The sequence below is a fragment of the Orbicella faveolata genome, unplaced genomic scaffold, assembly GCF_042242905.1.
Source record: "Orbicella faveolata isolate gen_17 unplaced genomic scaffold, um_ofav_v1 contig_14, whole genome shotgun sequence".
Taxonomy (NCBI): Eukaryota; Metazoa; Cnidaria; class Anthozoa; order Scleractinia; family Merulinidae; genus Orbicella; species Orbicella faveolata.
The window spans coordinates 17,702,604-17,773,716 of NW_028301541.1; the positions used below are offsets into that span (position 1 = coordinate 17,702,604).

Sequence of the window (71,113 nt, forward strand, 5' to 3'; positions counted from 1 at the left end):
TCAAACGACTAACAAACAATTTATACAAAACAATATGTTATATTGTAAAAGCTGAGAAAACTTGATCCGTAACGAACGTGGTTGGTAACTGTTTGTGGTTGGTTTCTGTTTTATTGATGTATTTTGATTGTGTTGGGTACTGCTATGCTACAATGAGAATATTTTAAAGATAAAAATGTTGTGTGTGCGGATAAAGAAAAACATATTACACCCCTATCTCTCCATAGCGGTCATCTCTCGACAACTGCTACTTTTCCCTGTCCTCAAGATTAACTTGTGGCTGAAACGAAAAAAAGAAAAACCTTTAAAGTGATTAAGAAGATAAACTATTTTTCTTTTCAATGAGTATGGGAGAAAAAAATCTCCGAGTCCCCCACGGGTCTTGAACCCACGACCTTGCACTTGCACGTTGTGCAAATGCGTTACCCCTGGTCAAGCGGGACTCTGGTTGTTAGTTAAGCAATTTTTTAGGTTGATATGTGTCTGTAGTTGCTATTGGTGGCTCAGTTTAGCTCCGGCAACTGTGCCGCAACAATATCACAGTCAAACCTCCACTGACGGCCACAACTTGATAGCAGCCTGTTTTTCAGTTTCGTTTCGGCCGACAGTCCATACATTCAGTCCTATTTTAACCTTTCTACAAGGCAACGCCCACACAGGCACGTCCCAAGCCACTAAAATGACCTCTCTACAACGACCAGTTAATTAAACGACTGACAAACAGTTTATACAAAACACTATGTTATATTGCAGAAGCTCACAGAACTTGATCCGTACCCCACGGGGTTGGTAACTGTTTGTGGTTGGTTTCTCTTTTATTGATATATTTTGATTGTGTTGGGTACTACTATGCTACAATGAGCATATTTTAAAGATAAAAATGTTGTGCGTTCGGAAAAAAAAAACAAAACATATTATACGCCTACCTCTCCATAGCGGTCATCTCTCGACAACTGCCTCTTTTAACTGTCCTCAAGATTAATTTGTGGCTTAAACGGACAAAAGAAGAACCTTTTAAGTGATTTAAAAGCTAAATTATTTTTCTTTCAAACGAGTATGGGAGAGAAAAAAATCTCCGAGTCCCCCACGGGTCTTGAACCCACGACCTTGCACTTGCACGTTGTGCAAATGCGTTACCCCTGGTCAAGCGGGACTCTGGTTGTGAGTTAAGCAGTTTTTAGCTTCATATGTGTCTGTAGTTGCTATTGGTGGCCCAATTTAGCTCCGGCAACTGTGCCACAACAATATTACAGTCAAAACTCCACTGACGGCCACAACTTTATAGCAGCCGGTTTTTCAGTTTCGTTTCGGCCGACAGCCCATACATTCAGTCCTATTTTAACCTTTCTACGGCGGCAACGCCCACGCAAGCACGTCCCAAACTACCAAAATGACCTCTGCAAAATGACCAGTTAATCAAACGACTGACAAACAGTTTATACAAAACACTATGTTGTATTGTAAAAGCTCGCAGAACTTGATCCGTACCGCACGTGGTTGTTAACTTTTTCTGGTTGGTTTCTCTTTTATTGATATATTTTGATTGTGTTGGCTACTGCTATGCTAAAATGAGCATATTTTAAAGATAAAAATATTGTGCCTTCGAAAAGAAAAAGAAAACATTTTATACCCCTACCTCTCCATAGCGGTCATCTCTCGAGAAAGGGAAAAAAGAAAAACCTTTAAAGTGATTTAAAAGATAAATTATTTTTCTTTTAAACGAGTATGGGAGAAAAAACCTTCCACTCGCACGTTGTGCAAATGCGTTACCCCTGGTCAAGGGGGACTCTGGTTGTGAGTTAAGCAATTTTTTAGGTTGATATGCGTCTATAGTTGCTATTGGTGGCCCAGTTTAGCTCCGGCAACTGTGCCGGCACAATATTACAATCAAAACTCCACTAACGGCCACAACTTTATAGCTGGCGGTTTTTTAGTTTCGTTCTGGCCGACAGTCCATACATTCAGTCCTATTTTAACCTTTCTACACGGCAACGCCCACGCAAGCACGTCCCAAGCTACCAAAATGACCTCTCTACAACGACCGGTTAATCAAACGACTGACAAACAGTTTATACAAAACACTATGTTATATTGTAAAAGCTCAAAAAACTTGATCCGTACCGAACGTGGTTGGTAACTGTTTGTGGTTGGTTTCTGTTTTATTGATATATTTTGATTGTGTTGGGTACTGCTATGTTACAATGAGCATATTTTAAAGATAAAAATGTTGAGCCTGCGGATAAAGAAAAACATATTACACCCCTATCTCTCCATAGCGGTCATCTCTCGACAACTGCTACTTTTCCCTGTCTTCAAGATTAACTTGTGGCTGAAACGGAAAGAAGAAAAACCTGTGGTATTGCTTCTGTTATTAAATTAATTATTGCCAGGCCTCTTCATTTTGGTCAACACAAGGCCGATCGGCGAATATACCTCATAACACGTACCGGATTACTCCTAATTGGTTTGTCGCTCTTGGTTTTCCTTAGTCACAATCTTATATCTTGAAGTAATTCCTCAAACAGTTTACATTACAAACACTTACCGTTTCACTGTTTCGTATGGATAACTTAACAAAACAATAATTAACAGTGCAATTTGCCTACATGTTTGACGGAGGGCAACAGGAAACTTGGTGATGAAGTCACGAGGACAGCTTTCACTCAGGAGAAGACGTTCTGTTGAACAGGTATAGTTTTAGGGTGTTTCAACTAGGATAGGGTATATAGTTTAAGTATTTAGTTTCTGAACATGGTATCTGTTTGTTTTTGGCCTGTGTACTGTACAGCCACACACTCTCGTCAGAGTGAGCAGATGTACACAGTCAAGACAGGATAAGGGGGAGGAGTTAAAGGGACACTGTCACGATATATTTGCTTAAAACTGTTATAACTTCACGAAATGTTCCCTAAATTTATTTAATAAGAACTTAATTGGCTCTAGCTAAATGATTAAAAGCAATTTCTTGAAGAAAGTGCACACTGCAGCTACGATTTTCCAAAAAGTCAACGATTTTCGAGCCAAACTTGAACCTTTGAAACCCTGACATTCTGACGCTTTTTTAAAAATCCATAACACAATCCGTTTCCATGCTCGCCATCGTTAACCATCCTCACTTCCTAATAGGTTCTAAACATTTGTCGAGTACTGCTCTACAAAAACATAGGCACGCAAGGCGTGGAAGAGTTATTTTTTTGTGTGAAGTGTCGGAGATTGGAGCATTCATGGTACAGTAATGATTTGGTTAATTTGACAAGTTTTTTTGGTTGCGATGTTACATCGGTCATGGTAAGATAGCTGAATAGTAAGCCATAAAATGCTTGACTGAACAAACTACAGTAATCTGACACGTCTTCAGATTGATGTAGATACCATCTTATTTTCTAACAGGCAATTTGATTCGTTCTTTGATACAACCCGCACTGTGATTGGTGTGACACGTGCACATGCATAACTCCATCACTCACCGATCACATAACCCCTCCAGCCCCCAAGAGGAATTTTTGCTCAAAAATACTCAAGTTAATTTAGAGACTTTTTGGCATTTTATACGAGTCGTAAGTTTACCTTTTTACAGAACACAACACAACACAACTTCACCGAAAATAGAAAGAAAGAGAAAAAACCTCTGACACGTTGAAAGTCTGATTTAATTAAATTGCACTTTAACTTGGTGCCGCGCAGTCTTCAAAGAACATTTGAACAGTTTTTATACTTTTTACCTTTAAAAATATCGCACTGAAATGAATGTCATCAAATAAAACTATTAAGCTGCTACTGCAGAGACGTAAAAACCGTCCAGAAATGAAAGCTTCTTTTTTGTTTAATATCCTGGAAACAACAGCCGATAACTTGTCAGCTCTAATTAAATTTACTCCCATATAAAAAACACAAGTGTTAAGTTACCATTTGTTACTAAAGATAGCAAATATCTCGTGGGAAAGAGTGGTGACGATTCGTCCGCTCTAATTCAATTTACTCCCTTGTGAAAAACAAGAGTGTCAAATTACACTTTGTAACTAAAAAACAAAAATATCTGGTTATATTTGCATGCAACAAGAACAAAACAATCGTTACCCGCACTTACTATTGTAAATGTTAGAAGTGTTTCAAATCTAAAGTCTCTTCCCCTCTAAGACATGTCCTAAGAACTAGAAGCGACGATTCGTGACCTCTAATTGAATTTACTCCTTGTGAAAAACAAAAGTATCAAGTTACCTTTGTAACTAAAAATAAAAATATCTCGTTGCATTTGCATACTACTAACTCACGAACTGTTTCAAACCTGAAGGCTCATCTCGTTCATTTAACTAAAATCCTCAGCCTAACCCACAAAAAATGTCGAAGTAAACCCAATATATGAATTCTTCCTCCTCTTTTATAGAAGAATAAATATGGCCCTTCTGAACTCTATCGGGATCAAATCTTCTCACATACCATTTACCTTTACAACAAGAAATTTGATTGGCCGTTTATAGTAGATCCAATCTGATTGGTGTGACATACATACATCTCTCACTCACTCACTCACTCACTCACTCACTCACTCATCAATTGACCCGTCCATAACATACCCGACGCGCCGACTAAGAGGTATTTTTTTTACAAAAAAATAACTCAATAAAACCATTATTGTTCAGCTTCCAATGATCGATATATGTTTTTGAGATTCCAAAAATCATGCTAAAAATAGTGACACTGTCCCTTAAATTCCGCCGACCATAGAGGCCTTATTTCTAAGGTAATCTCTCGTAAATTATTTTTAGATCAGTCACGGCAAATCCCAGGAGAGTCTGAAAGGAGCCAATAGGGTCAGGCGATATATTGTTCACGTGACAGCCCAAGCGGCTTTACACTCGTTTTCATCCTCCACGCAACGCGCGTGGTAACGTTTTCCGCGGGAATGTCTAAAAATAAACTTGAGGGATGGGCCCGAGAAAACGTATTGCGAAGCTTCCTGCGCATCAATACTTACGGGCTCAGGCAATGCTGGCTGCAATGGCGGAGAGGTTGGCGGGCAGTATTAAGATATAATAGGGAACGCGAAGATGTCGCTCGGTTGATTTATTCATTCTTGGTCAAGCATGGCTTTTTTTCGGAATTTCACTTTTAAGAAAACAAGGCTACCCCTGCCTGCTGCCAGGCTCTCTTGCTTATTGCTTGCAATCGGGATATCTTTTAGATGTTCTAATTCATAGTTTATCTTTTCTTTGTCACATTATCTGCCTACCACATATACTTTTTAATGTGACTACCCAGTGACTTTTCTTCCTTCTGTGATTTGTTCAGTTTTTACCCGAAATAAAGGGGGGAGGCGCCTACATCCGCCACTGCTACCTTTGGTGGAGAATTGTCATAGTCTTCTTTATATTCGCTCGCTTATTAATGAAATCAATAAAAATATATATAAAAATTCCTAGATCCTGAATTATTCGTCTAACTTTCTATTCAACGAGTTTGCAGGCAGAATATCTAAAATCTCCCGCGCCTAAATACAATATTTAGAAAAGAGACAATTCAAATAATCGCACTGAGACAACCATTCTGTGCGCGCTTACAAGTTTGAAAATTTAATAAAATTTGTCAATATTACTTGCGATGAAAATTTTGTCGCGTTCAGTTCTTCTTATGGTCGGTTTTCATCTACGTTTCAAACATTTCACACACAAATACTTAACAAATCGAATGTGGTTTAGCATTGTCTGTACTCGACAACGATATGCGTTATCAGTGGACCGGGCAACGGGTACTGACAACGTTTCGGCTTCTAAGCGATCTTGTTATGATTAGTGATAATTTAACTCCTGTACCATATTAACTTCTCTTGTGAAATTTTATAAACTCGATTACAGTCAATCTCGTTTCCTGAGCCCTCGCTCGTCCCTTGACGCTGACCGTAAAAGCGAATGCTCTGGGCATGACAAATGATAATCTTGAGCACGTACTCTTGCTTTGAAAATAGAGTTGTACCTGTCCTCTAAGGTTCAGTTCATACGTCGCATTTCTGCCGTGTCGAATTCAATTTAATTAAGTGCGGCAGAAATGCAACTGTGGATTCATACGTCGAACTTGTGTCGCACTTAATTCAGAATTTATACTGTCGGGTATGTCGGCCAGCGGAAAATGTTTTAAATGTAGAGTATTCAATATGGCGGACGAAAATACTCAGCGACGAAGGACTTTAATTTTGCGAAAAATTCTCCGCCAATGGAACAAGAAGGAGAAGGCTCACAACGGAGCAGTATGTGTTGCAATATGTTCAGGTTGCACTGGGTCGAGAATAGCCAAGTTTCTCCCCTTTCTTTGGCGGGAGAACATTTACGCATGCTCAATACGTTAACATAATGTATGCATTAGATTCGACACGGCAGAAATTCGACGTCTGAATCGGTGTCGCATTTCTGTCGGATAATGCGACAAGACCAGTCGAACGTGCGGCATAAGTGTGGTAGCCGATTCAGACGTCGAATTTCTGTCGAATTTAATTCGTTGAATTGAATTCGACACGGCAGAAATGCGACGTATGAACCGGGCCCAACTTTGAGCTGAACGACACTGAATATCATCGATCTCTCGGTAAGTAAACACCAAACAATTCTAGTTTTCGATTTGTTAATCACAACTAGCGATATAGCTAGTTATCTGGAAAGATTCTAGTTAAGTGAGTTACAATTAATCTGAAACATACTAAAACGAAAAACTATGTAAATATATTTATAAATTCTACCGTACAATGGTCGCAGGAAATGGAAGACTTGAAATGAAACTTTCCAGTAAAATGTTGAAAATTTTTAGCTGGAGACACAACTGATCTGGTACCCAGACTTCACTCTGCCTCAGTCTCCCTTAAGGAGGCTCCCTATAGTTTTACGACCGCACGCGCGCTGAGGACGAAAGCTCAAGTAATCTGTGCGCGCTCGAAGGAAAACGTCAGTGTTTTTCGATATTTTATTACGTCAACATGAGCACAACAAGCAAAACTGACAGTGAATTTTCTCGCGTTTCCTTCGGTGAAATTTCGTAAAACTTGGCAGATTGGTAGTAAATATTTCACTTTAGTCGGAGCTCGTTTTTCAGGGAAATCTATGAGACCAGTTTTGTCGCAGCGGTAAAAGACATAAGTTTGCAAAAATAGAAAAACCTGCCTTTACAAACCCTACTTTTTTCGTGTTTAAAATTCGTGTCCCGCAAGAAGCGATATGCTGTGAAAATTTTGGAAGATTTCACCGAAAGGAAATTCAAGAAAATCGCAAGTAAAGCCATAAAAAAGTAAAAAAACATATTTGTTCGGGCATTTCTAATTCAAGACTAAAACCAATAATTTTAACAGAGATGATAGTAAAACACTATTTAATCATTGCTTATTACATGTAATTAGTTTGAGAGGACTGGGTGTAAACTGAATACGAATGCAAAAACGGAATTCAAAACATAACACTTGCGCGCGCAACGCCATAAATGATTACCCTATGGAGCCACCTTAAGCCTGCCCGTAGGAGATCTGGGTTCATTATTACAACTGATTTTTATTGTTCAAGTACTGATGAAATCTAACCGAGAAAACGCGTAGGCCGGTAGAGTCGACCACCCGATCTCGTTATATCCTGCTTGACTATTCCTTAATAACATCAAGTTTGTCTAATACTCCTTTGGAGAGTTTCAGTACACAGCCGGTGAATATATCAATTATAGTTTCATCGTCTTCGGAGATCAGATTCACTGGTATGGCTGTCTTCTCAATCCACTTGTCCTCTGTAGGGTCATAGCATTCAACACTCAACTCACTTTCCCCATAGACATTTGTGCCACTCAGTACATAGAGTGTTCCCTTCAGACAAACCATACTGCCATCTGCGCGAGGAGCTTTCAAGCTCCCAATTAACTGCCATTCGTTTGTCGAAATGTTAAACATCTCACATGTTTCCAGACACAAATCCCAATTCTCCATCCCTCCGGCTACAAAAATTTTCCCTTCAGTTGCCACACCAGAAGAGTACGCTCTCGCTTGTTGCATGCTTGCAATTTCCTCCCATTTCTTTTCCACAGTGTCAAATCTCTCAGCTTTCGAAGCGAAGTCATCCTCTAGCCTTCCGCCACAAACATACAATTGATTGCCAGCCGCAACAACACAAGAGTATTCCCTGCAGCCCTCATGAGATGACAAAACCGTCTGCCATGAAGACCGCTCAGCACTGAATCTTTTGATGGTGGATTTTCTGGATGATCTATTGATCTCTATAGAATAGAATTCGCCTCTAACAAGAGTCACCTCACAACGAGTTGTGGTGGGACAGTTCAAATGATCCACAGTAGACCAACAATCAAGAACAGGATCATACCTCTCTGCCTCACCATCAAATGGAAAGGCGTACAACTGATCACGGTGGTTTATCATTTGAGTGTACTCGTTTCTCTCTGACAACCCGTCTGCTAATCGCTTCCACTCGTCTTTCTCTGGGAGATAACACAAAGTGTATTGCCCTCCACAAGCAACAATGACGCGGGTTTCAAGCCCTTTTCTCGGCAACTGCGGAAAATTTTCTTCACTTAAACAGCCAGGCTGCTTTATAGCTTTGGAGATCAGCTTGAAACAATCAGAATTCTCTTGCACGAGCTTGTTTGTCACGACATCCCATAAAAAGTCACGCGATAGGAAAGCCAGTCGCAAGTGACGAAACAATTGTTGAAACGATGCTTTTCGCTCGCTTTTGCTTCGTTCGATCCACTTTAATATGATCTTAAACACATCTGCTTCAACAGCAACTGAAATTTCGTCGCTTGAAATCCACCTCTCGACTTCTTTAGCTTCCAAGTTTAAGAATTCATCCATTTCTGCAACAGATGCAAAGTTCTCGTGGATGAACTTTCTGGTGTTGGCGATCAGTTCGTCGCACTGGTACATCTCAGCAAAATAAAATGTTGAAATGCAGTTTGATTTGGATATCTGTCGTTCTAGAAATTGCCCGGAAAGTTTTTTCAAGATCGGAATGACAAGAAAGTTCGCTGCAGCGATAAGATCCTTCGAATTCTCTTGAGTTATCTCCACACTTCCTGTGTAGATGAACTCCAAAACATCTTCCATTACAGCACCCGAGATCTCCTCAAACCGAACAATCCCTTCTCGATTCTCTTTCATGTTGCTCTGAAGAAGCTTGGAGAAGAACAGGCTTGCTACAGAAAGCACATTTCTATGAGCTTTGAATTGTTTGCCATCTTTCGTCGCCAAAGTTATGTCGCATAAATGATCTTGTCTTCGCAGCATGTTAAGCCGCTTCACTAATTCCACACAGAAAGCAGCTTGTTCCGCATCAGAGATTGGCCTTAGATCTTCCATATCCCAGAAAATAAACTTACAGATTCCTCTGGAACCGTTTAGATGTCCTTAAATAACTCTAAGAAATCACGACCGGGTACTCATCGCAAACCGAGATCGAAAACGAAACTCTTCCTTTACGGAAGAACAAGACTAGACTGGGAGCGAGATGACGTCATCGCATGATGACTTGATATATTGGATTGGATTGGACTGGACTGGAAAGAATGGACTGGACTAGTAAAACGTGGACCTGTAAAACGTGGGCCAGTGAAAATCGCGAAGTTGTAAAACGAGTACTTGTAAAAATAATACTTGTAAAACGCGGACTAGTAAAATCGAGGAATTGTAAACCGTGGACAGGTGAAAATTGCGATCCTTAAAAACTAAGACTCGAAAAACGTGAACTATTAAGACGAAACTAGTAAAGTAGCATTAGATCCGTTCATGTCATAAAGCATAAAGCAAATGGCATTTTCCTTTTCATTTTTAGCACGGTGTCAGACACTTCGGGAACTCTACTTGGAAAAACCCAGATAGGAAATCAAAAATGTCTATGATCTCTACTCGAAAGTCTTTCGTGGATTACTGATGTCTCCAGTCCTTCCATACACTGTCCCTATTTCTTGCAAGTGCAAAACTGACAAAGTATTTCCTTATAGTTTATAGATTTCGATATACAAAAGATTGAGCGAATTTTGGCCGAGCTCAATTAGCGACACACTCTGACCACAAGTAGACTTTCTAAAAGTCCTTTCCAATAATTATTCTTCCCTGGCCTGTTGGTTTCGGTGTTTAGCTTTTGTTCTCGGATATACTTAAGGATATGAATTTTATGGAAGCAATTGAATATGGTCTATCCAACTAAATTTAAGGTCTTTAAATGAAGGAAGGGAAAAGCCATGGAAAGCTGTTCATCAGACCAGCATGTGTTTGTTTACTTACGGACGCGATCGGAGCTCCTGCGTTATTTGGATCGTTTGAGAGAATTAAGTTTGGACCTTTCCAAGAACAACAAAGCCGCTCCTGCAGTTTGCGTAATTCCTGCAGTTTTAGTTGATTTAATGAATGACCAAGTTTCTTCTCTACAAAGAAAGGGCATCGCAGCAAATTTGCATTGGCCGTTTTACCGACTTAACCGTGTTGAAAGCACTCGTAGATCGATGAAGGACTTTTGGAAGCAGCGCTTTTGTTCTCTGCCGTTCGTTGCGACCTCGATTCTCAACGGTATTTAATCAAGAGAACTCTACCGAAATAAAGTTCTCCTCGACTAATTCCGTCTTCTTTAGTTAATACGGGTTCTTGTCGGTACAGCTAGATCTACATTTAAGAAATAGAAAACGTCTACCGTGTTTCTATCGAGTTACAGAAACACGAATGGAAGTTGGGACAACGAGAAATGCTGTGGGAACACGAGCCGCAGGCGAGTGTTTCCACAACTTTTTCGAGTTCTCCCAAACTTTCACGAGTGGAATAGCTTTTGCCGTTTGTCTGCTGGCTACATACTGCACTGTACACAAATAAATTTATTTGAGTTAGGGAGCAGTACTCGTAAACGTTTTGATGGAAATCATTTTCTGCTTTCGCGACGATCGCGCGCGGAGCACATGAAAAGTGAGAAATGTCAATCATGTTTTTCGCACCAAAAATTTACGCTCTGATTCACATTCCTGCAAGTGAAACAAGTCGACCTCTCGCGACTTACGCGGTCGCTCGCCCTCGCGACTTCGTCGCTCGAATATTACCCTCTCGCTTCGCTCGAGGGAGATAAATAAGTCAAGGATTAAGAAAAGGGCGACTTTTGGCAAATCTAACCACAAGCCGCGACATTTAAAGAACTAGAAAAAAAGAAAACATGGCTCACATCCTCTTGTGACATCACACGTCTAGCGAATAATCTGCAGTGATCTTCGGTACATTTCTGATATCCCTTGATGTCGATTATCCTCCAAGCCTACCGACTGAAGCGAGGTAATTGACACCCAAACAAGAAGAGCCTGCGAGCAGGCCAAAACAGGCCAGTTGCAAGCATTTCTCATTTTGCAAAACCGAATCCCCTCCACCAGAATTGCGTCCCATCGCTTAGATTAATCAAGATGATCTCTACTCAACTTGATCATCGCCACTCATAACCTGTCGTTTCCTCTGTAAACTTTTTTTAAATGCCTGGCAAAGCGATCGACTGATCTTTCGCTTTTGGACACAAACAAGCGCTCCCGAATTAAAGACTATTTGGTATACAACAAAGGGTTGGTGTATAATGCGATCAATCGACAGCTTTGACAACCTTTTACAGAGGCATTGCCTAAAGTCATGTGCGAAGGTACTCGGCACGTTCAAAAGTGTTTTTCTTCGGCGAATTATCTCTGTCGTAAGTTACTTATATATTTACATAACTTTTACGCCTTGAACTGCTGGAAATCACTCAATTTGCTCACTAAATGACTTGTTTTTGCGTTCGACGAAGTGGAACGCAAATCTAATTTTGACCTGTGGCTTTTCAGAGTTGGTCTCCCTGTGCACGGTTCTAGGCTAAAAAAAACCACATTCCTGTAAGGACACCAAAATGGCCACCCCGCTTGATTTTTGCAGGGGCATGTCACGGCCAGTAAACTGGTACCCTTTAACGCTAAGACATGTGATAAGACATGTGGCGAACATGTGAGTATGTGAGCAGGCTATGTGAGCTCGTCTTTCCGATGGATCTTTTTTTGACTTCTTTCCATTCAGTCGCCGTACGCCTCGCTATTATGTGCTCTCAGCGTTAGATTTTGGCGAATTTAAACGCTTCGACGGCAGCATTTATCGCAATCTGAGGGAATTGTCCTTGTTTATTAACACGACTTGGCTTTGGGATGATAAACCGTGGGAACACCTACATTTTGATTGCATTTGTTGATTAGTTCCAGTCGCGACAGATAGCTCAGTCTTTATCCGGTCGAAATTTTATTGTTTGGAATCGGTGGAAAAGTACTCTGAAGGCAAGCAAGATCCATAAGACTACTTTATTCATCAGGGGAAGTACTCGAATTAGTCGCGAAACGAGCACGCGACTGCAAATGCTAGCTTAGAATAATATACGTAATTTAAATATTCTATGAAACTTGAGAGACTACAGAAACTGGCAGCGTCACGCAACGTATAAACAAATCGTGACCTCTTCACTAGCATGGACTTTGACACTATGCATATCTGACTGTAAAACCTCGGTTGCTGCTGAAAAATGTTGATTTTAGCAATAGGCAAAGGTTGAAAGTCAGCTAGTGAAATCATTTATTTACGATATATAATTATATATTAAAGTGAGAGCGTCGAACGCACTCTCGTAATCTCTGATTACTACTAGTACTAACCATGATCTACTTGTCCTCTGTAGGGTCATAGCATTCAACACTAAACATACCGGAACATAAGCCACCCAGCACATAGTGTTCCCTTCATACACAACATGCTGCCATATACGCGAGGAACATTCAAACTTCCAATAAACTGCCATTCATTTGTTAAAGTATTGTACATCTCGCATTCTTTCCGCGACCGCGATTTCGAATCCTGCTTCCCTCCAGCCACAAAAATCTTCCCTTGAAATGCTACGCCAATCGCTCTACGTCTTACGGCGAGATTCAAGACCTTTTGAAGCCACAGGAGTGAGGGTAGCTGGTACGTCTGCGGGATTATCTAGACACAAAGATGTCAGAAGAATAGCTGGTCGTGGTGCATGGACAACACCAGCTTATGTTCCGCCATGGGCAACAAATGAGACGGATACCATACTAGACAAAGGGTGGTTTGGTCCTAAGCAAGGTCGGGAATAGATATTTGTTTACGTGTTTTCAGTTAGGGAAAAAATTGTTCACAAACTCCAAAAGTTTCGTATTCTATTTATTCTTGGCTAATAGTTCGCGCATTATGACTGGTCAGTTTTATTGACGTCATCACTCTATTGTTAAGAGCCAGCCGTTCAACATGCGTAACTTTATTTCCTCCATGATTCCTCTCAAGGGATCTCGCGAGAAATGTAAAAAAAACCACCTTATTTACCTTGTTTACCTTGTTTTCCTGGTCGATTTGTAAGATATAGGCGCTCTTTGTCTCCGCCGACTTATGATCAGCGACCTTCGAGTTTGGTACAGTAGCGTGAATCGGGACGGAAGAAAACCCGCTCCGATTCTTTCATTATACTGATGCCGCGCTGACACAATCCTAAGCTATTTGAAATAACGCAGCGAGCCGACCAGTGTAGAGCCAGGGCGTTGACGTAATCTCCGCACATTTGTTTCTAGGATGCGAAAATTACGGTACCTTTAAATAAAATTGAAGCTCAAAATCAACGGATTGACCGTTTTCATGATCAAAATAAGCGCGCGTAAACCCCCACAAGGCATAGGACGATATGCGAAAGTAAAACAACAGTACTCTTGATTTTTAAGGTGATTCCTTAGTAAAAGAACCCGCCATAGATTTCCAATGAAACTTGGTATGCTGAGGTTACAGGACAAGGAGATATTAAAAATGTAATAAAAAGGGGGGGGGGGGAGGGCTCACCGTGTTTGTTATCACGCCACAATGCTGACAAATACGGTTATGTAGGTGACTTTTGGTAACCTCCATGCACAACAAATAAGCTCGATTATTTTTGGACATTGGGCATGCGCTGTACATGTTGGGCCCGTTATGTCTTCCCGCCTTGCCCACTACAACAAGAAATCAACCGTCCTCAGCTCCCGCGAGATCCAGACCGCCATCAGGCTGCTTCTGCTCGGTGGACTGGCCAAACACGCTCTGAATGGAGGAACCAAGGCTGTGACCAAGTACACCAGCAGCAAGTAAACTCACTATGTGGGTTTCCCATTAAAACAAACGGCTCCTTTAATTTAGGAGCCACCAAATGTTACAAAAATCAATGACCAACAGCATAGTCTTTTGTACCTCATTTCAATAACCCTGTTGTTGTATATGCGCATTATTTTTGAGAATGCTCTTACGAAAGTCTGCCTCCACTTAAAGTAACGGCAGTGACTAATGTGGTCGCAAAAACCGTGACATGTCTGCTGTGCGTTTCGAATCTATCTTATATATTCTTTGATGTTCGACTCAACGTGGAACGTACGTTCTTATTTTAAATTAGAAATATCAATTCAAAGGGAAAATTTTTCGGGGGGGGAATAAATTTTATAACGTTAGGCGACTGGGTCACGTATGAGTTTCTAAAGATCGCGTATTTGCCGTTTTTCGTTTACACTTGTCGAATGAAGTTTTCGTTTGAATGGAATGGAGAATGAATGACGCAGCCAGCGGGATTACGCGCGCGAATAGTTTGTTTCGTGCGCGAATGCAACTTGTGTTCGTGCGTGAACGCAACTTGTATTTCGCGTCGAAGTACTCCCGCCTCATAGCACTGCCACAGGGCCCTCACTAACTGAGGAAGGGAATAAAGGGACGAAAAGAAATGTGACGCAAGAAATGTGACGCAAGGTTCTGGTGCTTTCATGGAACTGCTATGAAAAGATTTCCAGCAATCAGCCTCCACACAAACATACGCTCTGCCATGCCGACAGTGCTGGCCAGTTTTAAATCTGCGATTAGGGGTTCCGCAGGTTCCCGGGGAGGGGGTACTCCCAGAAAAAATTGGGTGGGGGTGTGCGACCCGCTTCCCAACTCCCTTACCCTTTTTATGACCAAAATCTGCGATATTCCCTACCCCATTCATGACCTGACCCTTAAATCAAAACCCTATTTCAGATCTGCATTATAATTAGTTCCTTAGTTCAGACCAAGGCTAAATTTCTGAAAACATAATTTGTGAAGGCCTTTTGTTGACTTTTCGATAATGATGAAAAAGTGGCTTTTTCTTAAAAACATACCCATATCAAGGCTAGAGTGCAAAAACCATACCCTATTTATGAGCAAAATGGCCAAAATCAGCTAAAATCGATACCCTATTTATGACCAAAACGGCTGAAAAACCATACCCTTTGGGGCCGCACATACCTATATAGCCCATATAAGGGAGTACCCCCCCGGGGGGGGGGGCGTAAGTTAGCCAGTTTTAAGACAGGAATTTGTATTTTATTTATGATTTTGGTTATGCATACTTGACAATGACCAACACGAAGAACAGAGATGAAGATGAGATGTAAACGTCTTTTGTTGAAGTTTCTTCTTGTTTTGCGGAGTAAGCAAATGGAATGGTAGCCTCCCACGCAGACGCTCTTGGGGCTCTTCACGCATTCCATCCCCACGTTCGTGGGGAGAAACGCGTGACGAACCCTAAGAACGTCTGCGTGGTAGACTAATGGAATACACTTTATTCCAAAATGGCAGCCAGTTTATTATTCTTTTGTTTACATGCTAATTAGCCCTCTTTGCCTCGAGGGTCCACAATAGGGTCCTCAGATCCCGCTTTCCCGTCCATTTTTTCCTGTTAATCGCGCCATCCCGCCATTTTTTGCTTGGAAATCCCAATCCCGCCCACTTTTCAAAGACGTTTCTGCGTTAATTATTAATTTGTTACATTAAAAGTTAGTTTAATTATTAACTCAGAAACATTTTAAAATAGATATCGCATAACAGATCAAAAAAGAATTCAATGGGTAGCATATAAGTAGGCACAAATGATTGTAACGTTTCTTTTTGTAAGCGGTTTACTGTTTTGTTTTCTTTTATTCACGTATCAGTGAAAGAAAAAGATTGTTCATTGCCATATTCAAGAGATGGCCCGTAAACACACTTGACAGTTTCTTTGAAAGCTTTCAGCGTCTTCACTTTCCTTGAAATCTGGCCGCAGAACGTTTCTTTCTGAATGAAGGCATTCCTGCTCGCGCATCGTTTTCGTAATATATGGTGACGCAATTTATAATGTCGCAAACCACTATCACCGCCACTCAGTGTGGCCATCCTGGCCAAAAACAAGACAAGCGCTCTAGAAAAGGTCGAAAGACTGAAAAAACTAGAAAGGATCGGGGAGTCAAGATTACAGTTGCAAGAGTCGAAAATGTCGGAAAGGAACAGATGCCTGTGTAGCTTTGCGATTTATTTAACGCGGCTTTAGCACTCGTTATCGCGGCTTCGCCGCTTGCTTATCGCGCTCAAATTACTTAAAAACGTAACCGCCAAGCTACGTAGGCTACACAAATGATCGCAAGAGGACTCAAAGAGCTCATACAGTCTTATGACACTAAACGATAATGAATACATTTAACAGAACCTGACAGAGTACAGAGCCGTCACTATTCACTCTGTCATTACTTGAAACCTGACACAGCTGTACGCACAAAAAGCCAAATCCCGCATCCCGCCAAACCTATTGGGGACCCTCTGCCTCGTCAACATGTAAAAATACAAAAGAATTTTGATGTGGAAATGAGGCAAAGAGGGCTAATAGGGTCTTAATAAACATGCAAACAAAAGAATAATAAATTGGCCGCCATAGTAAAATTGAAAAATTTGTGTTTGTGGTCAGGGGCGATGTTTTGCACTCATGTCCCTCCGCTCCGCTGCCTACTCCCTCACTTTCTTATTATTTCCCAGTGATCTTTGCGAGTGTAGTTCGTCTCTGCCATTTTGGCACGTTTGCAAGAAAAAGAGCTTGTCGTAGTTTCAAAGGTTTGTTCTTTGTTTCAAAACGGCTTGAACCAGTGATGTTACTTGATCTGGGTCATAAGCTAACTTTCTTCGGTACGGAAGAGGTGGAACCAAGAGGTGGAACCAAGAGGTGGAATGTGGAGACGTGTTTGTTGACAACCTACAAGGACCGTCCCTGGACGAAGGTAAGCTCTCTTGGAAATTGTTTTTGCGGTGTGATTACCTCACAGTTTGATTAGGTAAATACTTTAATAGATAATGACATATGACATACATGCTGAATGTGTATCCATCAGAGTTAAGTCTGTTTTTAAGAGGCACATAAACCGAGAATCATGTCGCGCAATCTTTGTATGGGCCATTGCATTTAATATTCGCACCCCTCCCGCCCCCCTCCTTTTATTGAGGAGCTTTGAATTTTACCCCTCAGAAACGTTAACTTTTTACCTCACCCCCAGAAGGGAAGATCAAAGTGCCAACACACATGCCCCTTCAGAATGTATTAAAGGTGCCGACGTGTGCAGTTGCCCCTTCAGAAATAACATTTAAAAGACTCCCTCCTCCTCTTTGTGTACAAGTGTCAAATATGTGGACTAAGCTTAAGCTTATACCGTAAACTTCTGAAAGTAACGACACCCCAGAAGTAGCAATCCCCTGAAAGTAACATCAAAAAATTGTGGCCGCCAATAAATCCTGAAAGTAGCAACCCCCCGAAAGACAAAGTAGTGAGCCCTCCAAAAATAATGAGCCCACTTCACCCACCCCTTCACTGAAAACAGTCAGGTGAAAGTTACCGTATGGTCACTTGATTCAAGGCACTACAACTTAACAACAAAGGAAGATATCGCTTATACCATGAAGCGTTGTGAAATGTTAATTTGTGCTTCGTGGGTTCATGTTGCACCGTGTTAAGGACATTCGCGTTAATTGTTTCTGCACATCCTTACTGCGGATGCAAATTCACACACCACGTTAGGTATCGAGTGTGCTAAGTAATAAAATGAACGCAGGTAGAGCAGATGGCCACCGCTATAGCGCTTTGCCTGGATTTAACAATCTTGGACATTTGGTGACCTCTATTTTCTTTTGATGGATTATTTTCTCTACCAATTTTTTATGTTTAGCGAAAAAATGAAGAAAATCTATCAATTAGAAGTTTGAATTTTTTGTAAAATGTTCCATCAAATTCCATTCTTTTTAGCTATTTGTATATTTGTTTGGCCAATTTCATTTTGTTTACTACCCAAAGTGGCTAGTGGAAGTCAAAAACATACTAGCCAGAACTAAATTTCTACTAGTCTGTGACTAGTTGGCTACCGTTAGTGTCGAGCCCTCATGTGTGAAAGCAGGCTTTTTTATTTTTATGTTTAAAAATCTTATTCTGTTTTGTTTTTGTTACGTAGCCTCCTGATCAGAAAGCAAAGTATGCTACGTTGAAGAATGTCAACAATTCACTACAGTTGGTGAGTATTTACTGTACATGTGTGTAGCATACATTTATAACAATATTCTCGAAAGAAAAAAATATTCAAAAAAGTTCCTATCGTGTCACTACAGTGTACATTTTTCTTACAAATACAACATGGACTTGTTCAACAGGAGCTTGAACAGAAACAGCAGGAGTTAGATGCTCTGACTACTCGCATCCAGAGCCTTGAAGATGTAAGTATGCTAGAGTAACTATTTTGTGCATGTGCGGGAATTAGCTGCCTATAACACAAAACATGCTTATGTTGTTCATTAACTTGAATAAGGACTCACACATACGTCAAATTCTAGGGATTACATTTATTAATTTTTTGAGTTCAAGTTGCAGTGTAGAATTTCTTGTTCAAGAAAGCTGTAATCCACACTGTAACATGTAACCTAAGAATATACACTGTACATGTATTTTAGAACATGCATGTAATTTTTATGCTAACTGTACATGACTTGTACCTCATTACATGAAATTTTAACTTAAAAGGGGGAAAAGATAAATGTATACACTGTGTTACTCAAGCCTGCAATTGAACCGAACCATTCATATATGTAGGTTACCTTTAGCACTACTGCTTATCAGGTTAAAATGGAGTGCATTACATGTAACTTTAACCATACAAACAAAGTTAGTTGTTTAATACTTTTATTAAGTCAAACTTTAACTCTCCCTGCTAATCCATATCATTCTGTGTTTGTTGATTTATGTCAACAGGAAGTGTCCAGCTCCCCAGTCAAACAGGAAGCTGGTAAGAGAAGCCATGAATGGTGTTTTGTTGGAAATTATGCTTAAAGTTCTACCGTTGCTACTCCACAATATATTCAATCTGCAGCAGCAGCCACATGTAGACTTACATGTAGAGACACATCGTACAGGATAATAAACAGTACCACATGAAAGTACTGCTCAATAGCTTCTATTTGAATGGTCACACAGTAGGGTTTTATCCACAAACTAAAAAATTTGGACCACTTTGTACAGCATAGTAAACAGTGCCACATGAAAGTACTGCTCAATAGCTTTCATTTGAATGGTCACACACGAGGGTTTTATCCACAGACTTAAACGTTATCTAGAACCAATTTGAATAGCATAATCAACTATAGAAAAATATTGCTGACTGATAGCATTTATTTAAATGTGCACGAGATCTGAGCTGTTCATGTACCTGTTATCTGATAGTTGCTCAGCCACCTGTAGTCCATTGATTGTATTTTGATTGTGTTACTTTATAAAATTCTTTGTTCTTTTTAGAGTGGTGCGTATCACGTGCTCTGCTATGCAGTACTACATACATACGTTGCAATTGTTTATTTGAGCCTGTGTTCCTCTATTGTATTTTCAGTGACTCTGTATGAAAAATTAAATGAGCTGGGAGAGAAGAAACAAAGCTTGATTGACGAAATGGAGAAGGAGAACAGAGGAACTCCTGCAGAAGAAAGAGAAAGACTTCTGAAACAGGTGACTCCTGTCACTGATATTTTGTTTCCTGTTTTATTACATGGCTAGCTCCGTGAGCAGGCAAGATGAACTGAATCCTGCACTGTGATTGGCTGCCCAAGCAGTTTTTTTTTTCTTTTTTTCTTTTCTTTTTTTTTTTTTTTTTTTTTTTTTTTTGCGTGTTTATGGACCTCTCGATCCGCCTCGATCCATAGATATGCAGAAAAAGAACTTGGTCAAAATGCAGCCGTCTTGGCCTCATGCTTGGTCAATAACCCAAATATCATCATCAATTCCTAAATGCTGTTGCAGGGCTGTCCTTACCACTTGCAAGAGAATGGCTGGCTACACAGTGAGAGAAGCTGGTCATGATTTCAACATGGTGCCAATAAGGTTTTTTTTAATAATCGATCTGAAATTATTATTATTATCACAAAATATGGGTTATGAGTGGCTATGGGCACCAAACCATGTAGAGGTCTATCACAAACTTTGCTAAAGAGTTACTAGCTATAAGTTTGCTTTTCCATATTTTATATTTGACAGGTAAAGGAGGATAATCAAGAGATTACCAGCATGGAGCGCAAGTATGTTTATTTTACGGGTCAAAGATCCTACCTTAGTAATTTTTAACGACCTACAGGTACATACATGTATGGTGCATACATGTATGTGTATTGCTTGTGCTTGTGGGAGAAGGAATCCTGTAAGAAATAGGTTCGTCTTTGTAAATTGTGAAAAAATAATCTTAATGCACCAGAGTCCATTTTCAGAGATGTGGCCTAATGTCATATGTACCCCTAACAGAAGGGGAGATCAAAGGAAGGGGCTAGAGGGCACTGTGCTCCCCCACCCCTTTTTGTCACTATTGATTCTGCTAGTGAAGTACCACCAGTAATAGAAACCCTTGTAAACTGAAAGGTTTAAGTAACACTGGTCAGCAAAGAGCCATATCACATGCAAAACAAGGCATTTAAAACATATTAAAATTTTGTTTCTTAAAGACTTAGTTTGAAAGCTCACTTCAAGAGTTGTCGTAATATGAATCAACAATGAAAATTTGGATTAGAACACTCCAAATGGTATGCGATGAGCCTCCCAGTTGCTGTTATACTGGGGGGAACTTGGACATCTAGTTCGTGTGTGGTGAGAGGGAGGGGATTGGGGTGCTAACTGTAATTTAAACGCTTTATCTGAGACAATATTGAAAATAGTTCGGATGTTTTGACACCCCCACCCCCACCCCTGGTCAAAGAAGTTTTGAAACAACACTTCTTGGTAGCTTTACCACAACTATAAAGCCTTACTAAATTGAGAAGCTGATCGAAAAATATACAGGCACTGTGTACAGTTTTATTATGACATGTCCAATCATTTCCTTGCTGAAATAAAACGTTTTTCTTTCTGTAGGACTGCTGAGTTTCGGGAGAAGATTGAAACAGTCAATGGTGAAATTCAACAGCTAGACATGGATCTTGAAGAACATCAAGGTAATTAACCTTTGTTTGTTTGAAACAATGTGTAGTTATATGTTTATTTACACTTTTCATTCCTTAGGCCCTGATGTCAACATGTACTTAAAAGCTGTACGTAGTCACTTTACCACTGGCTGTACGATTATTGGTATCTGCAAATGTAGTTTGCCTCTGTGTGTTATTTTCGGGGAAGCGAGTGAAAAACTCTCTGGCTTTTACAGGCTGTAAGCAAGATGAAGCCAAGATGAAAGTGTAGTTTTCTTTCTTCCCATATCGCGTGCATACTTGTTAGTTTAGAGTAGTCACTAATGAGATTGTCCTCTGTTTTCAGGTGAACGAAACGTCAAGTACAAGGAATTGAAGAAGCGAGAAGAAACAATGGATGGTACGTCCTGCAGAGATTGTTAACCCCCCCCCCCCCCCCAGGGGAATCTTCCATGTTAAAAGGTCGGAGATGCTCGTCGTCTTGGTAGGGGTTTAACTCGGTCTCGCTTAGAGTGTTCAGGACCAAACGCCACTATCTTTAGCGGTAAAGATATCCTTTAGGGTGCTCCTTGAAGAAATGATGAAAAAGACGCTATCACGTCCGTTTAAAAATGGTATCTATTAGGGATCAAATAAAGCTAAAGCGGCTAAGCCACGCTCACGTTGGTATTCTTCAGGGGTTTAATTCAAATTTTGCGACCAGCATCCCCGACCTTGTCACATGGGAGTCACTCCCTCCCTTCCCCCCACCCCCCTGGGCGTATAAAAGTTAGGAAGAGTGGGTGAGGAGTAAGAGCTACCTTAGATCAAGAATAATTCGGAATTGTTTTGGTTCTGCCTTACTACTCTCGTGATCGTTTTGAATATTGGAGATTAAACAAACTAAGTGATGTTTTCGTTGAAAGGGAGGGGAAAATCAGTATTTTCAACGTAAGAATATGCTGAAATGTTGTATAGTCTATTCACTGATATTTATCTTTCTTTCAGATTTTCTAGACACCTTTGAAGAAGTCAAAGCGAATGAGCAGGTTTGTCCACAGTTGCATAACAGCTTTATCGTGTCTTATCCATAAATATCACAAGAATTAAAAAACGGCCGGTTTTGGTGGATCCTAGCGATTTCTGAACGCGCCATAATGTAGTCAATATGATTGTAACAAAGTCAAGTTTTTTGGCAAAATTTTGTCTATATTTTCTTCGCATTGATGTAAGTTATTTTTTGTCTTCCACAGGCGAGGAAACAACAGTTAGAGAACAGCATTGTGAACCGTCTCGAGTACATGAGCAGGGTAAGTTTGTCTCGATATCCTCTTCACTTCTCTGTGGACCATAGGGCGTGTTCCTGGTTAAACACATTGTCCCTCTCCAGAGCAAGAAATTCGGTCTTATTCCCACGTGATTCCAGCCGTCACTCGGCTTTTCCTTTAAAGCTGACGTTTTTTCTTCTTTTCATTGTAAAGTTTTCATTCCTTGAGGACGGTCTCCGGACACTATAGACAGAAAAAGACAAAGCTTTTCCTTCTGTTTCGCTGGCCATTTAACTTCAGGTTCATTTTTTGGCATTGCTATTGTGGTTTGCTTCTGTCATTTCCTTACCGACATCTTCCGTGTCTATTTTGTGTATTTCTGTGTTGTCGTTTTCCGCCTTGCAAGTTCCTTAACTGCGTTTTCAATCTTGTTCAGCACTTCTAGTGTTTTAATATGTTCTCTCTTATTATAATTGTTTATTCATTTGGTATGAGTGAAACTTGTAAGCTGCTATTGTTTTTATTATTGTTGTTGTTGTTGTTTCATAGGTCTGTTGTTGTTTTTGTTTTGTTCCTTTTTGTATTCCTTTCTGTGTTGAATCCATTCCAACACAACTTTTGTCTTCAAGTGTGCACGTATCTAAGTTCACTTAGGGTTAGTGCAAGACTTGAATATTTACCTGGTTCCTAACAAATATTTCATAGGGAATGATACGAACCAAGCACCTACCCAGTCCAGCTGAACTTCAACGCATGAAGGTACAGTTTTTTTGTCTTTCATTTTATATAATAGTGCAAAAAGACAGCCTATGTCTGGTCCACACTACGCCGGACGAATTTGAAAATTTATTTGTAAATTTATTATATACAGTAGTGTCTTTTCTTTCCAACTCACCACATAGGATGACTTGAGCTTTAAGGAAACACAGATGCACAAGTCCCAGTCTACTGCGGCCAGTTTAGGCTCAGGTAAGGACTGGAGCACATTATTAAAAAGTTTTTGAAACTTGGATGTTAATGTAGAGACCAAAGAAAGTTTCCATATTACCAGGGTGTTTGAATGTGTAACGAAGAATAATTTGAGATGAGAGTTGATGAAGTTTGTGCTCTCCGGAACAAATTCACCCCAGAATAACGAGGCATCTTGAGTAAAAGGAGGTCCTTCTCTCAGAGTTTGCATTTGTGTAGCTCTTTCGATTGGTTTGTAAAAACACCTACAATGTTGTCTTGCCAATCAGAGGTAATAAGTAAAGACATGATCTCTTAGCCAGTCAGGTACAAAGTCAGAGGCAATCGTCATTTGTTTTTCTTCGACTTCGTACATTCCAGCCTGTAAACCCACTATAACGCAAAGGCTTGGGCTCAGTAGATCCCTCAACAGCCCATTGGACTCAATACAGTGAATGGTCCCTCAAATTAACAAGTGGAATTGTAAAACTTCTTCAACTTCAGTTCTGAGATTCAACGCTAACTTGTATGTTTTCTTTCTGTAACCGTTAGAGCACACCCGTCTTCAAATGGACCTGGAGAAAGTAGAACAGGTTGGAAGCTTTTTGTTAATAGAGCTGTCATGCGCATGTCATTGTTTATGATAGCTGTCCAGGCTGGTTTTCACTAAGAGATAAGCACAAACACAAGCACAAGCATAACGTGAACACCCACAGCACAAACATAAGCACAAGCAGACGGTAGTGATGATGCGCAGAACACAAGCATTAGCACAAACACAAGCAATTCAAAAATGTTTGCTTTTCTTGTGCTTGTGGGTATGTCAAGTGAGGACGCGTTACTGTGTGGAACTGAAAATAAGGTATGCTTATTTTCGTGCTTGTGCTCATGTCGTAGTTAAAACCAGGCATTAGAGTTTCCGTGACACCTTTTAAGGTGTTGAGCCGAAAAAAATCAAAAATCCTTATAAGTAGATGGTACTCATCCGACACTTAGAAATCATTAACAGAGATTTTGTTGTATTACATCCTCAAAACGGTGCTAACATTATCACATGTTCATGTACCTGCGCTCGTACTCAAAAGTCTAGAACACTATTAAAGGTGAAAACATAAAGTGAATTGCTGAAGGGAAAAAAAATGGTAATTAGTTTGTGTAGCTATTTTCTTTGAGACGAAGGCATTCAGGGTTTGAAAACGTCTGCCCGACGTTTTCAATTTGAGCATGGATAGTAAAGAGTCTTCTACTATCCATGATTTAAGGTCATTCCACTGAAATAGAACCTGCACTGAGATTTTTGTGAAACTTTGCCTATTGATTGTTTATATTATAGGAACTTAAATTTTGAAATAAAAATGAGGGGTCCCCATGTTCGTCTAGGAGCAACAGCATCGTGTTTATACCCATATAAATCCTTATAATAGCACCATAATTGCAGTCACGATTGCTTGCTAAATTCACGTTTCCGACGATAGTACAGTGCAGTTTAATTTTAACAAAACTATACTGTTAAGATTGGGTTTTAGAGCGGTTTTCAATTTAGAGTCGTAAAATCAAAACCAAAGTAATTACTCTAGCCAATTACAAAGGACACAGACAGTACAGTGAACCAATCAAAACTTGACGTAAAAATGTGAAGCTGACGCGAAGCGCGGGAAAAAGTGCGCGAGCAAGTCACGATTGGTTTTGGGTTTAGTTTTACTTCTGATTGGATGAAAAAGTGGCGCGAGTTTTTTTAACCAATCATGTAGCGTAATAATGCAAAACCAATCACTTTTCGACACTCAAATGAACACCGCTCTAACCCTTGTAATTACGATTTGTCTTATGTCTTTTGCCATTTCACCTTTCAAAGTTGTGGCCATGATAATTCTGTGATATGATAATCTTGCTTTACATTTTGAAAACAGCTTGAGACGAAAATAACGTCAGAGCTTGAATCACTGAAAGAAAGGATCCAGACAATGACCCAGGTAAATTTTGTTGTTATTTGTTGTTTATAGTTGTTTTGCTAACATAACTTTCGTATGCAAATCGAAATTCGAGGAAATTGTACTATTAAAAAAACAGTACAGCTCAAAAAATCTTGCCGTCATGCTCTGTTTGATATGTATTACAAAATGAACAGATCTCTTAATTGGGGAAGTGTTTGTTTTTTTCCTTAGGAACTTGAGACGTACAGTGATTTGGATACTCTGAGAGAACAGTCTGAACAGAAGAAAACGGTAACATTATGATGCATAGAAAGTCCGTAGGGAGTCACCCCAACATAAGAAGTGCCTTATAATAAACGTCATTTTATAACTGAGAAAATTACTTCATTATGATTGACTGACAGCAGGCAAGTTTATCGTTAAGTTTTAATTCGTACAGCAGTGCAAATTAACGCGAGCGCTTTCGTGATTTTCCCAGTAATATAATAAATACGTGATCGACTGAAGGCTCTTGCAATTAAGGATTTACACTACTCGTAACATTTGGAAATTCTTTCAAATTGCACTCGCCTTAGGGCTCGTGTAATTTTGAGAGAATTTTCAAATATCTCTCGTAATGCAAATGCTTAATAGGCCCTTTGCAGCTAAGCCATCACGTGACCTACTTTTCATAAAATTATGGGCTATAACTTAACGAATGCCAGAAATGGAAAAAGCATGTCTAAAATATCAAAATGGCCCAGTTTGAGGCCCCCATCATCAGAGAATGAGTTTTTATGATGGTCTGAATTTTTGAAAGAGTAACAAGATTTGTATGGAAAAATGTTGCTGGAGAGCAAGGCCTTGCTCTCCAGCAACATTTTCCATACGAATCCTCTAAATTTTCCGAAAATTCAAACTGTGGTATAAACTTACTCGTTTTTTCCTGGGGCCTCAAACTTGGCCATTTTGGTATTTTCGATGCGCTCTTTCCATTTCTGGCATTCTTTAAGTTATAGCCCATAGTACAAAAATTTTTTAGGAAAAATTTGGTCACGTGACCCCAGCTGCAAGGGGCCTATTGCAATCGCATTTATACGATTACCTAAACATATTCTTCATAGAGCACCTGAAGTTGAATGTAAAGCATCAGCAATGATTGATAATCGTTCTATCCTGTTTTATCTCATTTTCTATGAACTGCTCACCATTCTTTATAGTTTTCGGTATTCCTTTCTATATTCTCGTACCAGTCGAGTTTTTTTTTTTATTCTTTACAGCCCTGTCGTGTCACTGAAATTGTCTTTCCGCCGCTCATTCGTGTCTAGTCTATGTTCCTTTTGGAGTGCGGGCTCCGATCTCGGACAGAGGCTGGTAATCGAGCCAAGGTTTTTTGTCAGTAGTTTAAAACATAAGCTTATAACATTTTGTTCTATCGGTAGCGTTTGCATGGAGAAAAGAAGACATTGTCCGCAAGGAAAGAAACGTTCAAGAAACGTAAGTAATTGACTGAAAGACCGACTGACCGACTGACCGACTGATCGACTGACTGACTGACTGACCGACCGACCGACCGACCGACTGACTGACTGACTGACTGACTGACTCAGTGACTCACCCACTCACTCACCCAGTGACTCACTGACTGACCCACTGACTGACTCACTGACTCACTGACTCACTGCCTCACTGACTGTCTCTCTTACTCACTGACTGATCCATTGATTGTTTCCTATTTGTTCTGCTCAGACGTTCAGAGGCTGTCTTCACTCTACGATGTCACAAAGAGTAAGCTGATGGAAAATGAGACACATTCACAGGTATTGCTACTATTACACTTAACTGTTGTTATTTTTTAAAGGAAAGATAAGTTCCAAGTCTTTTACTGTTCTGTACGGTCTTTTGATGGACTCTCTTTGTCGCATTTCAACCACAGCTTGGAAACTTAGAGAGAAAGTGGCAAGATCACGAACAAAATAACTTCGTCATGAAAGAGTGTATCCTTTTATTTCTAATAACTATCATCATGATATTTACTCCTTTCACTCCAGGGTAAGTCCTTGACTCAATTGGTGTCGTTTAACTCTTAGCTCTGGGATGAAACCCTAGTGTGTGACCCTTCAAATGAAAGCTATTGAGCAGCACTTTCATGTGGTACTGTTTATTATGCTGTACAAGGTGGTTCAAACTTTTAAGTCTGTGAGTAAAACCTTAGTGTGCGACCATTCAAATGAAAGCCATTGATCAGTACTTTCGTGTGGTACTGTTATTATGCTGTAAAAGATGGTTCAAACTTTCAGGTCTGTGGATAAAGCCCTAGTGTGTGGCCATTCAAATGAAAGCTATTGAGTAGTAACTTTGCCTTAACAGTAACTTTAAAAATTGCATCTTGCTGTTTTGTATACCACTCCTTAACAGTCCCCAGTTATTGCTTCTAAAAGCATGGAGAGTGACTATCGCCCCTTGAAGCAAAATGTGTCAGAACAGCTGGAGGACATTAACAGACTGCTGATCCAGTCTCTTGGAAAATAACTACACCAGTCTCGGCCCGGTGTCTTAAAAATACATCACTTTCCTTTACAAAGTGTAACCAACAGTTTTAAAAAAATACTGTGATCTAAACCCATTAACTAATGGAATACATTGCCTGTTATAGCAAGCTGGAAACTTGCTTACACATTTACAGACAACTGTTATTTATAAAGTTTTTGAACTTGCACGCGACTAATCTCGTACCCAGATTTCACTCTGTTCCGCTTGACCGTTGGATATCTGGCTCGAGCACGTCACTGTTTATGACTTATAAATACATGAAACTGATCAAAAACAACCTATCTTGCCCGTGACCCCTTTGCCTCGTTTCTATGCCAAACTGATGAGAACTGACCGGAACCTTAAACTGCTACCTATCCCCACCCTCCCCCTGACCATAGCCGACCGGTAAATCGTTTGTGGGCAAGAGCCTGTAACCAGGGTCATTAAAGTAAGGAAGTGATCTGTTGCTAAGCAGCGTTTGTGACAAAAGCGAAAGGATTGGTTACCTGCCAGGCAGGGGTCATTCCTTAACTACAGGTTTTTGTCTACTTTCGTTCAGTGTGTGGATATCTCTGTGGGCTTTGATTGCCGAATAAATGTAAACCGATACCTGAACACTATTTAATGGATTAGATAGCTGGCTGGCTGGCTGGCTGGCTGGCTGGCTGGATAGATAGATAACTTTATTTCAACTCGCGTTGATGAGGCTGATTAGGCCTCTAGCAAGATTATGATAATTTACCGAGAAAAATAACTTTAAACGACAGAAAATTGAAATTGAAAAATTAAAAGATATAAATATATAATAGCTAAGACTGGTTTACATATGTAAATTTACAATAGATCTAACGCAATCTTAAAATCTTTAAGTGTCTTCATACAACGTAGTGTATCCGGAAGTGAATTCCAAGCTTTTGAAGCAGTGTGGGCCACGAACTTAGTCCCATAACGGGTGGTGTTAGCTTTAGGGATGATAAGCTTGTTGGTGCCCCTTAGATTCTTAATGTTCTCACGAATAGTAAACAAGTCACTTAAATATGTAGGAAGAAGGTTGTTGACAACTTTAAAAGCTAAGATTAACATATCTCGTATACGTCGATCAGCTAGAGTGTAGCCAGTTCTTTCAGTTAATTCCCCAGCATTTGTAGGCGATCGGCCGCTATAGACATGTAAATCAATACCTGAACACTATTTAATTCATTACAAATGAATTGTAAAGTTATGTTCGGTTAGCAAGAATATAACTGTAACTAACATTCCAACGAAAATTAAGTCTGCTTTACGAGAGTATTTCGTAGCTACTCTGCAATTTCTCGCTCTTTCAAGGTTTGTTTTAACACACATGTATACAGTTTGTATTCCATAAAAGGGAAAACTCTAAATTGTAGCAGCGCTGTGGTTCAAGCGTTTATGATTTTTCTTTCACAAGTTTTCTAACTTTTCGCCCGATTTTTAACATCTGAATTTTTTATTTGCCCGCTTGGCTTTTTTACCATTTTTGTGGATGCCGTATCCTAGATACCGGCATCCTCTTTGTGGTCATGTTATAATGTAACAATAGAAGCTTCGGGAGCCAATCAGATCACGAAAAACACAATCGATTTACCGTCAATTACATCTCGATGTAGCACGAGTTGTTTTCGGTAGTCGGCCTATTCTACGACTTTGGACGGGTCTCTACGATCGTCAACGATTACGATACGGATAAATCCGATCTTCCAAATATGGTCTGCGATAAATATCCTCAAACGCTCGGAAATGCTTTGGCTGTCATACCGCTGGAAAGACGACAAACAAGTGAAACAAGCCACTTACTTTGCTGAGCTTAGGTCAGAAGCGAAGTGGCGAGTGACGGCGAATTTTGGTAAGTTGATAATGTTTTCTTTCTATTTTACCCACGTAATCAGGCACAGCTTTCGAGAAATGCGTAAATCGTATGTTTGTAAACAACTATTCGATGTTTCACGCACTGTTCGAAATTTTGGAAGAGAGACGGTGGATGACCTGAGGTCTTTGTTTGACAACTATCGAGTGACGCATTTGAAAAATGTTGTCAAGAGTTCGGCAATCCGCAATGCTTTTAACTGGCCTTTAAGCACAAATGATCTATAATACTATAAACAACTTCATCAATTAAGAAACTTCGACAAAATATATTGGAGGGTAGGGATAAGCATTTATGGCAAACAAAACCACACGAATGGGTTAATAGTACTACCCACCATTAATATTGTATGCAGTTGTTCCTTAACCGTTGTTGTTAATTTGTATTCCTTTACTATTAATTTATCTCTCTCATGCGAACATGAGTACTTGGGCGATATCCACTCGTGTTAATGTACTGAAACAATAATTTTATTATCGCCCAAAAGCAACATTAAAAAAAAAAAATACAATTTCAATGCCATCCTTACATTAATGTTTTGAATACCACGTCAGTTACAACATAGTTAAAGGATACCTTGCAAATTAACAGAGGTTACTTCACTGTTTCACTTTGTGCATTCTAAATATTGTATAGTGTTGAGTTACTTTTAAACAACTTATAAGAACTTAGCCACTGATTTTTTTACCTGTTAATTCTAAGAACAATAATTATTACAATCCACTCTATTTGAGTTCATCAATAAAAATGTTGTTTCCTTGGCACATGATAGTCTTATTCTTCTTTTACGACTCTTTGAATACCAGTCTTTACGCCCCTAGACAAACCGCCCCCGACATGACCCCCTTGGACTTTTACATGCAGAAAATTTACTTGTATTCTAAAACCTTTCCAATCTCTTCTATATGCGAATCCAAAACCCGCTCTTGTGGTTTTTTTCCTCACTTTCCCCAGGCATCTCGTTTACCACAAAATCTGAAAATCGAGAGTTAGCTACTATTTTCGAAGTCCAGTTAGTTTAAAAGGAAGAGTCATTTCAATCACAATAGTACTAAACATCAGCAGAACTATTTCTTGACAACATGGAGTTTGTCTAGTACTCCTTTGGAGAGTTTCAGAACACAGCCGGTGAATGTGTCTTTATTGTCTTCGGAGATCATTTCCACTGGTATGGTTGTCTTCTCGATCCACTTGTCCTCTGTAGGGTCATAGCATTCAACAATCAAGCCACTTCCCCCATAGTTACATGTGCCACCCAGCACATAGAGTGCTCCCTTCAGACACACCATACTGCCATCTTCGCGAGGAACTTTCAAACTTTCAATAAACTGCCATTCGTTAGTTGAAATATTGTACATTTCACAAGTTCTCAAATACGATACATGGAACCTGAACCTCGACGTCTCCCTCCCTCCGGCTACAAAAATCTTCCCTTCAGTTGCCACACCAAAGGCCCTCCCTCTCGATTGTTGCATGTTAGCGATTTCCTCCCATTTGTTTGCTACAGTGTCGAATCTCTCAGCCTTCGAAAGGCACTCCACTCCCAGGTTTCCGCCACAAACATACAGATGATTGCCAGCCGCAATAACACAAGAATTTTCCCTGCAGCCCTCACGAGAGGACAACATCGTCTGCCATGAGAACCGCTCGACATTGTATCTTTTGATAGTCGATTTTTTCTTGGATATGTCGACCTCTACAGCATAGATTTCGCCTCTAACGACAGCCACCTCACCAGACCTTGACAAGTCCAAACTAGACCAGCCATTGAAAACGGGATCATATCTCTCTGCCTTCGGAAATGGGAGGGTTAAACTGAAGGAGTACAACTGATCACCATAGCTTATCATCTTAGTTCCCTGGTTTCTCGCTGTCAGCCCGTCTGCTAAACGCTTCCACTCGTCTTTCTCTGGGAGATAACAGAAAGTGTATTTCCCTCCACAAGCAACAATGGCGCGGGTTTCAAGCCCTTTTCTCGGCGACTGCCGCAGGTTTTTTTCACTTGTAAAGCCACTCAGCTTTACTGCATCTGAAATCAACTTTAAACAGTGCAAGTTCTCTCGCACAAGTTCGTTCGTCACGACATCGAATAAAAAGTCACGCGATAGGAAAGCCAGTCGCACGTGACCAAACAATTTTTCAAACGATGCCTTTCGCTCGCTTTTGTTTCGCTCGATCCACTTCAATACGATTTCAAAAACATCTGCTTCAACTGCAACAGAAATGTCGTCACTTGAAATCCACCTCTCGACTTCTTTAGCTTCCAAGTTTAAGAATTCCTCCATTTCTGCCACGGATGCAAAGTTCGCGTGGATGAACTTTCTGGTGTTGGTGATCAGTTCGTCACACTGGTATATCTCAGCAAAATAAAATGTTGAAATGCAATTTGATTTGGACATTTGCCGTTCTAGAAATCGCCCGGAAACTGTTTTCAAGCCCGGAATTAGAAAATAGTTCGCTGCAGCGACAAGATCCTCGGAATTCTCTTGAGTTACCTCGACAGTTCCTGTGTAGATGAACTCCAAAACATTTTCCATTACAACACCCGAAATCTCTTCAAAACGAACAATCCCTTCCCGATTCTCTTTCATGTCGCTCTGAAGAAGCTTGCAGAAGAACGGGCTTGCTGCGGAAAGCACATTTCTATGAGCTTTGAATTCTTTGTCATCTTTCGTCACCAAAGTTACGTCGCATAAATGATCTTGTCTTCGTTGCACGTTAAGTCGCTTCGCTAATTCCACACAGAATGCAGCTTGTTCCGCATCACAGATTGGCTGTAGATCTTCCATATTCCAAAAAATAAACTTAGTTCCGTGAAATACAGATTTCTTTAGAACCGTTTAGATGGCCTCAAATGCTAGCTCTTCGAAATCACGACCGACTGCTGTCGAAAGCGAAAGTCTTCCTGTGCGGAAGAGGAAAAGGACAATGGGAAGGAGATGACGTCATCATAAATGAGTGAAAAGACTGGACTAGACTGGACTAGACTGGACTGGACTGGACTGGACTGGACTGGACTGGACTGGACTGGACTGGACTGGACTGGATTTGTCAAAAAAGGACTTGGAAAGCACAGACTTGGAATTGTAGAACGCAGCCTAGAAAAAAAACAGAACTGGGACTAGTAAATCGAGAACCTGCAAAACAAGGACTCATACAACGCAGTAAAATATATACCTCTTACTAACCGAGTTCGAGGGACGTACTGTAAGTTACGGACCGAGTTTTTTTCCCCATCGATTTATGGCCCGAGGGCGAAGCGCTCAGGCCTTAAAAATCGACGGAGAAAACCGAGGATCCGTTACTTATAGAATAGAAGGAGAAAACGAGGTTAGTAAGATATTTATTATATCTCTACTGTGTGTCTGACGGGTTCGGGAACGATTTCTATTCACGCCAGGAGACGCTGAACGGCGTCAAATTTCTGACGCACCTCGAAAGCAAGACGAGTCAATTTAAAATCATTGTTAAGTGATTCTTAAGTCATCAGCAGGTTTTTATACACAATTTCAGATGTACAACAAAGTTTTCAACTTTTCCTTGCTAAAAAAGTAATGAGCACTTGGCCATTATGATAAATCAAGAAACATTTTGGCAACAAAAACAGCTTTAAATTTTAGCGGGCCGTTAAGTAGAGTACGGCCCACTAAATTGACCAATCACAGCGCGCGTACTAACTGGAAGATAAAAATATCTTCATTGAAACGATCATTTCTCATTCAAAGAATTAAATTTATTTCATATCATTCCCAACAGAAAAAGAAACAGAAACATATACTTAATCAATAAGTAACATTAGATCTGTACATATCATCTCGTCTTTAATTTTTTGATCCATAATCCTGCTACCTGTACAGTGCTCGCCGGGTCAACCAAAGTGCTTTGTCAGTAAAGTATTCCCCATTCCATGTCTTCCGTAAGTTCAGTCCAAATGTCTGATTTCCAGGTGCTTTGCACTTGGTTTCCAGACTCCCACGGTTTACGGCGTGCGTGTTTCCTCTATAAAGGGAACTTTTTATCAGGAAAAGTAATTTAGTATTATTACTGTTATTACATTTTTGCCAGACTTGTTCATTCTGTCATCAGACGGTCGATTAGCGAAGTAAGAATTACAGTTAATATCCAGGAACCATATACCTCATAACACGTAACGAATCATCCCTAATTGGTTCGCTGCTATTGGCCTTCCTTATCGCAATCTTATAACATGATACATTTCACCACCATAATCGTTTTAATCACTATAAATTTTTCTATAGAAAACTAGCAAAATAATCACTAACAGTGCGCTTTGGGCATAATCATTCGGGCAATTTGCTGAAACCAAGGACGAGGCACACATAGGTACCGGGGGACGAGATATTATGTCTAAAAATAACTTAAAGGGATAAGACCGGTATCAATATGGGGGATTAACTCTCTCACTCTTTTTCTTCCCCTGACACAGGATAGTTTGCGCTTTTCACATTAGCTTTTCAAAACAATAGTTAACAGTGCACTTTGCGTACATGTTTGACGGAGCACAAGAGGAGACACAGGGAAGAAGTCATGATGAGAGCTTTCACTTTGGGAGGGGAGGGTACTCTCATATTTTGATGGCCTAAATGTGGTAAATGTTGGGGCGGGGGTCCAAATGACAGCTGGACGGGAGTTATCGTCATATCTTCAAGGGGTTCAATTCGTATCTTAGTACTGATAGGTATTTTAAAATCTAAAATGATCACTGTTAAAATTATTTTGATACTTTTTAATTTCAGGGAATAAACTGAAATAAACTACGACCGGAAGGACTTGTCACAAAGAATTGCTACCTCGCTGGGGGAGAAAATGAATTTATGTGATACCCACAAAACGAGATTCTGGTAGCGTTTAGGGTTAGGGCATTCAAACTTATTAACGATAAGGCTCGTCAACTTTCCTTTAGAGTACTTTTACATGTTTTCTTATTTATCTGCTCACAAAATTTACATTTTCATTGACTTTTTTGGTGGAGACCATGTTATTAGACTGTGTTATTAGACTGTGTTAATATCCCTTTCATGTGCTCCAGCTTATTTAAAAGGAATGAATAACTAAATGAATCCTCAGTCCTAATTCGTCAAACTCTCTGTTCGATGAATTTGCAGAAAAGAAATTCAAATCTCCTGCACCAGGAGACGATCATCGTGTTCTCTTGTCCTCTCCTAATTACAAAATTATTAAAACAGAGATCAATGAAATAATCGCATTCAGACAATCATTCTCAGCGCGTTGGACAAGTTGCAAATTTTACTTGGGATTGCGCGTTATAGTTCTTCGTTCAGACGATTTTCATCCACGTTTCAAGCATTTTACACACAAATGCATCTTCTTTGCCGCCCATCAGCTTGAGAAACACTCAAGCTTTAGTTTATCTGGTATCGACAACATTTTGGCTTCTAAGAGCTCTGGGCATGACCAGAGATAATTTAACTCCTGCACTATATTAATTTCTCTGCAAACTGTGATATATTAACATTCAGCCAAAAACAATAGACCTCACTACGAGGCTCTGGGGAATAGCTACAGAGTTTGTGGGGTTTATTCCCCAGAGCCTCGTACTGAGGTCTATTGTGTTAAGCTGAATTTTAATGCAGTCGACTCCCTATAACTCGAACTCTTGCTAACTCGAACCTCGCGCTAACTCGAACCAAAACCGATTTCCCCTGGATTTCCGTCAGACGTTTACTATAATTCAGTTACCCTCGGTAACTCGAACCTCCCGCTAACTCGAAGTAATTTTCGTTTCCCTTCAGGTCATCTTCAAGATAATTTTACCCTCGATAACACGAACCATGTCTGTCAATACGTGACAACTCAAAACAAGCAGTGTACTGTAGTCCAAAACATTAAATTTATTTTGCAGCAGCCGTGTGAACTTTCTCATTTCTTTTACATTACACAAAACGAGTCAGTTCAGTTAATACGAAATTAAGAAATGTATTGTTTCATTTTCCCTCTACTTCCCTTTACTGTATAATTGAATTTGATTACAATGCACATTACATGAATAGAAAAAAGAAATCGCATCAACTTAGAAAATGTAAATCGCATGAGCTTAGTACCAGTAGCCCAGTATTGTTATCTTTAAAAAACCTGTACAGTTCACAGTTCCTGGACTTCTCCCGGGCCTGCTGCCTTCCTTTGTTATATTTTTCACATTACGTTACGTTCCGATTTATACACTAATGTAGAGATGTATTGGTTTATTTTCACTTGACTTCTCTATTCTGTAATTACTTTTGATTAAAATCACTGCATGTATAGAAAAACATTAAACAACGTTTTTTCCTTATTTGCGGTCATTTGTTCTCAACTCCCGATAAATGGACTCCCGCCATCTGGAACCTTTTACAATTTCCCATGAAGGTTTGAGTTCATGGGAGTCAACTGTATATATTAAAGCCAATCGCCTGATTCCAGAGCCCTCGCTCGTCCCCTGCCGCTGACCGTAAAAGTGAAGGCTCTGGCCATGACAAGTGATATTTTGAACGAAAACTCTTGCTTTGAAAAAATAGCTTGCTCTTTTCTTCTTATATTGAGCTGACGCACACTAAATATCACTGATATCTCGGTAGGTAAACACCAAACAATTTCAGTTTTCGTTTTGTTGATTCCAACTTGATATATAGTTACCGAAAGATTTTTGTGAGATTTAGGTGACTTTTAACTACATATAATTGCTAAAACATAGTTGATATTACGTAAATATATTCATCAATTTTACGGAACGTTAGTCGCGAGAAATGGGGCAATTGAAATGAAACTTTCAAGTAAAATGTAAAAATAAAATGGTCAATCATCAATCATAACATCTGCAGAACTATGATCCTAATCCTTACTCTTCTTCTTACTATTCTTTAATAACATCAAGTTTGTCTAGTACTCCTTTAGAGAGTTTCAGTACACAGCCGGTGAATGAATCTTTATTGTCTTCGGCGATCATTTTCACTGGTATGGTTGTCTTCACGATCCACTTGTCCTCTGTAGGGTCATAGCATTCAACACTCAATTGACTTCCCACAAAGCCATTTGTGCCACCCAGCACATAAAGTGTTCCCTTCAGACACATCATAGTGCCATGTGCACGAGAAACATTCAAACTTCCGATAAACTGCCATTCGTCAGTAGAAATATTGTACATTTCGCATGTTGTCGACCAAAATCTGTCCACGATTCCTCCCGCTAAGAAAATCTTTCCTTCAGTTGCCACACCAAAAGCACGCTCTCTCTTTTCTTGTAAGTTTGCAATTTCCTCCCATTTGTTTTCTACAGTGTCGAATCTCTCAGCCTTCGAAAAGCACTCCCCTGCCAGGAACCCGCCACAAACATACAGATGATTGCCAGCAGCAACAACACAAGAATAGTCCCTGCAACCCTCGTGAGATGACAAAACCGTCTGCCATGAACACCGCTCGACCTTGTCTCTTTTGATTGTGGATTTTTTAGTTGATGTGTTGACTTCTATGGCATAGACTTCGCCTCTGACGACAGCCACCTTAGTACAACTTGTGGTGGACAAGTCCAAAGTACACCAACCATTAACAACGGAATCATACCTCTCTCCCTTAACAGCAAATGGAAAGGCGTACAACTGATCACGGTAGTTTATCATCTTAGTTAGATATGTTCTCTCTAACAACCCGTCTGCTAAACGCACCCACCCATCTTTCTCTGGGAGATAACAGAAAGTGTATTTCCCTCCACAAGTAACAATGGCGCGGGTATCAAGCCCTTTTCTCGGCAACTGCGAAAGATTTGCTTCCACTGGAAAAGCCATCAGCCTTATAGCATCTAAGACCAGCCATAAACAACTAGAGTTTTCTTGCACGAGTTCATTTGTCACGACATCGATTAAAAAGTCACACGATAGGGAAGCCAGTCGCATGTGACGAAACAATTGTTCAAACATTCCTTTTCGCTCGCTTTTGTTTTGTTCGATCCACTTTAATACGATTTTTAACACATCTTCTTCAACTGCGATAGAAATTTTGTCACTTGAAATCCAACTCTCGACTTCCTTAAGTTCCAAGTTCAAGAATTCATCCATTTCTGATACAGAAGCAAAATTTGCGTGGACGAAGTTCCTGCTCTTACTTATAAGTTCGTCACACTGGTATTTCTCAGCGAAATAAAATGTTGAAATGCAGTTTGATTCAGACATTTGTCGTTCCAGAAATCGCCCGGAGACTGTTTTCAAGCTCGGAATGAGAAGATAGTTCGCTGCAGCGATAAGATCCTTAGAATTCTCTTGAGTTACCTCGACAGTTCCTGTGTAGATGAACTCCAAAACATCTTCCATTACAACACCCGAGATCTCTTCAAACCGAACAATCCCTTCTCGATTCTCTTTCATGTCGCTCTGAAGAAGTTTGGAGAACAACGGGCTTGCTGCGGAAAGCACATTTCTATGAGCTTTGAATTCTTTGCCATCTTTCGTCACCAAAGTTACGTCGCATAAATGATCTTGTCTTCGAAACATGTTAAGCCGCTTCGCCAATTCTAGGCAGAAAGCAGCTTGCTCCGTATCAGAGATTGGCTGTAGATCCTCCATATTCCACACAATAAACTTATTTCGGTAAATTACAGATTCCTTTAGCCTCAAATAGCTCTACGAAATCAGTCGCGACCGAATCTACTACAATCGACAACGAAACTGTTTGGAAGAGGACACTGGAAGGGAGATGACGTCATCGTGTGAGCAAAATTTGATAGACTGGACTGGACTGGACTTGTCAAACGTGGACTTGCAAAACACAGACTAATAGAGCGCAGCCTACAAAAACACAGACTAGTCAAACGCAGAAAAATATTTTTCTTTATTGAACGATCATTTCTCATCCAAGCAATCAAATGTATTTAATGTAATTCCTTAACAGAAAAAGAAACAGAAATTTATACTTCATCAACAAGTAACATTAGATCTGTTCATGTCATCTCGTCTTTTTTTATCCATAATGTTGCTGCCTGTACAGTGCTCGCCGGGTCAACCAAAGTGCCTTGTTAGTAAAGTATTCCCCATTTCGTATCTTCCGTAAGCTCAGTCCAAATGATTCACTTCCAGCTGCGTTGCACTTACTTTAAAGACTCCTGGTTGAGAGAAATGTCACGGCTTACCGCGAACGTGTTCCATCTATAGAGAGAACTCTTTTATCACACTTGGTAATTTAGTATTGTTTCTGTTTTTAAATTATTGCCAGGCCTCTTCATTTTGGTCAACACAAGGTCGATCGGCGAATATAGCTCATAACACGTACCGGATTACTCCTAATTGGTTTGTCGCTCTTGGTTTCCTTAGTCGCAATCTTATATCTTGAAGTAATTCCTCAAACAGTTTACATTACAAACACTTACCGTTTCACTGTTTCCTATGGATAACTTGATAAAACAATAATTAACAGTGCAATTTGCCGACATGTTTGACGGAGGGCAAGAAGAAACTTGGGGATGATGAAGTCACGAGGACAGCTTTCACTTAGGAGAAGACGTTCTGTTGAACAGGTATAGTTTTAGGGTGTTTCACCTAGAATAGGGTATATAGTTTAAGTATTTAGTTTCTGAACATGGTATCTGTTTGTTTGTTTTTTGTTTTTAGCCTGTGTACTGTACAGCCACACACTCTCGTCAGAGTGAGCAGATGTACACAGGCAAGACAGGATAAAGGGGAGTTAAAGGGACACTGTCACGATATATTTGCTTAAAACTGTTATAACTTCACGAAATGTGCCCTAGATTTATTTAATAAGAACTTAATTGGCTCTAGCTAAATGATTAAAAGCAATTTCTTGAAGGAAGTCCACACTGCAGCTACAATTTTCCAAAAAGTCAACGATTTTCGAGCAAAACTTGAACCTTTGATACCTTGACATCCTGACGCTTTTTTTAAAATCCATAACGCAATCCGTTTCCATCCTCGTCATCGTTAGGCATCCTCGCATCCTAATAGGTTCTAAACATTTGTCGAGTACTGCTCTACAAAATAAAATCACTATTGTTCAGCTTCCAATGATCGATATATGTTTTTGAGATTTCCAAAATCATGCTAAAAATAGTGACACTGTCCCTTTAATTCCGCCGACCATAGAGGTCTTATTTCTAAGGTGATCTCTTGTAAATTATTTTTAGATCAGTCACGGCAAATCACAGGAGAGTCTGAAACGAGCCAATAGGCATGGCAGCCCAAGCGACTTTACAATCGTTTTCATCCTCCACGCAACGCGCGCGGTAACGTTGTCCGTGGGAGGGCTGGAAACTATGTCTAAAAATAAATTAGAGGGATGAGCCCAATAAAACGTACTGCGCAGCTTCCTGTGCATCAATACTTGCGGGCTCAGGCAATGCTGGCTGCAATGGCGGACAGTAATAAGAGATAATAAGGAACGCGAAGATGTTGCTCGGTTGATGTCGTTGATGTATTTATACTTAAAATCGGGACAAGCATGACTTTTTTCCAGGAGCCATTTCAGAATTTCACTGTTAAGAAAACAAGGCTACCCCTGCCTGCTGCCAGGCTCTCTTGCTTATTACTTATGTTTATTTGGTTTTCTTATATGGATGCAAAATGTAAAGAGGGTTCGTGGAAAAACGTGTCTTCGCACAGAAAATTTCTTATATATGCGGCGGGGAAAGAGAGGGTTCAGAAGCCATCTTCATGTTAATTTTGTCCGAACAAAATTGATTCTCCATGAAAACATTACACCAGCCTTCCATTAGGGACGAGTAAGTGTTTGACGAGTAAATATTATTAAGTTCATAATTTTTTTTTGTTTACATAATCGACGAAATTTCCGCCATTTTCTCAAACTTGGAGCCTGGCGCGCGGCCAAAACACGAGCATGCTTATCACGTTTTTCATTTCTGAATACAGGAGATTAACTCTCTCATCCTTCATCTGCCCTTGAAACACACTAATTTGTTTTCCACAGTGTCGAATGTTTTAAGGGGGGAGGTCCCAAATGACAACCAGACGGAAGCAATCGTGATATCTTTTAGATGTTGTAATTCATAGTTTATCTTTTCTTTGTTACATTATCTGCCTACCACATTTACTTTTTATTGTGACTACCCAGTGGCGGATCCAGACCTTGAGCTAAGGGGGGGGGGGGGGGGGGGTTGTTTTGCTTGCTCTGCCCGCTTTTATTCCTTCTGAGATTTTTTCTTTTTTTTACCCAAAATAAAGGGGGGCAGGCTCCCAGGGCCCCTACCCTGGATCCGCCACCGCAACCTTTGGTGGCGACTTGTTATTAGACAGAAATAAACCTTTACGAGTTCTTATAGAGTCTACTTTATATCCGCTCGCATATTATGAAATCAATAGAAAAATAAATAAAAATTCCTAAATTCTGAATTGTTCGTCTAACTTTCTAGTCAATGAGTTTGCAGAGAGAAAATCTCAAATATTCCGCACCCAATTACAATATATAGAGACCAATCAGATAATCACACTGAGACAACCATTCTGTGCGCGCTCACAAGTTTGAAAATGTAAGTTGCAAACATCAGTTTTGATGAAAATTTTATCACGTTTTGTTCTTCCTTCAGACCATACTTAATAGAGGGAAATGATTATATTCGCAAAAGGGATATAACTCGCTTAATGGACACCGGCTGTAAGGGCTGCATCCTATGCTGCACATAATGCCCTTCAAGTCATTTATTTTTTATTATATTAATATTAGTATTAGTATAGTTTTTTAGCAGTGTCCCCTAATTAGTATGGTGTTTTTATTCCCAGGCTATAAGGTTTTTTTTGACACTTTAATAAAGTTCTCACGCACTCACTCACTCACTTATGAAACTCGACAAAGTTCTTTGTTGTATGTTTTTGTTCTCTTTTGTTGGCCTTGACCGTGCACAAAACACAATAGTTGTTTACTACTGACCGTGGTAGTAACCAATAGAAACGTTTGGTTGCCTAATTCATGCATAGTGTATGAACGCAAAACAAAAGATTGTGCACGGTCATGGACCTTCCAGTATAAATCTTGGCACTTTTATTTCCTCCTTTGATGTTTTCCGGGCCTCATAACCACTCCCCTCTATGAACCATTTTACAGTTGTCTGCTCAGTGACATGGTCTTTGGATGGCAGCGAGGCTGGAGTTGACCTTGTTTTGATACAAACCTCACTTTTGTTGTGTAAAACAAGTTGTCCTGATGCTAATTAGGGCATTTACATGACAAACCTCAGCCTCACTGCCACCCAAAGGCCAGGTCACTGAGCAGACTACTGTAAAATGGTCTCTCTACTGACTATGTTCAAACGAGTTTCCATCCATTTTCAACATTTTACACTCAAATACATCTTAATTCTTTGCTGCCTATCAGCTAGAGGCACACTCAATTTTTACTTCTTAGAGCTCTGGACATGAACTAATAATTTAACTCCTGCACTATGTTAATTTCTGTCGTGAAATTTTATAAACTCAATTAATACCAGCCTCGTTTCCAGAGCCCTCACTCGTCCTGTGATGCTGACTATATTGCAAGTTGGGATTAACAAAACGAAAACTAGAATTGTTTGGTGTTTACTTACCAAGAGATCAAGGATATCCAGTGTCCTTCAGCTCAAAGTTAGAAGACAGGTACAACTCTATTCTCAAAGCAAGAGTGCTTCCTCAAGATCATCACATGTCATACCCAGAGCCTTCGCTTTTATGAGTTACAATTAAATCTAAAACACACCGAAACTGAAAACTATGAAAATATATTTATAAATTCCACTGTACAGTGATCGCCGGAAATGGAAGACTTCAAATGAAACTTTCCAGTAAAATGTTGAAAATTGTTAGCTGGAGACACAATCGATCCCGTACCCAGATTTCACTCTGTCTCAGTCTCCCTTCCGCCTGCCTGTGGGAGATCTGGGTTCAATATTACAACGCTTCAAGATTATCATTTTTTAAGTGCTAACAAAATCAACTGAGAAAACGCGTCAGCCAGTAGAGGAGAACGTTTTCCCTCGATAATATGAGCAAACGTAAAGGATAATGGGTTTCGTTTCTCTACCCGACGACCCGATCTCGTTTCTCCCTGCTTGACTATTCCTTAATAACATCAAGTTTGTCTAGTACTCCTTTGGAGAGTTTCAGTACACAGCCAGTGAATGAATCGTCATCGTCTTCGGAGATCTTTTTCACTGGTATGGTTGTCTTCTTGATCCACTTGTCCTCTGTAGGGTCATAGCATTCAACACTCAATTGACTTCGCCTACCGAAATTTGTGCCACCCAGTACATAAAGGGATCCCTTTAGACAAACCATACTGCCATCTTCGCGAGGAACTTTCAAACTTCCAATTAAGTGCCATTCGTTTGTCGAAATGTTAAACATCTCACATGTTTCCAAAGACAATTCCCAATTCTCTCTCCCTCCGGCGACAAAAATCTTCCCTTCAGTTGCCACACCAAAAGCGCACCCTCTCGCTTGTTGCATGCGTGCAATTTCCTCCCATTTGTTTTCCACAGTGTCAAATCTCTCAGCTTTCGAAGCGAAGTCATCCTCTAGCTTCCCGCCACAAACATACAGATGATTGCCAGCTGCAACAACACAAGGCCAAATCCTGCAGCCCTCATGAGATGACAAAACCGTCTGCCATGAACACCGCTCGATATTGAATCTTTTGATAGTGGATTTTTTGGATGATGTATCGATATCTATACAATAGATTTCGCCTCTGACGACAGTCACATGAGCAGGATCTCCTGTGGGCCACTCCAAATGATCCAGAGCAGACCAACAATCATACACGGGATCATACCGCTCTACCGTATCATCAAATGGAAAGGCGTACAACTGATCACGGTAGTTTATCATTTGAGTCTCCTCGTTTCTCTCTGACAGCCCGTCTGCTAAACGCTTCCACTCGTCTTTCTCCGGGAGATAACCCAAAGTGTATTTCCCTCCACAAGCAACAATGGCGCGGGTTTCAAGCCCTTTTCTCGGCGACTGCGAAAGATTTTCTTCACTTGAAAACCCAGTCAGCTTTATAGCTTTGGAGAGCAGCTTGAAACAATTAAAATTCTCTTCCACGAGTTCGTTTGTCACGACATCGATTAAAAAGTCACGCGATAGGAAAGCCAGTCGCATGTGACGAAACAATTGTTGAAACCATGCTTTTCGCTCGCTTTTGTCTTGTTCGATCCACTTTAGTACGATCTTGAACACATCTGATTCAACAGCAACTGAAATATCGTCACTTGAAATCCACCTCTCGACTTCTTTAGCTTCCAAGTTTAAGAATTCATCCATTTCTGCAACAGATGCAAAGTTCGCGTGGATGAACTTTCTGGTGTTGGTGATCAGTTCGTCGCACTGGTACATCTCAGCGAAATAAAATGTTGAAATGCAATTTGATTTGGACATCTGTCGTTCTAGAAATTGTCCTGAAAGATTTTTCAAGCCCGGAATGAGAAGATAGTTCGCTGCAGCGATAAGATCCTTGGAATTCTCTTGAGTTACCTCGACATTTCCTGTGTAGATGAACTCCAAAACATCTTCCATTACAGCACCCGAGATCTCTTCAAACCGAACAATCCCTTCTCTATTCTCTTTCATGTCGCTATGAAGAAGTTTGGAGAAGAACGGGCTTGCTGCGGAAAGCACATTTCTATGAGCTTTGAACTCTTTGCCATCTTTCGTCACCAAAGTTACGTCGCATAACTGATCTTGTCTTCGCAACATGTTAAGCCGCTTCGCCAATTCTACGCAGAAAGCAGCTTGCTCTGTATCAGAGATTGGCTGTAGATCTTCCATAATCCACACAATAAACTTATTTCTGTAAATTACAGATTTCTTTAGCCTCAAATAGCTCTACGAAATCAGTCACGACTGAATATGCAATCGACAGCGAAACTATTCACACTGCATACATTAAAGCAACGCATGCATATAAGATCAGTGCACATGAATAAATTATCTCTTTGGCTCAACTGCCGTACGGTGAGGGTCGTTTTATCCGTTCCTCGTATTTCCTTTTCTTATTTTATGGCGGACGTACAGTATTCTGCGGGAGAAGGAGCTCCGGCTCAAGCCGCTCTACCGGTTGCCCAAGGAATTCAGCCAGCTGACGAACTAGCAGCTAATGGAGTTCAAGCGGCCGGTGGTCAAGTAGCTCAAGTAGTTCAACAAGTTGTCGGACAGGAAGCTTTACCGGCTACCGAACACGTGACTCAGGAAATTCAACCAGCCGCGGAACAAGTACCTCAACAAGGTGTGGGACAAGCTCAACACGGAGAGCTTGAGGTAGAATATGTTTATTTCTGTCGCTTATGTGTGTTTTTGATAAACTGCGAACAGGGACAAGGGCGGCAACCCTTTATCTGTCTTCCTTTTTTTGCCTGTTTTCGGTTTTCCCGCTCAGTCATTGTTCATGTTGTAGTCAGTTTGTTTGTTGTTGTTAAGCTTTTATCGGCAATTCTAGTGTAATTCGGGTCTCGGCGGGTTTTCCATGGGTGATTATATGTTGTTAACGTGGGTGGCGTGCATATTTTTTTTTTATCTCGTGGATACGGGGAATGTTTATTAGCGAGTTCTGTCCTCGTGCACCGGTTCACAAGAACCCATACAAAAGACCCAACAATGTTCAACAGTTAAACAAAGGTTCGTAAAGAAAGGAGTACAGTGGTTATTCCCTCTGTGTACCGGTACACCAGGACACAACCTATTAGCGGCTCGGTTATTTTTTTGTTCGGAAACTGTTATTTAGGATCATGCAACAGCTGGAGGGGGCGGAGGCGTACCGCTGGTATTTGTTTGACGTTTCTATAGAATGTCAAAAGTGATAATTTACCAAAGCAAAGCAATAGCTGTGAAATGGTGTCAAACCTCAACTTTGGGCGACAAAAAACAAAATTATTATGGAAGGCAATGGGTAAGTGCTCACCAGAAGAAAAAAAAATATTATGGAAAAGGCACCGGGGTGAGTGTTCACCAGGAAAATTATAATGAGTGAGAGTTCACCAAAAAAAAAAAAAGAGCAATGGGGTGAGACACCATGGAAAAAAGCAGTAGTGTGAGAGTTCACCATGAAAAAAGAGCAATGGGGTGAGAGTTCACCATGAGAAAAGAGCGATGGGGTGAGAGTTTTAGCTCTTAACTGCTTCAAGTTTTGAGAAAAGTTAAAACACAGAGTAGTACCGAGTAGAGGAAAAAGGAGCCAATTGGATCTTTTGGTTATGTAAACAACCGATAACATACATTACTTTATTTTCCCTCGGAATTCAGAGTAGCTTACGCAGCTAATATCTCCGAGCATTTAACCATCAGATGAGAGATAGACCACCACACGGGGAACTACGTCCCCTACTCTTTTCGATCAGTGTGTGGGTTATTTTACGTCCCACAGAATTAATTATGAAGAGTTGTGAGACGGGGCCTACAGTTTATCGTCCTTATCCGAGAAGACTAGAAAGTCTAACCATTTGCAGATGTCATTGCAAAGGCAGCACTTTCTCCTCAATTATTTAAAGACCCTGAGTGTTGGTCCGGCCGGGGTTTGATCCCGCGACCTCCCTCGCGCTAGTCCGGAGCTAACCGGTCGGCGGATATAACGGTTAATCCCAGCGGGTAGCGAGTCTACTTTGACGATACTCTAGGTTTGACCGCACACCACCTGACTGTGTCGTGACTTCGGGAAGGTTTACTTCCCTTCGTTGCCCGTCAGCAAAAGATAAGGTGACGAAAGATCGGACAACTTGACAAAAGTGCCAAAATTTTTGGGCGAGCGTTGTGCGACATGAGACTTCCCAAGAGACGGTTGCGAAGGGCACTAAGATAAAGTCGAACAAATAACAATTGCTGAGGTCAAATTTGGCTCCTCTACACCCTGTGGTTAACAGAAAATTTTGCACGTATATATTTTGTCTTTTTTGTAGTTTTTAGATCTTTCTTTTTCTATTTAAAAAAGATATAAAAAAAAAAGGATCAGAAAAAAAAAAAAAACAGACAGAAAAATCCCGTTACCCATTACCCGTTACGCCGTTATGCGTTTTACTAACAACCAATCGTAAATAATGATTGGTTACACTTTCTGCTCCATGGCGGAATATACAGAGTGGAAAATTCAAATCTCCTGCTACTAATTACAATATTAGAAAAGAGACCAATGAGATAATCGCACTGAGACAACCAATTTGTGCGCGCTCACAAGTTTGAAAATGTCAATTGCAAATATTACTTATGAAGAAAATTTTATCACGTATCGTTCTTCGTTCGGACAGTTTTCATCCATGTGAAACATTTAACACACAAATACACAGAACTCTCAAGTTGAATTGTTGGCGAAGAATTGTTATGGTTCATTACGTCATACTATTATGTATTGCCCGGATGTGAGCCCGCAGTCGTGTACACGTGAGAATACAGTTTTGAGTTCCGCCATCTTGTGTGTTGTTGTAGTTGCATTTCTCATTCGAAAACATAACATTCTGGCGACGAGGACCGGATAATGCCGAGCCTAGGTAAAATAGAAGAGTTTGATCCAGACTCGACGAACATCGATCGCTATTTGGAGCGACTAGAACAGTATTTCGTCGCGAATGGTGTTCCAGCAGACTCGACAGACAGGCACAAACGCCGAGCAACACTGATTTCTGTTATGGACGCCAAGGCCTACGATGTCCTTTCGGACCTATGCTCTCCGTCGACTCCTTCACAGAAAACGCACGCTCAGCTGGCAACTATCCTGAAGGACCACTTCGCACCCAAAAAGCTGGTAATTGCTGAGCGCTACAGATTTCACAACTGCACACAACGCGAGGGAGAAAGCGTGTCTTCGTTCGCAGCCAACCTAAAACATCTGGCGGCCACATGTCAGTTCGGTGCTCACCTCAGCGAGGCCTTGCACGATTGACTCGTCTGTGGACTTCAAAGTAAAGAGATTCAAAAGAAACTCCTGACAGAGGAACACAATTTTGATGAAGCACTGAAGAACGCCCTCAGCCTCGAAGCTGCTGAAAAAGATGTCGCTGCGTTCTCTCACGAAGGCTCGACTCCAGTAAACAAACTCGGAAAAGGAAACCGCCGACGCTCCCGTCCACCCACACATCCAAAGTCTCCTGGCAAGGGCCAAGGCAAGTTAAATTCTCTTCCAAGCAACTCACACAACAGCACCTCAGCATGTTTGAGCTGTGGGAAATTTGGTCATCCACGATCGCAGTGCAAATACAGGCAGTATACTTGTCATTCCTGTGGAAGATCTGGTCACATTGCTGAGGCATGCAAAGGCAAATCTGCGAAGGTTCACAAGGTTGAAGAGCCAGAGCCACCCAGGGCATCTCTGCATCTGATTCAATGGATCCATTTTCGTTCTCATTGTACAACCTCTGTACAGAGAAAAATGGCATTGAAATACCAGTTCAGCTCAATGGAGTTAACCTCTTTATGGAATTAGACACTGGGGCCGGAGTCTCTATCATTTCACAAGAGACATTCAACAAGCATTTCAAGAGAACTCCTCTCAAACCTTCCAGCACTCGTCTACACACCTACACTGGTCATCCAGTCCAGGTCACTGGTCAATTTCATGTGCACCTCAAGTACCAAGACCAGAGTGCAACCTTGCCACTGCTAGTCGTGGAAGGTTCTGGACCGTCCCTTTTTGGGAGAGATTGGCTGACCCAAGTGAAACTCGACTGGAAGAAAATATGCAGCATCCGTGTCTCTGACTCTGGCCTGTCACAAGTTGTGAGGTCGAAATTGCACATTACAATTCAGTCCCACCCCAATGTGTTTCAGCCTGGCCTGGGAACAATCAAGGGTATCACCGCTAAGCTAGAAATGAAGCATGATGCTCAGCCAAAATTTTGCAAGGCACGCCCAGTACCCTACGCCCTTCAAGAGGCAGTGGAAGCAGAGTACAGCCGCCTGGAATCCGAAGGCATTGTCGAAAGGGTAGAGTTCAGCGATTGGGCCACGCCTATGGTTCACGTTCCAAAGGCTGACGGCGCAACACGGTCATGTGGTGATTATGCTGCAACTGTCAACCCACAGCTCAATTTTCCACGGTATCCAATCCCACTACCTGAGGACGTTTTCGTCAAATTGCGTGGAGGTAAGCGATTCACCAAATTGGATCTAAAGAGTGCATACCAACAGCTGCCATTGGACCCGGATAGTCAGCAGTATGTCACCATCAATACTCATCGGGGTCTCTATCGCTACAAAAGGTTGCCCTTTGGTATTGCTTCATCCCCTGCTATATTTCAGCGCACCATGGATATCATCCTTCAGGGTCTTGAGAATGTAGCAAGTATTCAGGACGACATCCTTATCACCGAGAAGGATGATGAACAACACATCATGAACTTGAACCTTGTTCTAAAACGCCTGGATAACTACGGGCTGAGACTGCAGCTTAACAGGTTCATGCAGAAGTCGGTCACCTACATGGGCTGTATCATCTCTGCAGAAGGTATCTCACCAACTGAAGACAGGATAGAAGCCATCAAGCAGGCACCTCGCCCCGAGAATACCACTCAGCTGAGAGCTTTCCTCGGTATGGTTAATTACCATGGCAAATTCATGCGCAATCTTAGTTCCATTCTCCAACCTCTCAATCAGCTGCTTCAGAGGAATCAAGAATTCACATGGTCCCCCCAATGCGAGGAAGCCTTTAATAAAGCAAAGTATTCACTATCATCTTCAAACGTTTTGGTTCAGTATGACCCCAACTTACCAGTGGTCCTGGAATGCGATGCTAGCCAATATGGCATTGGTGCCGTCATTCTCCACCGCTTCCCGAATGGGGACGAGAAGCCAATTGCCTATGCATGAAGATCGTTGAATTCTTCAGAAAAGAATTACAGCCAGATCGAGAAGGAGGGTCTTGGTATCATCTTCGGAGTCACCAAGTATTACATTATCTCTTTGGTCGCAAGTTCGTACTTCGAACTGATCACAAGCCCCTGCTGAAGACCTTTGCACCGGACTCGGCTACACCAGTGTTGGCAGCAGCAAGGCTTCAGCGATGGTCACTCCTACTATCCTCTTACCATTACGAGATCGAGTTCAAGCCCTCTGCCGAAGTAGCTAGTGTTGATGCTCTATCAAGGCTCCCGCTAAGGTACAAGAAGGATGCAAGTGTTGAAGAGGAAATATTCCATGTAGCCAGCCAGCAGCTGAACAAGCACCCGGTCTCGGCTACAGATATTGCTAGAGAGACTGCAAGGAACCCAACCACCGCGGGGGCCTTGTCTCTGACTCAGCATGGTTGGCCTAACAACTTCTGCACTGACCCTAACCTCAAGCCATACTTCCATCGTAGACACGAGCTCTCCGTCGAGCAAGGCTGCCTTATGTGGGGTATGCGAACCATCGTACCACCAACCTTACGACAACCCATCCTGGATGAACTGCACAGAGCACATCCCGGAATCGCACGCATGAAGGCAACAGCACGCAGTCATGTGTGGTGGCCAGGAATAGACAGCGACATTGAGGAGACCGCTCGCAGATGCCAACAGTGCATTAAGACAAGGAAAGCTCCCCCAGTTGCACCACTATCTCCATGGTCATGGCCCACCGCTCCATGGCACCGTATACACATTGATTTTGCTACTCATCAATCCAATCATTATCTCATCGTGGTGGATGCACACTCTAAATGGCCGGAAATAATTGGTCCTATGAAAACTACCACTGCAGAAAGCACAGCCAACGCCCTGCATAGCATCTTCGCAAGATACGGGCTCCCAACTCAAGTAGTAAGCGACAATGGTCCACCCTTTTCTTCTGCTGAATATGGAGAATTCCTGCAGCAGAACAGTGTTCAGCGAGTACTTGTCTCCCCTTATCACCCATCCTCCAATGGATTAGCAGAGAGATTTGTTCAGACCTTCAAGCACGCCTTGGATTCATCAGCCCCGGATCCTGCTCGCTCTATACAGCAAAGGATACAGAACTTCCTACTATCTTATCGCAGTACACCACACGCCACCACTGGAACTTCACCATCCAAGCTTTTCTTGCAGCGAGAGCTACGAACAAGGCTGTCACTCACTAAGCCAGACCTCCGTAGTCACGTGGCTACACAGCAAGGCAAGATGAAGTTTTACCATGACAGGCATGCGAAATCTAGAGAACTGTCCGTGGGCGACACTGTTCTGACACGTGATCACTTATCAAAGCAGAAATGGCAGTCGGGTACAGTGTTCAGGCACAGTTCCCCACATTCTTATCAAGTCCAACTGGATGACGGCCGAATTTGGAGACGCCATGTGGATGACGTTCTTCAGAACAATCCCACCACTAAACCAGCAGAGCCTCCCACATAATCTCCGGATAAAGTACTTCAACCCAAGTTCTGTTGTGGAAGTCTCACATTCTCCAACCACTGTTACACGTGAGTTTAATGTTCCAGTGCAAGAAGACTCGACCTGGATGGAGTCACCACCCATAGCTCCTGTCACTCCCGAACTACGGAGGTCCACACGTGTTATAGCACCTCCGCAGAGACTGATTGAACAGATGTGACATTACTTAAGTAAAAGAAAAATTTGCTTCGTTTCGTGACATTGCTCAAGAAACTTGTTTAGTTGTTTGAACTGAGTCTGACTTGCAGCTAGGTTATTTGTACAATCGGGAAGACTCACAAGGACTGTCTTAACTCTCATTTATTTCTCTATTTGTTTTTCTCTATGTTGCTTGTACAACATATCTCAGTGGAGGGGTGTTATGGTTCATTACGTCATACTATTATGTATTGCCCGGATGTGAGCTCGCAGTCTTGTACACGTGAGAATACAGTTTTGAGTTCCGCCATCTTGTGTGTTGTTGTAGTTGCATTTCTCATTCGAAAACATAACAAGAATGAGATTCTTCGACGGCGTAGCCGTTGTTTGTGACGCCGCAGCTGTCACCCCGCTAGGGGGGTGTGGGGGCATGCTCCCCCAGGAAAGTTTGAAAAATGGAAGTAGCTAGGACATGTTTTCCTTCATTCTGAACAGAATGTGATGCTTTAAAAGCAACTGTTTAGATCCCAGAATTTTCTTTTTACTGGACCAATATCAACTCTTTCTTAACAGTCTGACTTACATGTATCTAGAAGTAAAATTCAGTTATAACGCTTGTTCTACATGCTGTCAGTCTAATAACTAACCGAACGAGAATGAAATTATATCATAAAAGATAGCTTTTTACTAAAGCAGCAAGGAATCTTAAATGAGTGAGAAATAACAGTTTCAGCGTGACGGCGTAAGATTGAATTTGTTTGCGTGAGTCTCACGCTCAATGCGTGAGACTTGAGAGCTCTGTAATATTATTATACATCTTCTTTGCAGCCAATTAGGTAGACAAACACCAAACCTTTACTGGGTATATTTGAGACCGACAACGTTCAATGGCTTCTAAGACCTCTGGGCGTGAAGTACTTATTTAACTCCTACACGTACCGTATTAACTTCTCTCGTGAAAATTTAGAAACTCAATTTACAGCCAATCTTGTTTTCAGATCCCTCGCTCTTCCCATGACGCTGACCCTAAAAACGGAGGCTCTGGGTATGACAAGTGATAATCCTGCTTTGAAAATAGAGTTGTACCTGTCGTCTTACTTCAAGCTGAAGGACACTAAATATCATCGATCTCTCGGTAAGTAAACACCAAACAATTCTAGTTTTCGTTCTCAACTTGCAATATAGCTAACTATCGAAAGATTTTTGTTAACTGAGTTACAATTAAATCTAAAACACACTGAAACTGAAAACTATGTATTTATAAGTTCTGCTGTACAATGGTCGCAGAAGATGGAAGACTTGAAATGAAACTGTTCAGTAAAATGTTGAAAATAGGCCATTTCCGAGTTGTCTTTCGCACTCCGTGCCAAAATGAGTCCTCGTGCCAAACCATTCATATGAAAATGTGTTTCTTCTATAAGTTCATTTTCATGCAAATCAAACTCATTTTCACAACAAAGTTTTGCACAAGGACTCGTTTTGAAACAGAGGCAAAAGGAAACTCGGAAATGGCCTACTGTCAGCTGGAGACACGACCGATCTCGTACTCAGACTTCACTCTGTCTCAGTCTCCATTCCGCTTGCCCGAAGGAGATCTGGGTTCAATATTACAACTGATCTTCATTATTCAAGTGATGATGAAATCCAACCGAGAAAACGCTTAGGCCGGTAGAGGAGAAATTTTTCCCTCGGGAAGACGAACAAATGTAAGACATAGTGGATATCCTTTCCTCTTGAACTTCCCGATCCAATCTCGTTTTTTCCCCTGCTTGACTATTCCTTGATAACATCAAGTTTGTCTAGTATTCCTTTGGAGAGTTTCAGAACACAGCCGGTAAATGTACTGTCATTGCGTTTGCAGATCATTTTCACTGGTATGATTGTCTTCTCGATCCACTTGTCCTCAGTAGGGTCATAGCATTCAATACTCAATTGTCGTCTATATAGGAGATTTATGCCACCCAGCACATAAAGTGTTCCTTTCAGACACACCATACTGCCATACATGCGATCAACTGTCACACTTCCAATTAACTGCCATTCATTTGTCGAAATGTTAAACATCTCACATGCTTTCAAACACGATTGCCAATCCTCCGTCCCTCCGGCTACAATAATCTGTCCTTCAGTTGCCACACCAAAAGCGCACCATCTCGCTTGTTGCATGCTTGCAATTTCCTCCCATTTGTTTTCTACAGTGTCAAATCTCTCAGCTTTCGTAACGCAGTCATTCTCTAGCCTCCCACCACAAACATACAGATGATTGCCAGCCGCAACAACACAAAACCGTCAGCCATGAATATCGCTCGACATTGTATCTTTTGATTGCGGCTTTTCTCGTTGATGTGTTGACCTCTATCGCGTATATGTCGCCTCTAACGACAGCCACCTTGGTGGGCCATGTAACGGACAAATCCAAAGTACACCAGCCATTAACAACGGGATGATACCTCTCTCCCTTAGCAGCAGATGGAAAAGCGTACAACTGATCACAGCAACTTAACTTCTCAGTTGTATAGCTTCTCTCTAACAGGCCCTCTGCTAAACGCTTCCACTCGTCTTTCTCTGGGAGATAACAGAAAGTGTATGTTCCTCCACAAGCAACAATGGCGCGGGTTTCAAGCCCTTTTCTCGGCGCCTGAGGTAGATCTCCTTCACATGTAGAGCTACTCAGCTTTACTGCATCTGAAATCAACTTTAAACAACCGAAATTCTCTCGCACAAGTTCGTTTATCACGACATCCGATAAAAAGTCACGCGATAGGAAAGCCAGGCGCACCTGACCAAACAATTGTTGAAACGATGCTTTTCGCTCGCTTTTGTCTTGTTCGATCCACTTTAATACGATTTCAAAAACATCTGCTTCAACTGCAACAGAAATTTCGTGACTTGAAATCCACCTCTCGACTTCTTCAGCTTCCAAGTTTAAGAATTCATTCATTTCTCCCACAGATGCAAAGTTCGCGTGAATGAACTTTCTGGTGTTGGTGATCAGGTCGTCGCACTTGTACATCTCGGCAAAATAAAATGTTGAAATATAATTTTACTTGGACATCTGTCGTTCTAGAAATCGCTCTGATACTTTTTCCAAGCCCGGAATGACAAGAAAGTGCGCTGCAGCGATAAGATCCTTGGAATTCTCTTGAGTTACGTCGACAGTTCCTGTGTAGATGAACTCCAAAACATCTTCCGTTACGGCACCTGAAATCTCTTCAAACCAAACAAGCCCTTCTCGATTCTTTTTCATATCGCTCTGAAGAAGCTTGAAGAAGAAAGGGCTTGCTGCGGAAAGCACAGTTCCATGAGCTTTGAATTCTTTGTCATCTTTCGTCACCAAAGTTACGTCGCATAAATGATCTTGTCTTCGCAACGTGTTAAGCCGCTTCGCCAATTCTACACAGAAAGTAGCTTGCTCCGTATCAGAGATTGGCTGTAGATCTTCCATAATCCACACAATAGACTAATTTCTGTAAATTACAGATTCCTTTAACGTCAAATAGCTCTACGAAATCAGTTTCGACCGAATCTACAATCGACAGCGAAACTGTTTGGAAGAGGACACTGGAAGCGAGATGACGTCATCGTGTAAGGAAGAATTGATAGACTGGACTGGACTGGACTGGACTGGACTGGACTGGACTGGACTGGACTGGACTGGACTGGACTGGACTGGACTGGACTGGACTGGACTGGACTGGACTGGACTGGACTGGGCTGGACTGGACTGGACTGGACTGGACTGGACTTGTCAAACGTGGACTTGCAAAACACAGACTAATAGAGCGCAGCCTACAAAAACACAGACTAGTCAAACGCAGAAAAATATTTTTCTTTATTGAAACGATCATTTCTCATCCAAACAATCAAATGTATTTAATGTAATTCCTTAACAGAAAAAGAAACAGAAATTTATACTTCATTAACAAGTAACATTAGATCTGTTCATGTCATCTCGTCTTTTTTTATCCATAATGTTGCTGCCTGTACAGTGCTCGCCGGGTCAACCAAATTGCCTTGTTAGTAAAGTATTCACCATTCCGTATCTTCCGTAAGCTCAGTCCAAATGATTCACTTCCAGCTGCGTTGCACTTAGTTTCCAGACTCCTGGTTGAGAGAAATATCACGGTTTACCGCGAACGTGTTCCATCTATAGAGAGAACTCTTTTATCACACTTAGTAATTTAGTATTGTTTCTGTTTTTAAATTATTGCCAGACCTCTTCATTTTGGTCAACACAAGGTCGATCGGCGAATATACCTCATAACACGTACCGGATTACTCCTAATTGGTTTGTCGCTCTTGGTTTTCCTTAGTCGCAATCTTATATCTTGAAGTAATTCCTCAAATAGTTTACATTACAAACACTTACCGTTTCACTGTTTCCTATGGATAACTTGATAAAACAATAATTAACAGTGCAATTTGCCTACATGTTTGACGGAGGGCAACAGGAAACTTGGTGATGAAGTCACGAGGACAGCTTACACTCAGGAGAAGACGTTCTGTTGAACAGGTATAGTTTTAGGGTGTTTCAACTAGGATAGGGTATATAGTTTAAGTATTTAGTTTCTGAACATGGTATCTGTTTGTTTTTGGCCTGTGTACTGTACAGCCACTCACTCTCGTCAGAGTGAGCAGATGTACACAGTCAAGACAGGGTAAGGGGGAGTTAAAGGGACACTGTCACGAGATATTTGCTTAAAACTGTTATAACTTCACGAAATGTTCCCTAAATTTATTTAATAAGAACTTAATTGGCTGTAGCTAAATGATTAAAAGCAATTTCTTGAGGAAAGTCCACACTGCAGCTACGATTTTCCAAAAAGTCAACGATTTTCGAGCCAACTTGAACCTTTGAAACCCTGACATTCTGACGCTTTTTTAAAAATCCATAACACAATCCGTTTCCATGCTCGCCATCGTTAGCCATCCTCACTTCCTAATAGGTTCTAAACATTTGTCGAGTACTGCTCTACAAAATAAAACCATTATTGTTCAGCTTCCAATGATCGATATATGTTTTTGAGATTCCAAAAATCATGCTAAAAATAGTGACACTATCCCTTAAATTCCGCCGACCATAGAGGCCTTATTTCTAAGGTAATCTCTCGTAAATTATTTTTAGATCAGTCACGGCAAATCCCAGGAGAGTCTGAAAGGAGCCAGTAGGGTCAGGCGATAGATTGTTCACGTGGCAGCCCAAGCGGCTTTACACTCGTTTTCATCCTCCACGCAACGCGCGCGGTAACGTTGTCCGCGGAAATGTCTAAAAATAAATTGGAGGGATGGGCCCGAGAAAACGTATTGCGAAGCTTCCTGTGCATCAATACTTGCGGGCTCAGGCAATGCTGGCTGCAATGGCGGAGAGGATGGCGGACAGTATTAAGATATAATAGGGAACGCGAAGATGTCGCTCGGTTGATTTATTCATTCTTGGTCAAGCATGGCTTTTTTTCGGAATTTCGCTTTTTAGAAAATAAGGCTACCCCTGCCTGCTGCCAGGCTCTCTTGCTTATTGCTTGCAATCGGGATATCTTTTAGATGTTCTAATTCATAGTTTATCTTTTCTTTGTCCCATTATCTGCCTACCACATATACTTTTTAATGTGACTACCCAGTGGCTTTTCTTCCTTCTGTGATTTGTTCAATTTTTACCCGAAATAAAGGGGGGGAGGCGCCTACATCCGCCACTGCTACCTTTGGTGGAGAATTGTCATAGTCTTCTTTATATTCGCTCGCTTATTAATGAAATCAATAAAAATATATATAAAAATTGCTAAATCCTGAATTATTCGTCTAACTTTCTATTCAAAGAGTTTGCAGACAGAATATCTAAAATCTCCCGCGCCTAAATACAATATTTAGAAAAGAGACAATTCAAATAATCGCACTGAGACAACCATTCTGTGCGCGCTTACAAGTTTGAAAATTTAATAAAATTTGTCAATATTACTTGCGATGAAAATTTTGTCGCGTTCAGTTCTTCTTATGGTCGGTTTTCATCTACGTTTCAAACATTTCACACACAAATACTTAACAAATCGAATGTGGTTTAGCATTGTCTGTACTCGACAATGATATGCGTCATCAGTGGACCGGGCAACGGGCACTGACAACGTTTCGGCTTCTAAGAGATCTTGTTATGATCAGTGATAATTCAACTCCTGTACCATATTAACTTCTCTTGTGAAATTTTATAAACTCGATTACAGTCAATCTCGTTTCCTGAGTCCTCGCTCGTCCCTTGACGCTGACCGTAAAAGCGAATGCTCTGGGCATGACAAATGATAATCTTGAGCACGTACTCTTGCTTTGAAAATAGAGTTGTACCTGTCCTCTAAGGTTCAGTTCATACGTCGCATTTCTGCCGCGTCGAATTCAATTTAATTAAGTGCGGCAGAAATGCAACTGTGGATTCATACGTCGAACTTGTGTCGCACTTAATTCAGAATTTATACTGTCGGGTATGTCGGCCAGCGGAAAATGTTTTAAATGTAGAGTATTCAATATGGCGGACGAAAATACTCAGCGACGAAGGACTTTAATTTTGCGAAAAATTCTCCGCCAATGGAACAAGAAGGAGAAGGCTGACAACGGAGCAGTATGTGTTGCAATATGTTCAGGTTGCACTGGGTCGAGAATGGCCAAGTTTTTCCCCTTTCTTTGGCGGGAGAACATTTACGCATGCTCAAACATTAACATAATGTATGCATTAGATTCGACACGGCAGAAATTCGACGTCTGAATCGGTGTCGCATTTCTGTCGGATAATGCGACAAGACCAGTCGAACGTGCGGCAGAAATGCGGTAGCCGATTCAGACGTCGAATTTCTGTCGAATTGAATTCGTTGAATTGAATTCGACACGGCAGAAATGCGACGTATGAACCGGGCCCAACTTTGAGCTGAACGACACTGAATATCATCGATCTCTCGGTAAGTAAACACCAAACAATTCTAGTTTTCGATTTGTTAATCACAACTAGCGATATAGCTAGTTATCTGGAAAGATTCTTGTTAAGTGAGTTACAATTAATCTGAAACATACTAAAACGAAAAACTATGTAAATATATTTATAAATTCTACTGTACAATGGTCGCAGGAAATGGAAGACTTGAAATGAAACTTTCCAGTAAAATGTTGAAAATATTTAGCTGGAGACACAACTGATCTGGTACCCAGACTTCACTCTGCCTCAATCTCCCTTAAGGTGGCTCCCTATAGTTTTACGACCGCACGCGCGCTCAGGACGAAAGCTCAAGTAATCTGTGCGCGCTCGAAGGAAAACGTCAGTGTTTTTCGATATTTGATTACGTCAATATGAGCACAACAAGCAAAACTGACAGTGAATTTTCTCGCGTTCCTTCGGTGAAAGTTCGTAAAACTTGGCAGATTGGTAGCAAATATTTTACTTTAGTCGGAGCTCGTTTTTCAGGGAAATCTATAAGACCAGTTTTGTCGCAGCGGTAAAAGACATAAATTTGCAAAAATAGAAAAACCTGCCTTTACAAACCCTACTTTTTTCGTGTTTAAAATTCGTGTCCCGCAAGAAGCGATATGCTATGAAACTTTTGGAAGATTTCACCGAAGGAAATTCAAGAAAATCGCAAGTAAAGCCATAAAAAAGTAAAAAAACATATTTGTTCGGGCATTTCTAATTCAAGACTAAAACCAATAATTTTAACAGAGATGATAGTAAAACACTATTTAATCATTGCTTATTACATGTAATTAGTTTGAGAGGACTGGGTGTAAACTGAATACGAATGCAAAAACGGGATTCAAAACATAACACTTGCGCGCGCAACGCCATAAATGATTACCCTATGAAGCCACCTTAAGCCTGCCCGTAGGAGATCTGGGTTCATTATTACAACTGATTTTTATTGTTCAAGTACTGATGAAAGCTAACCGAGAAAACGCGTAGGCCGGTAGAGTCGACCACCCGATCTCGTTATATCCTGCTTGACTATTCCTTAATAACATCAAGTTTGTCTAGTACTCCTCTGGAGAGTTTCAGTACACAGCCGGTGAATATCTCATATATAGTTTCATCGTCTTCGGAGATCAGATTCACTGGTATGGCTGTCTTCTCAATCCACTTGTCCTCTGTAGGGTCATAACATTCAACACTCAACTCACTTTCCTCATAGACATTTGTGCCACTCAGTACATAGAGTGTTCCCTTCAGACAAACCATACTGCCATTTGCGCGAGGAACTTTCAAGCTTCCAATTAACTGCCATTCGTTTGTCGAAATGTTAAACATCTCACATGTTTCCAAACACAAATCCCAATTCTCCAACCCTCCGGCTACAAAAATCTTCCCTTCAGTTGCCACACCAAAAGAGTACGCTCTCGCTTGTTGCATGCTTGCAATTTCCTCCCATTTCTTTTCCACAGTGTCAAATCTCTCAGCTTTCGAAGCGAAGTCATCCTCTACCCTTCCGCCACAAACATACAAATGATTGCCAGCCGCAACAACACAAGAGTGTTCCCTGCAGCCCTCATGAGATGACAAAACCGTCTGCCATGAAGACCGCTCAGCACTGAATCTTTTGATGGTGGATTTTCTGGATGATCTATTGATCTCTATAGAATAGAATTCGCCTCTAACAAGAGTCACCTCACAACAAGTTGTGGTGGGACAGTTCAAATGATCCACAGTAGACCAACAATCAAGAACAGGATCATACCTCTCTGCCTCACCGTCAAATGGAAAGGCGTACAACTGATCACGGTGGTTTATCATTTGAGTGTACTCGTTTCTCTCTGACAACCCGTCTGCTAATCGCTTCCACTCGTCTTTCTCTGGGAGATAACACAAAGTGTACTGCCCTCCACAAGCAACAATGACGCGGGTTTCAAGCCCTTTTCTCGGCGACTGCGGAAAATTTTCTTCACTTAAACAGCCAGGCTGCTTTATAGCTTTGGAGATCAGCTTGAAACAATCAGAATTCTCTTGCACGAGCTTGTTTGTCATGACATCCCATAAAAAGTCACGCGATAGGAAAGCCAGTCGCAAGTGACGAAACAATTGTTCAAACCATGCTTTTCGCTCGCTTTTGCTTCGTTTGATCCACTTTAATATGATCTTAAACACATCTGCTTCAACAGCAACTGAAATTTCGTCGCTTGAAATCCACCTCTCGACTTCTTTAGCTTCCAAGTTTAAGAATTCATCCATTTCTGCAACAGATGCAAAGTTCTCGTGGATGAACTTTCTGGTGTTGGTGATCAGTTCGTCGCACTGGTACATCTCAGCAAAATAAAATGTTGAAATGCAGTTTGATTTGGATATCTGTCGTTCTAGAAATTGCCCGGAAAGTTTTTTCAAGATCGGAATGACAAGAAAGTTCGCTGCAGCGATAAGATCCTTCGAATTCTCTTGAGTTATCTCCACACTTCCTGTGTAGATGAACTCCAAAACATCTTCCATTACAGCACCCGAGATCTCCTCAAACCGAACAATCCCTTCTCGGTTTTCTTTCATGTTGCTCTGAAGAAGCTTGGAGAAGAACAGGCTTGCTACAGAAAGCACATTTCTATGAGCTTTGAATTGTTTGCCATCTTTCGTCAGCAAAGTTATGTCGCATAAATGATCTTGTCTTCGCAGCATGTTAAGCCGCTTCACTAATTCCACACAGAAAGCAGCTTGTTCCGCATCAGAGATTGGCTGTAGATCTTCCATATTCCAGAAAATAAACTTACAGATTCCACTGGAACCGTTTAGACGTCCTCAAATAGCTCTAAAAAAATCACGACCGGGTACAGATCGCTAAGCGAGATCGAAATCGAAACTCTTCTTTTACGGAAGAACAAAAGTAGACTTTGAGCGGGATGACGTCATCGTATGATGACTGGAAAGATTGGATTGGACTGGACTAAAAGGATGGACAGGACTAGTAAAACATGGACCTGTAAAACGTGGGCTATTGAAAATCGCGAAGTTGTAAAACGACCACTTGTAAAAACAATACTTGTAAAACGCGGAGAAGTAAAATTGGAGAATTGTAAAACGTGGACAGGTTAAAATTGCGATCCTTTTAAAACTAAGACTTGAAAAACATGGACTCACGATTAAGACGAAACTAGTAAAGTGGCATTAGATCCCTTGATGTCATCTCGTCTTGTTTAGTTCATGATGTATAAACTCGCATATGCCTCCATTGGGCTTGTTAAGTCAACAAGGAATCAAGAAATCAATAAGAAATCCTTTTCCTTAACAGAACAATGCAGACCCTGTACCTCAACAGAAAATATTCAGTGAACTGTAAACATATCTTGCAACAGAAATAAACCAAAACAAACCTTCCTAGCATAAAGCAAATGGCTTTTTTATTTAGAGCACGGTGTCAGACACTCCGGAACTCTACTTGGAAAAATTCAGATAGGAAATCAAAAGTGTCTATGATCTCTATAGTCGAAAGTCTTTCGTCAATTACTGATGTCTCCATTCCTTCCATACACTTTCCCTAGCTCTTGTAAGTGCAAAGCAGACAAAGCATTTTCCTACAGTTAATACGTGTCGATATACAAAAGACTCAGTGAATTTCGGCCGAGTTCAATTAGCGACACACACTGGCCACAAGCAGTGGCATTTAAAAAACTAGCAAAAAAACATGGCTCACATCCTCTTGTGGCATTACACGTCTAGCGAATAATCTGCAGTGATTTTCGGTACATTTCTGATATCCCTTGATGTCGATTATCCACCAAGTTACCGACTGAAGCGAAGTAAAAGACGCCCAAACAAAAAGAACCTGCGAGCAGGCCAAAACAGGTCAGTTTCAAGCATTTCTCATTTTGCAAAATCGCCTCACTTCCACCCAAATTGCGGCCCATCGCTCAGATTTCGCTCAAAGCATCTAGAATAACTGTTGAATTCTCTGAATTTTTTCCAAGCCCGTAATACAAAGTCTTTTAATTTTGCCATGTTTGCTATTACCCAAGATGATCTCTAGCCAACATGATCATCGCTCACAGCCTTTGCCAGGCATTTCAAAAAATAAAGTAAGGTAACGTGATGTCATGTCATGTCATGTCATGTCATGTCATGTCATGTCATGTCATGTAGCCTGAGCTTGGTCCACCGTTTGTGTCTACAGTCGTTTCATTTGTAAACTTTTTCAGGAAATGCCTGGCAAAGCGATCGACTCTTTGCGTTTGGACTCAAACAAGTGCTCCCAAATTAAAGACTATTTGGTATACAACAAAGGATGGGTGTATAATTAGATCAATCGGTAGTTGACAGAAGCGCTGCCTACAATTACCCAAGGACATTGAGTTGACTCGCCGAATCCGTGGAGATTGAGCATATAGTGGATAACACTTTCACGAAACAAACGGCCCCTTTAGGAGCCACCACATGAATAAAAGCAATGATCAATTGATCCTTTAGGGAATAACCTCAAATAATAGACCCAACAAATTTGTGTGATACGATTCAGCAATGACTTTGCGACCCAAGTTTTTGGCAACATATTTATTATTTAGGAAAAACAACCCCCGCGAGGTGTTGAAAACGTGAATAGAAGTCAAGTTGGTTGGAAAAGTTTTGTTGTAGCAATTAACGTTTCCTTAGTTGTTTCGGGAATATATGACGCGGGACCCACCGAACAGGTAACCATGCATCCCGTTCCTCGATTGTCTATAAAACTACAGCCCTTCACTCTTTCCTGTTTTTAAAAAAAACATTTTAGGACCAAGGCATTTAGAACTGAGATATGATTCCTCGTATTTCAGTGACAGAAAAATCCGATAGCAGTTTTCACCATGGTTGGCTTGGCGCGCGTTTTCAAGTGAAAACTGCGCTTCCGGTGTCGCCGCTTCAACCTGAACGAGATTTCCGGCCATTTGTTGATCCGCTCACGAACATGAATCTAGTTGCTAGAACTTCAGACAACGCATAACAAAAATATATATATATAAATTACGAGGCAGAATTGGAGTTTTGTACTCCTACATCGAACAGTAATCAATCGATAACTCATCCTAAATTTCTTGAACGCGAACTCAAGTGAGCTCTGTTTACGTTCGATCGAAGAGGGAACATGAGATTCGTCTAAAGCTTGTTGCAGAAACTCTTCATAGGCTCAGTTCTCAGTGCTCAACACTCTAGCCACAGAAGGGTTTTTCTTCTCACCAACAAGGTTTTTAGAAAACATTTCAGTTATTTTATTACATTTTTAGTCTGGAAATTGGGTTGTAGTTTCGAGTAATTTGGCGCGTTACTTTGGCGCGTGGCCGTGTACATAACGAAAGTGCTGTTTAATGAACGGCTCGTGGTCCAATATTTACGTATTACGGTATATTGTTATTTTGTTATCATGATTTCGTCTAGAATCGGAGCATGCATCTGTTTGATGGCAATGTTAGGTGTAAATGTTGACCGTGTTTAGCTCCGTCTATGCTCAGATTGTTGTTTACTAATCAAGAATGGTACACATTCGATCATTTTTAGCTCATTAATGACGCGCATGCGCCATGAATGAGTTATTGTAATGGTGCAGATGTGGACGAAAGTTATACGTAAACGGAAGTTATGCGTGGACGGAAGTTGACCCTAACCGGAAGTTCCCGCTTAGTAAATGTTAGAATTTATAACGCGATGAAGTTAAGATACACATGTAAAGAAAAGCAATGCTTGTATAGTCCAAAAAAAATTAATAATAACAGCAAATCACATCTCCTATAATTTGTAACGTTTACAAAGAAACCGAAATGTTCATACCTAAAGCGGCGTCATTTGAAGACATGCTTCCGGTTCAGTTTCTCATATCATTAGAGAGCTTAAGCACAGACGTTTTTGAGCCACGGACGTCAACCGGAAGTCGAACCTTCTCCTCCTCGACGCGTATTACTCGCTTTTCGTTGAAAATGTCAAGTTTTAAATGCTAAAATGAGAGTTTGCAACTCATTGGTCGGGCATGAAAACGTGCTAAAAGCAAGAACATAAACTTCCGGTTGACGTCCGTGGCTCAAATTCGTCTATGCTTAAGCTCTCTATTAGCTCATGCAGACCGTAGAGGCAGGCACGTTGCATGACGCACATTCTTCATTTTTAAATACGGAAAAAATCCCTCTCTTCTGCTCATATGAAAAGGCGAAACACCTACCAATTTCAATGTGGCTCTGAAACGGAATGTCATGAAGTAGAGGGTGCGTACACCTCGCTGACCTGGTGAAAAAAGTTCTTTTCTTCGCAATTCCACGGCCGTGAAGATTCCAATGGTTAGAACGCAATGTGTTTAGAGTGCCAAATCGGGGCAGACATAAATTAGAAATTAGGCCGCGTCTAAGTCTTAATGAAGAGATTCTAGGCCCCCTCCAAAAAAAAGTAAAATGGCAATGTAATGACACATTTTCTTTACTCATCTAAAAAATTTAAAGAATGGCAAGTTTTTGATAAGCGATGCACGTTTCAGTATGTTTATCTTTTATGCTGGTAAATTTAATTTGGCGGACTGCTCACCAATTAACCGAAATTTGGGTAAAAAAATTCCTACGACATTATATCAGCTCTGAATCAGGAGCCATAATCGGGGACGGAGACCGTAAGTCTCGGGATTCGGGCGCACCTATGATATGGGACAATTTTTCTATTTTTAGAACAAATTGCGCCATCCTGACGTCATATATCTGCGCGTATTCACGCACATGTCAGGGGCTCTCGCGTGGATGTTGTCACGTTGCGTGATCAAATGATGAGAGTTAGAGATTCTCGCGTATTTTTCACAGCGATGGCAGGGGAATAAGGCAGGGAATACGAACCAGGGCGCTTATATGTAGTTTAATGCTCTGAGCTAACGGAAAAGGTGGGTTTTTCAGGGTCGAAAACAAGACTTCAATCTCGCGCTGGGAATGAATAATAAGATCTGCTCACGCTAGTTGTAAGCTCACGCGTATGCTTAAGAATATAGCAAGAAAACTCTCTACTCTGGTATCGAGTTAATTTGTGAGTTTCTCAGACAATGTTTAATCATAACCAAAACCTGTTTGATGGTTTCTTATTGCCTCTGCTTGTTTGGTGAGTTTGCAAAGGTTTTTGAAAGGAAAGTCCGACGCGTACAATTAGCTCATTTGCATAGTGCAGCTCGTGCACTTTCAAGTCCGAGTCGATGTTTTCAATTGTCAACAAATCTTGACAAAGATTTCTTTCGTTATCTTTTGTGTTGACATGCTGCAACAAATTTCACGAATGCAAAAAAGGCTACTAACATCGTGTGTGTTTCTTCAACACAACCATAGTGAAGTTTTACACTGCGAAAATGAAAATAGACAAGGATTTTTTATAACTCGATCAACAAAATCGAAATCGTTATTCCAAGTTGATTAAAGAAAGCGTCATCGTAACTTTGCTGATTGTTTCTGCTTTATTCACATATTTCCAGCTTAGCTTTTAATATGTTCTCAAACATTTATCAATCTTAAACATATTTAAAAACTATAGAGCTATTGTTTGAGTTCGATGTACGCTTTCACAGGAAAGAGCGGCGGAAGTACAATTTTCATGTTTACTGACTGTACAAAACATGCATCGGCGGGCGCTCTCATTCATCGACAACAGAGAATTTACTGGATTTTTACACGAATAAAACTGAGCAGTATCTACGGACGTAAAGTTATTATGCCTTGATGAAACATGAAGCGTTGCTTACAATTCAAGCGAAACTCAAACTAGCAATTATTTTATTTTAGTTTTCGGTCGCGATAGACTGACAAATTCCTCGCAAGCGTGTGGTTAGAGGAGCTGGGAAACTATGAAGTCCTGAAGCTCTGCTATATCTAAATATATCCAGTTGGTTTTTTGCAGTGTAATGGAAAAGCTGTTAATCTTCAACATATGTGAAATTTAAAGTGGAGTAATGTACAGTTCATGTGAAAGAAGCATCCGTCGGAACACAACTTGGTCAGCGATATATATAAGCTTACAGCGGAACATACCTAACTTCGACACTGTCTTACTTCACTCAAACTGGAGCAGCTTACGACGAAAATACTCAAGCAAAATTCCAACAGACGTAAACGCGTTGAGTTGTGGGCCAAAAACGTGAAAAATTTCGGGAATTTCGGACGCCATTTCCCCCGCGCGACATCCGCAAAAATCCTCGCAGCATGCACGCGCGTGTGCCGCAGGTGATGGCGCAATTTGTTCTAAAAATAGAATTATTGTCCCATATCATGGGGACAACCCCAATACTAGAAATGGCGCGCGCTTACGGTCTCCGTCCCCGATTATGGCTCCTGCTTTGAATATTATACTTCAATGTTCGTCTCTGTATATATAGAGATTCAATGGTACAGTGTACCAGATGTACTTTATATATCTTTTTTTAAAATCAAACAAAGTGATTTTTACCAAACGTGAGTTCAAGTAATCATAACAGATTTTATCTTGAGAAAACTTATAAATTGGAGACTCATTGGAGGTCTCACGCTATGATAAAGATAGAAAGGTCACGTGAAATATTATCAGCGCACTTTAGAAATAGTAAACCACAAAATGGCAGTAAATTTCTCTTTAAAATGCCTGTAATAATAATTATAAAGAGTTGGCCTGGCGTATTGAACCTTGTGTATTATTAAAGAATTTATTTGAATAAGCCATTTAGTTTATGTGTCTAAAAAAAATTCAAGAATGGCAACTTTTTGATAAACGGGTCGGGTTTCGTTATTTGCATATTTGAGTGATGATAAGTGTAATGTTGCTGGCTGCTCGAAAATTTACACAAATTTTGACAGAAAATTCGTACGATAAAATATAGCAGCGTTTACAAGCATATTCAACGTCCTGACCATCTCTGTGAAAGGTTCAGCAATCCAGTGTACCAATTTTAGTTTCCATATAAATGCATATCTTTCTAAATCAAACAATGCTCTACTTAACGTCACAAGAAAATATCATAGTTAATGTAAATTGACTATGAAACTTGTAAATTCGAGACTCACTGCAGTTCTCACGCTATGATAAAGACATAAAGGTCAAGTGAAATATTTTCAGCGCGGTAAATTTCTCTTTGAAATGCGTGTAACAATAATTATGAAGAGTTGGCCTAACGTATTGAACCTTTCATATTGTTATAGAATTTATTAGAACATGTGTAGTTTATGTATCTAAGTTTCAGTTTTAGGACAGGAATTTGTATTTTATTCAGAATTTTGGTTATGCTTAGTTGTTATTAGTGTATATGGCTGTATCTCACAAGGACTGTGAACTACCGAATACACCAATTTTGATTGGCTGAAATCGATATTGAAAGCGGTCTAGGTTTTCCCATCCGAGACCGGCATCTAGACCGGTAATGTTGAAAAAGTTGTTCTTAAATACAAAAATATTGACTACATTCTTCTAGCAATATTTTTTATCGAAGTGTCAAAAAGCCCGATAAAAAAAAGTAAAGAGGATGAGCAAATTTTGGCAGAATTAAGTTCAACTCATCGCCGTTCGCAACCAAAATGTCAGTTCCCTACAAACCCGTTACATTAAACAAATTAAATTGTTCTTGTTTCATCGCTATATAATAAACACCTTATTAACCGAGCTTAGTCGGTCTGTATGGGAGAATCTTGACCTCGGTCGTGTGTAGACCTCACTGTGTTCGGTCTGTACCACGACTTCGGTTAAGATTCTCCCATACAAACCGACTAAGCTCGGTTAATAAGAGCTTAATAATGACCAGCATGAAGAACAGCGATGAAGATGAGATGTAAACGTCTTTTGTTGAAGTTTCTTCTTGTTTTGCGGAGTAAGGAAATGAATGGTAACCATAGTAAAATAAAAATTCCAAAAAATTGTGTTTGTGTTGTATCGTGGGGCGATGTTTTGCTCTCATGTCCCTCCCCCGCCCCGCCCCCACTCCTTTACTTTCTTATTATTTCCCAGTGATCTTTGCGAGTGTAGTTCGTCTCCGCCATTTTGGCACGTGTGCAAGAAAAACAGCGGAAAATTGAGTTTATCGTAGTTTCAAAGGTTTGTTCTTTGTTTCAGAACGGCTTGAGCCAGTGATATTACTTGATCTGGGTCATAAGCTAACTTTGTTTACTTCTTTGCTTGTTGGAACGAAGAGGTGGAATGTGGAGACCTGTTTGTTGACAACGTCTGGACGACGGTAAGCGCGCTTGGAAATTGTTTTGCGGTGTGATTACCTTACAGTTTAATAAGATAAATACTTAAATAGATAAATAGTAGCGAGCCGTCCAAAGGTAACGAGCCCACCAAGGACCTTCGCGTTAATTGTTTCTTACTGCACACGCAAATTCACAAGTTCGGTGACCCCTATTTTTTCCTTTGATGGAGTATTTTCTCTACCAATTTTCTATGTTTAGCGAAAAAATGAAGAAAATCAATCAATTAGAAGTTTGAATTGTTTGCAAAATGCACTATTGAATTCCGTTCTTTTTAGCTCTTCGTTTATCTGTGCGGCAGTTTCAAATGCCTCTTGAAGGGTTACGTTTTGTGAAAACGTTGGCAACATTTGGAATTAATTATACAACAGACCCACTTCTACAAAATATGGCTAAGATGGTTTGTCTCCGTTGAGTCACCTTTGATATTTTTAACTATAAAGCCGTAGACCATGCTGAATTACTTGTGCTAATTTTTCAAAATCATGGAAATTTTCCACACGCTTTATCTCTGAAACCAAGTTGGTGACCTCCAAATTTTTTGCTTTTCCGACACAAGTAACTCCTTATCTGACTGCAGTAAAAATTAAAAAAATATCAACTGGAAAATTTGCGAACCAACGTCCTTAAAACAAAACCAGTAGAATTTTCATCAAATAACAGGAACAAAATAATATGAACTTTTGGTGAAAAAATTAAAATTGAAAACTCTGTCTCATTTTCAGCAGAAGCGTATTAAAAGGAACGATTCTTCAAATTTAAATTGAAAACTCGTTCAGTGTACTGAGATGTTGTTTAAGCAGACTAACACAGCAGTGCATCATGAATTAGAAATAGTTTATGGTATCTGACTAGCTTTCCTGCTGACCACTGAGAACACGGTCTTGGCAGGAAGAGCCAACCCATATGGCAGCAACATAGATTTAAACTGGAACAAAGAATGTAATCTGATGTTTAAAGAACTGTTTTTACGAATTTCCGTCTTTTTTTTTTTGTTCAAAGAGCTCAGTCATACCAACTATAATTATATAACGCTTTTTGTTCCCCGAAAGTAACAACTCCTCAATAGTAACGACCCTCCTAAGGTAATGAGCCCTAAAGGCTGCTAATTCCAAAAGTAATGACGGTCGTTACTTTCGTAAGTTTACGGTATTTTAGATTTGTTTCATGCTTAGAAGCGTATCCTCTGCATTTCCAGTGACCATCTACAGGCTTGGTATGGATATTTTCTGGGACCACACAATATGTTCATGTATGGGCTTATATTTTGATGAGTTACTGGTTCATTGGTCAGAGTGGGTTTACTGAGATATGGATGCATGCTGCAGTTTGGAGAGCACAAGATCTAGGAAAGGGTAAGAGTTATTCAAGCCATAGCAAGAGCAATAGACCTTTTCATGGTTTCTGATGCCATCTTGCTTGGGGGGCAAACACGACAAAAATTACTGTAAATGTATGGGGAAGATGGAGAATCTAATGTCTAACAACTCATGGAAATTTGAGTTCTGAAGTATTTATGAATTAAAAACTAAAGATACTTACATAAAAGAATTTACAGATCACATTTTAGAGAAATGGCCTCGCTTGGCCATACATTCCATACATTAGTTTGTAAAACCGAGTTGCAATTCATGGGAAAATTAAGAGTGAAATTAAAAGTACAATTCATTGCCTAACAGTAAATCTATATTCTTCAAATTTGACCAAACAAACCTGCCGTTGGGGTATCTTTTCCTTGTAACTCATAAAATACTCAGAGCGTCAGTCACTCTCAATTTATTGGGAATTGAACTTTTGACTTTTCCCATTCATTCACAGCAATTTTTACTGTGTGTGCCCCTTAAGCAAGATGGCGTCAGAAACCATGAAAAGGTCTATTTCAAGGGGGTCGTACAGTACAGGGGGTCTTGGCCACTGTTTACAAACCGAAAAAACAGCGAATCACAGATCACAGATATAAAAATTTCATTTTCCTGAATCACGAAAATAAGCAAGTAATGTACTCTTTGCCTAGTGGCTAGTGACAACTTAGATGTTACTAGCCAAAAAAAAATTTTACTAGCCAAGCGTTGATGTTGGCTTGGTCCAATAACAGCAGAATTACCAGCAAGACTTGTAAGCTACACAATGCAAGCAATTCTTTTTAATACATACTGTTGGTGATTACATCATACTTAAACCAGTTCCAGTAATAAAACAACAAGATATTATATTTATAAATCAATGTGAAAAATGAAAAAGAGTGCATTAGCATTTAGACTTACATCTTCTTCCTGAGTGGGTCATTTCTTTTCAGAACTCTTGTTTTTTGGCTTTTTCTTTTTTACTGCTAGTAAAACCTTATATCCGTCATGGAATTTTAAGAAAAACCAAAACAATGCAATTTTGCATCTAAAACCTCTTGACCAGTTGACATATAGTCAGCACACCTTGTGTCATGCTTGACTGGTAACGTTAAACACTAGGGCGAACCAATTTATCACCGAATTGCGCCAGTTTTAATTTTTTTTTTAATTGCCTGGTGTTTTCCTCACATTAAATCTCTCAGGCTAACAGATCACGAAGAAAAATCCAGGGATTTTGCCGAAATGACTTTCAGGACTCTGTTTTTCTTTGAGACTTCCATGGAAAAATATCAAGACCCCAAAACATCATTGTAAAAACTGTCGAGACTTCTTCAGTCTCTGCACAGACAGGAGCTTTAGAATTTAAACTG

At 40.6% G+C, this 71,113-nt stretch overlaps 7 protein-coding genes and 1 pseudogene across 7 annotated transcripts; 2 read left to right on the forward strand and 6 right to left on the reverse strand.

Moving 5' to 3' along the window:
• Window positions 1-5,172: 5,172 nt before the first annotated feature.
• LOC149114333 (kelch-like protein 11) lies at window positions 5,173-9,929 on the reverse strand. Its single transcript, XM_089286806.1, has 2 exons — window positions 7,480-9,929; window positions 5,173-6,845 (listed from the first exon to the last, which is right to left on the reverse strand). Exon 1 carries the CDS (start codon window positions 9,332-9,334, stop codon window positions 7,613-7,615), a length of 1,722 nt encoding a protein of 573 aa, XP_089142932.1. The 5' UTR covers window positions 9,335-9,929; the 3' UTR covers window positions 5,173-6,845; window positions 7,480-7,612.
• A 6,839-nt stretch (window positions 9,930-16,768) lies between these two features.
• LOC110057335 (intraflagellar transport protein 74 homolog) lies at window positions 16,769-28,113 on the forward strand. Its single transcript, XM_089286812.1, has 19 exons — window positions 16,769-17,082; window positions 18,301-18,360; window positions 18,497-18,559; window positions 19,092-19,125; window positions 19,723-19,838; window positions 20,364-20,404; window positions 21,228-21,307; window positions 21,624-21,677; window positions 22,265-22,305; window positions 22,510-22,566; window positions 23,230-23,283; window positions 23,427-23,493; window positions 24,025-24,065; window positions 25,383-25,445; window positions 25,638-25,697; window positions 26,828-26,882; window positions 27,135-27,205; window positions 27,322-27,382; window positions 27,811-28,113. The coding sequence occupies exons 1-19, from the start codon at window positions 16,954-16,956 to the stop codon at window positions 27,915-27,917; spliced, it is 1,254 nt and encodes a 417-aa protein (XP_089142938.1). The 5' UTR covers window positions 16,769-16,953; the 3' UTR covers window positions 27,918-28,113.
• Window positions 28,114-30,259: 2,146 nt separating this feature from the next.
• On the reverse strand, window positions 30,260-32,757 carry LOC149114334 (kelch-like protein 24). The gene has a single exon (XM_089286810.1). The coding sequence runs from the start codon at window positions 32,592-32,594 to the stop codon at window positions 30,873-30,875; it is 1,722 nt and encodes a 573-aa protein (XP_089142936.1). The 5' UTR covers window positions 32,595-32,757; the 3' UTR covers window positions 30,260-30,872.
• A 2,901-nt stretch (window positions 32,758-35,658) lies between these two features.
• Window positions 35,659-38,664, reverse strand: LOC149114335 (kelch-like protein 11). The gene has a single exon (XM_089286807.1). It carries the CDS (start codon window positions 38,375-38,377, stop codon window positions 36,677-36,679), a length of 1,701 nt encoding a protein of 566 aa, XP_089142933.1. The 5' UTR covers window positions 38,378-38,664; the 3' UTR covers window positions 35,659-36,676.
• A 2,811-nt stretch (window positions 38,665-41,475) lies between these two features.
• LOC110057359 (kelch-like protein 11) lies at window positions 41,476-44,742 on the reverse strand. The gene has a single exon (XM_089286808.1). It carries the CDS (start codon window positions 44,573-44,575, stop codon window positions 42,863-42,865), a length of 1,713 nt encoding a protein of 570 aa, XP_089142934.1. The 5' UTR covers window positions 44,576-44,742; the 3' UTR covers window positions 41,476-42,862.
• Window positions 44,743-47,267: 2,525 nt separating this feature from the next.
• LOC149114336 (uncharacterized) lies at window positions 47,268-47,672 on the forward strand. The gene has a single exon (XM_089286058.1). It carries the CDS (start codon window positions 47,268-47,270, stop codon window positions 47,670-47,672), a length of 405 nt encoding a protein of 134 aa, XP_089142184.1.
• Window positions 47,673-52,715: 5,043 nt separating this feature from the next.
• LOC149114337 (kelch-like protein 2) lies at window positions 52,716-54,874 on the reverse strand (annotated as a pseudogene).
• Window positions 54,875-58,224: 3,350 nt separating this feature from the next.
• On the reverse strand, window positions 58,225-61,447 carry LOC149114338 (kelch-like protein 11). The gene has a single exon (XM_089286809.1). It carries the CDS (start codon window positions 60,959-60,961, stop codon window positions 59,240-59,242), a length of 1,722 nt encoding a protein of 573 aa, XP_089142935.1. The 5' UTR covers window positions 60,962-61,447; the 3' UTR covers window positions 58,225-59,239.
• Between the last annotated feature and the right edge of the window lie 9,666 nt (window positions 61,448-71,113).

Bases quoted from the DNA above. Each gene is read 5' to 3' on its own strand.
- LOC149114335 (XM_089286807.1), bottom strand. From the start codon at position 38,377: ATGGAGGATCTACAGCCAATCTCTGATACGGAGCAAGCTGCTTTCTGC.
- LOC149114333 (XM_089286806.1), bottom strand. From the start codon at position 9,334: ATGGAAGATCTAAGGCCAATCTCTGATGCGGAACAAGCTGCTTTCTGT.
- LOC110057335 (XM_089286812.1), top strand. From the start codon at position 16,954: ATGTTACTTGATCTGGGTCATAAGCTAACTTTCTTCGGTACGGAAGAG. The intron at 22,306-22,509 runs GTTTGTCCACAG...TGTCTTCCACAG, and splicing joins AAGTCAAAGCGAATGAGCAG to GCGAGGAAACAACAGTTAGA. The intron at 25,698-26,827 runs GTAACATTATGA...TTCTATCGGTAG, and splicing joins AGTCTGAACAGAAGAAAACG to CGTTTGCATGGAGAAAAGAA.
- LOC149114336 (XM_089286058.1), top strand. From the start codon at position 47,268: ATGCCGAGCCTAGGTAAAATAGAAGAGTTTGATCCAGACTCGACGAAC.
- LOC110057359 (XM_089286808.1), bottom strand. From the start codon at position 44,575: ATGGAAGATCTACAGCCAATCTCTGATACAGAGCAAGCTGCTTTCTGC.
- LOC149114338 (XM_089286809.1), bottom strand. From the start codon at position 60,961: ATGGAAGATCTACAGCCAATCTCTGATGCGGAACAAGCTGCTTTCTGT.
- LOC149114334 (XM_089286810.1), bottom strand. From the start codon at position 32,594: ATGGAAGATCTACAGCCAATCTGTGATGCGGAACAAGCTGCATTCTGT.